Below are 72,089 nucleotides of genomic sequence, written 5' to 3'. Positions count from 1 at the left end.
TTCATAGCATGTGGCTGGATACTTTCTGTACAGACCTCGTATATATCATTAAAATGTTCTTGACTTTGTAAAATTTATATTCTAGAAGGAATAATTAAACAATAGAGTGATCGATAAAATTAAAATTGTGTATGACATCAGTGGTACGGAGAAAAACACAGCAGGGTAAGAGGATAGAGGTAGGCAATGATGACAGAGTTGGTTACAGGTTTATGGGAATGGTCAGGGAAATCTCAGAGAGATGCTTTTAAATTGATATGTGAGGAAATGAATGAATCATGTACATATCTGGGAGAAGAGTCCAATATTCCTGAACAAAAGTGTGCTTTAACAAAGTTAAATTTGAGATTGATGCAAAGGATAACAACAACAACAACAACAACAACAACAACAAAAACACTGACCTAAAAGACACTCTAAGAAACTGTGAAACTTACAAGGATATTTTAATTTAGGCCTCCATTCCTCATCTGTGAAATAAATAATTTTAAAAGTTTTTTTCACTGTACCCTAAGATTCTTAGTTTGATAAAATTATTTCTTAGTACCTAATTTAGACACACCAATACTGAGCAGTTCATGGGTGAATCTCAACTGCCTAACCTCTTGCTTAGACTGCATCAATGGCTTCCTAATTCATGCTTGTTTCTCTCCCTGTCCCAGCAGGTGCTAATGTTAGGGCATAAGTCAGTTTCTGTCCCTCTTCTGCTCAAAGCCTTAAGGACTCTCTGCATTGTACCTGAGTGAGTAAAAGCCCAGTTTCTTAAAGAATCACATGAACAAGGACAAAATACTCCCTATTATGGACAAAACTCTGCCTCCACCCCCAAAGTCGATACATTGAAGCTCTAAATTCCAGTGTCCTCAGAATATGACTTTATTTGGCGATAGTATCTTTAAAGAGGTAATGAAGTAAAACCAGTTTATTAGATTACCCGGTATTCCAACATGACTGGTGTCTTATAAGGAAATGAGATGCCCCAGCTGGGTGGCTCAGTTGGTTGGAGCATTGCCCCATACACCAAAAGTTGCTGGTTTGATTCCCAGTCAGGGTACATACTTAAGTTGCATGTTGGATCCCCAGAGTGTAGGGAACCGCTTCACATGGCGTGAGGAATCAGACCTGCACTGTACCTAGACTGCTATGAGATTTGTTTTTGCTAAATTTCCCTCACCCATAATTGAGGTAGCAAGTGCTTACTGTAACTTTCTAAAATCTGAGCTAACCCTCCCAAGTATGAAGATTAATCAGTTCAACTGCTTTTCCCCCTGATCCGAAACATCCTTCTCTTTGAAATAATTAGCAACATTCTTTCCTTTGTTGCCTGTAAAAGGTAGTCCCCTGCAGTGAACCTGTGCATAGTAAATGAGGACTACCCTCCACGTAAAGTACCCAGAAAAGCAATAAAACCTTGTCCAGGCAGGGACTGGGGTCTTTAGACCTCTCTCTCTTTCTCTCAAGAAGTGGCCATGCCATCCCTTTTTCTCCACAGGACTTCTGTTGTCCATGTATATTTGTTCTCGAGCAGCCACAACATACATGGATCCTGAAGGCCAGGTTCCACCACATCAGGATGTGTGCAGGAGGCAAGTGATCAATGTTTCTCTTTCTCTCCTTGTCTCCCTTCCTCTCTCTCTAAAATCAATACCCTTGGTGGAGAATTTAAAGAAGAAGCAGGAGGAGGAGGAGGGCAATAAGAAGGAGAAGAAAGAGGAAGAAGAAGAAGAAAATAAAAAGGAGGAGAAGGAGGGGGGAAAGAAGGGAGAAAGAAAAGGAGATTAGGACACTCACAAGCACAGAAGTGTCCTGTGAAGAGACCAGAAGATGGCCATCTGCAAACCAGGGAAAGAGGCCTCAGAAGAATCCAAACCTGCCAACCCTCATTTTGGATTTCTAGCTTCCAAAATTATAATAAAATAAAGTTGTATTGTTAAAGCCACCCAATCTGTTGTACTTTATAACGGAAGCTCTACAAAACTAAAACACTCTCTAACTGGGGTGTCCATCCTGCATGCAGCCCAGGATGGCTATGAATGCAGCCCGACACAAAATCCTAAATTGAGTTAAAACATCGTGATATTTTTTTTTTGGTGATTACATGTTGCAATGTATTTAAGGTGTGGCCCAAGACAGCTCTTCTTTTTCTAGTGCAGCCCAGAAGCTCCAAAGGTTGGACACCCCTGGTGTTCAGGATTTGTTTTGTTTTCTTTTTATTTTTATTTTTTCCCAATTTTTTTATTTAATTATTTTTCAAGTACAGTTTTCTGTCTATTACTCCCATCCCATCTGTTTTCTTTTTAATTAAAACTTGGCTTCTGGACTTCTATACCTTACAATCTATTAGAGTTGAAAATCCATAATATTTTAAGATCTGATGAAAAGAGCATGGATTTGGGAGCCCAATATTGTGTTAAATACTGACTCTAACACTTACTAATTGTGTGAGTTGGCAAATCACTTAATTCTTTGAAACTTAGTTTCCTCATCTGTAAAACAGAACAATAACTCTTACCTTACGGGGCTGTTACACATTTTAGAATTAGTTACAAGAACAACTAGCTCAATTCTAACCCCATTGTAGGCCCTGAATACACTATAACTCTTATTATTATTGCTCCATAAGGTAATAAATTTGAAGGGCCAGAATAAGTTCTGAATAATAACTGGAATGAAAGCCAAGATATATGAGAAATAAAATCTAAGCTGAAACAATGGGGAAGGAAGTTCAGGTGGGGCTTGAGCTGAACTTTAAATCATTGGTAGTTTCTGGATGGAAAAGTGGAGCAGCGGGAACTCAATGAGTTTCAACCCAGAAGTAAATATGAGCTGTTTGAAGAATGAGCAGAGCAACTACAGAGACAAGCATTGACGTGTTTAGGACATATACGTATGGTTTACTTTCTTGCCTTTATACACTCTTATAGATGGATATCAGAATTATCAATGTCTGAATTTACAAAAATTGCACTTTAAGAAAAATACCAAGCAAGACTCGCTGAGAAAAATATCAAACGACTACTAAAACGTTTCTGCAATAATAAAAATCAAAGGGCATGTGCTAAGCCATTTATAGACCACTATTATAAGAACATTCGAATAGTAGTTTAATGTTCATGTTTATTAGTTTTATTACTTTGGTTATCTGAACAATATTTAAAATTAATACATAGGCAAAATATATCAAATTTCTATTTAAAACACCAAATATAGGTAAGATTTTAGAATTATTTCACTTAAATTATTGGGTAAAACTGACTGATTACAGTGGTATGAATTATTATTCTCCTGATTCTTCTTTGATCCTAAGTAACAGAAAAGACAAATATGAAAAAAAAAGGTTGAACACTGTATCACTTTCCCTTTGAATATATGCTATTCGATAACTTGATTTAAGGAGATGAAAAATGAATGGATATATTTTGTCTTCTACAAAATTCTACTTCAGAAAAAATCTTGCTTAATATACCAAATACAAATATAATATTTGGTATATAGTAAATATACCAAAACCTGAGTAGGGTTACAAACTTGTCCTTTATCCCTTGCTCAAGTGTACCTATATAACCATAAGTAGAGATACAAACTAGAAAGTTGCTTTGTTTAAGAAACAACAACGTATTTTTAGCATTTATAGCAGGGAGTGTTGAACAGTATTTCAAATACAGGTAACATGCATTCTCCACTCATCCATTTACTGTCTCCTCTGGGCTCCCCCAGTGCCATCAGAGGCTGCAACTGAGATCAAAGATCTATTGCATACACATGGTATTATACACAGTAAGAGAATTTAAAGTATTATTTTCTAGACATGCAAAATAATTATAACAACTCAGGGAAATTCAAAGGTTGATGACTGAAAGAAAAAACAACCTGATATACCATTAAAAAAATTAGTTCACTACAGGACTATATCACCACATCTTGTATTTCCTGTGAGTCGAAATTGCAGCCCCTATTTGACAACTGATAAATGTTTTAGAGAATCATTTTCAGTCTAACTATTGCCACCAAAGAAACATCATACATACATACATACATACATACATATATTATACATGGATTGATTAATATAAAGTGAGGTATTTAATTTACAACTATATTTTCATATAGAAATTAGTAGGCCAAAAGCAGGGGACACTGAATTTACACTAAATCCATATTCCATGAGTATATTTATTTCTACCAGTATAAGTATAAATTTTTAAAAAGTACACCAAGCTGATGTATATAGCAGTGCACCAAGCAATTAGGATATTGCAACTGCAGGCTTGATTTAAATGTAATGTTAAATTAGATTTTTCTTCCTTCCTTCTTCCCTCTCTTCCTTCCCTCTCTTTTCCTCCTCCTTCTTTTTTTTTTTTTGGTCATTGTGCATTTTTTTCAGATTACTTATGTCCTAAAGAATGTACATTTTCAGTTAAGCATTGCTTGCTGGAGGAATAAATATTCAATTAAACTGGACAGTCATTTCTGTATCTCCTCTAGAAGACGGTGTTCACATATTATATGGAAAGGGAAGGGAGAATATTGTAACAGAGTGATCAGACCAAATCACTGGAGAAGGAGGGCGGAGAGAAAACCCCCAAAAGGAATTGCAGGTTAGAAGCAGCTTGCTTTCACTGTATAGAAAGAGGGGCCACCTGAGGAAGGAGGCTGATAAGCAGTTCATGACTCAGCAGAAGGAAACGTGTACAGAGCATACAGAGTTCAAGACATTGCTCCCTTAGGCAACATGGTGGCAGGAGAGGGGTCAAGGTAAATGTGGGTGACATTAGCCCTCATTGGTTAAAATGTCACAGGCTCCTCCCACTGGCTTCTGGCACAGGTGGGATTTTGTAACAGGACTTTTAAACTGAAGGCAGGCAGAAGCATCAGTCTTGCTTTGCCCCACATGGGCAGGAGCAGCAGGTTGTGGGGTCATTCTCAGGGCTTATGCCCAGGACAGTGGGAAGCAGCTCTTGGAAGCAGGGTCTGACTCTGGAATGTGTGCCTTGCCCAGCTCCAGGCCTTGGGATGCCATGACCCAGTGCAGCATGGTACATTGGCTCCAGACTGCTTCCACTCTCTTGCCCTGAGAGCAGAACAAGAAGTCAAGCGCAGCTGCAAGGAGATGAAGACTCTGGCCAAGGAGAGAGAGTGGGCCTGGAGCTGGAGGGATGGAGACCTGGTCAAGTAACAACCTTGTGCTACAGGTAAGCAGTAATGGAAAACTTCTGGACGTGGATTTGGACTTCAATCTCATTTGGGAGTGGCTGGTTTTCTGAGAGTTTGCAGAGAGCTTGGCTCATTCATCCCTTAGTAGGAATGTTTCCAGCCCTCTCAAACTGGGAACACTGTTAATAAAAGCCTATTTCCTTCCCCACAAACTTTCATGTTATGTACATACATAGTGACAAGCGGCCAGACCCTATGCTGCATGGTTATAATAGCAAACCCCCAATTCCTTGTTTGGTGAAAGAAGGATAAATATAGGGGTAGAAAGAAAGAAGGGCTAGAAGAAGAAAAGGAGAGAGAAAGAAAAAGGATGTAGGGAAGAGAGAGAAAGTAAGAGAAGTGGGGAGAGATGGAGGAAGGGAGAACAATAAAGTAACCTAAATCTGTTTGTGTAGGAAGCTGGTCAGATCACCCTCTAAAACTGCATGCCTTATGAAGCACAGACACTGAAGTGATGACAGTTGTTAAAAACCCGTAAAAACAGTAGTCGAATAAATTTTAAGTACGTCTTGTCAGAAATATGTCAAATCTTTGAATTTTACTGAATAATTCTCTTAAATTCTGGCCTAATAGAACACCTTACCTGACATGTGCTAATTATGGCTGCAGAAGGAATGGTGGGTGAGCAAAGTGGGATAGAAGTTATACAAACAAGCAAGCAAATTATCAGTGAAGACACTGAAATAGAGAACAGGCTGACAGTGACCAGAGGGGAGAGGGGAGGGAATTTCAGGGAAAATAGTGGAGGGATTTAGAGGAACATATATAAAGGATACATGGACAACAACTGAGAAGGGTGGAAATGGGAGGGAGGGGGGAACACTGGGGGGTGGGATGGGATGGGAGTAATAGACAGAAAACTGTACTTGAAAAATAATTAAATAAATTTTCAAAAAAAGTACAAATTGGTTGTTACAGAATAGTCATGGGGATGTAAAGTACAGCATTAGAAATATAGTCAGTAATAGTCTAATAACTATGTATGGTGTCAGTGGGTATGAGATTTATTGGGATGATCACTTAATAAATTACAGAATGTCTAATCACAGGGGTGTATCCCTAATATAATATTAGGGATATTGTTATCCCTAATATTAGTGGTGTATCCCTAATATAATGTTGTATGTCAACTGAAAAACAAAAAATGCCTTAAATAAAAAAAACAAAACACACACAAAAATAATTTCTAACCCAAATAATGATAGCTTAGTTATTATACAAAAATTTGGGAGTTTGGTTTTGTTTTTATTCAATACTATCTGTTTCTCCCCCCTTTAAAAAAGATTTTATTTATTCATTTTTAGAGATGGGGGAGGAGAAGAAGAGAGAAGGAGAGAAACATCAATGTGTGATTGCATCTCGTGTGTCCCCCGCTGGGAACTGGCCTGCAACCCAGGCATGTGCCCTGACTGGGAATCAAACCACAGTTGTTTGGTTCACAGGCCTGCGCTCAATCCACTGAGCTACACCAGCCAGGGCATGTTTCTCCCTCTTTTATGAAGATGTTTAATTCTATCCACTACATATTAATATCCTTCTCTTAACTTTGCATTTTTATTCACCTTCTTCACACACACACATCCAATCTTTTACTGATAAACAACCACAAGCACCCCACACTACCCTCACTTTCATTGCCTTGGTTCAATCTTTCCATTCCTGCTGAATTATTGCAATAACCTACCAGTTTGACTCTTTATCTTTGACCTCAATCCTCCAATCCATCTTCCATACTGCTTTCTCAACCTTCAAACTGTTAATTTACTCCTTTAATTTACTTTTAATGGCAATTCTTTAACTGCCTTTAATAAAATTCACATCTATTACTATAACATTCAAGGACCATCATGAACCTGTTATATCGATGCAACAAATATCATTACATGTTTTCTATAAGCAAAAACTTTACTACAGTCTGTGGTTATAAAGACAAAAATATAGTTACTGAATTCTTAAAGTACAGAGTCAGGTAGAAAGAGAATAATCAAAGTTTGCTGAAATCATTTCTTAAATAAACTTTTGTACCAATGAAGAGAAGTAACACTTAATACTTCTGAACAAGTCTCAGCATAAATGTTTCTCTCCTTCAAAATGACCACTCTGTATTCATGCAATCATGCAATAAAAAACATTGAGTTCTTACTGTGTGCCAAGTATTGAATTATGGAATGAGAAATACATTTAATAAAATTTTGGTGTTTAAAAAAAGTGAATTAATTATAGATTAACTTCTAATACTTTTACCTCTCATTGAAGAATCCCACAGAAAGTTTACAGAAAACTGTGACAGACCCCATGAAGATTCTCCTTGAAGACTGATGGAATGTATTCCTTCAGCTGCCTATGGTACTATGGGCAGAGAGCCCCCAACTATAGTAGGCCATTTGGGTATTGCCTTGTCTAAAGAGAGTTGCCTGGCCAAAGATGATGCCTCCTTCCTATGTGCCCTATAATCAAGGGAGTAATTCATGTGAGGGAGAAAAGGCTCAGGTTCCTACCCCAAGCACCTTCACTTTAGAGGTCACCATGGGATCAGCTGAGACCTTTGTCGAGACTGTGTGATAGACCAGCTTCCTCACTGTCCAATTCTGCTTCCTTTGTTTTCCCTCCATAGGTGAGGATCCCCAAAACATATCCAAACAAACCTTCTGAATCCCAATATCTATCTCAGAATCTGCTTTCCAGGGAAACCTACCTGCGACATAGGCAAGTTTTCTCCTTAATTACCAAGTATAAGTTTGTCACTTACTACCTCACTGTACTTCAAACATGGCAAAAAGTTCATAAAACTCTGAACTTGCCCACAAGAATATGAGTCCCATTGGGTTAGAAGACATAGTTAATAAAGTTTAACAATTATTACGGTTTGTCTTTAATATGTTATACCTCAAATATAATCATACAAATGAGAATAACATAACTAATGTTCACTGTAGTATACCAAAAGCAGTCAATAAGATTTTAACAAGTAAAATCATAAAGTTATAATTGTTTATGATGTCTTCCGTTATAGTCAGATTATTTCCTAGCAATTGAGTTGTACTAAGGAAATACAAATCTCTGCAAATATAACAATTTAAACTTAAAATTCTAATTAAAGTTTAAAACATGTGCAAACAACTGAATATTCTTTTTTTGCTTATATAAATTACAGTCTCCTATAAACTCTTAATGATAGAAATATTTAAAAAGTGAATATAAATAAATACTGATATGCGCCTTTATTATGTTTGCTAATATGCATGCAGAACTATCTAAATTATTTCAATCATATGTAGTTATTGTGAAGTGTCTTGCCTTTTTCAAAATAATATGCAGTATTGGCAGTTACAGTGGGTAATAATACATTGCTAACTTAAAACATATAAATCACCTAACAACCCTAAAGAAATTAATATAGATTATACCATTTTTTTTCAAAAGTTTGACTACTGCTCATTCCATGCTTTGCATGTATAAAATTATAATAATTTGCATTAATACAACTTAAGAGTCATACTTTAAACCTTAACCTATATGGACACGCATAAGTTTAATTACTGCTTTTGTATTTATTATAACAAAGATATAAAGGCAAATCTGTTTTTCTAGATTATTTCCTTTCTTTTAGTCAAAGTATTACCAACATTTAAAAATAATCTTACAAAGTGCTGCTTCTTGAGAATCTACAAATTTTATTCTCATGTTGCTTTAAGATACTCTAATATAATTTTTATGATATTTTAACAGAAAAAAAGAATTACCTGGAGGCAGTCATCTGTTACTGTTCTGCTTTAACTAAGTGGATTATACACTTTAAAACTAACTTGAACACATGTTAAAAAGGTGCTCAGGCTTAACTCCCTCGTCCTATAAATATGGAAGGCACTTAGACAAAAATTGGATCTCCCTAATACCCATATGGATTCAAATATTGCACAAAGGAAATGGATTGTAAATTCTGGCAACTGAACCTAACTACACTTCCATACGTATGCTTTACCAACCACAGGATTTGGAATCCAAGATGTTGTTACAAACCATTTTTTACTAATTAGAAGAGTCTTCATTTTTCACCTTCACAGTAAAGTTGCAAGAAGCCCAATGTTCACCTCACTTATCTCATATTCCCATTTGGCAGGCAATGTGAAAACTAACTCCCAAAGAGCTGTCATATGCCCAGAATCTCCATCTTGGCACAGCTACTAGCTCTGACCTCAGGGAATTTTCATGTGTAAGTCTTCCTGTGGTTTACCTCTGAGAGTGCTCCATAAATTGAAAAAGAGCAAGGGGAATGGATAAAACAACAGCTCAACAAGCCAGGTTTATTTTAAGTGAACAAAACCGTTCTCTAGCAGGACCAAACTGCTCCAACATGGTCTCAGATAATTACTCTTACAAAGTAATTCAGGAAGATTAAGGCCAATTAGCTTAACAATTAAAGGTGTGCTAACAGCACCATGCATATTCATCAGAATTAACACCCATAAATGTTTCTAAGGACATCAGATCAATCAAAGTAAGAAATATAGGTCTTGGAGACTATGCTCCTCATTACCATCATATACCATCCACTGTCATTGGGTTTGATCATTTCCTGTTTATATTGCAGCCACTGTGGGAAATCTATCTAACCTGCCTCTTTGTAAATACCCCAGGGTGACTGAGGCAAATATAAAGAAAAACTAAAATTCAGGCTTTAATGGGTTTAAATCATTATTATGTATTTCTAGATGTCAGCAATATTTGAACTGTGTAATATGTTCTTTGCATGAATCCTTCTGGAATATTTCCAATCACTGCTGAGTTGGTAGGGTTTCTGTTTTCACTGTAGAGTCATGGGGAAACTGGTGAGTAAGCTTCCGCTTCAAGTCCGAGCTCCACCACCTACTAACTAATTCTGGAAATGTTCGATTGAATAACCACTTATGCGATCCCTTTGCGTGTTATCAGTCATATTTATTCCCTGCTCTGCCCTTACTCACTTTTTTTTTCGTTGGAAGGAACTACATTTCCCAGGCTCCTGTAGGACAGGATGAGAGTGTGGTTCCTCTCTGCCACCTGTAAGGCTCTGCAGATTCTCTGCCTCCGGGTGCTACTTGGAGGCACTGGCCCCTGGGCACATACCAGGCGCTGCCTCATGCAAGGTGGCCTGAGATCCAGACAAGGTGCTGTCTCTCTGTATATCACTGCAGTTGGGAATAACTTCTTATCTTCCCATTATTTAATGTAATACATTTCCTATATTAAATTGTCTCCTTTCCAAACATATTGGAAGATTCCCGTTTTCCTATTGGACCCTCATGGGTAAAATGGAGTTAATAATAATAATGAACCTACAGAGTAGTTTTTAGAATTATTCGATGCAGTTGATCTCAAACACTAGGGTGCCTCAGAATCACTTGTTGCAGTGAAAATTTCAAGGTCTCACCCTGAGTTTCTGCTTCATTAGGTACCGAGTGGGGTCCAGGTATTTGCATTTCTAAAAAGTTCCCAGGTGACTGACTGGATGCTGTTGATCTACAGACCACACTGAGAACCAAGTGTAAAATACTCTATAAAATTCTTGAATTAATGCTGACAGTCATCGGAATTAACATCCTCAGATGTTTCTATAAACATCACATTAATCAAAGTGTTATTTCTACTTTGGTCAGACACTGCTGCCATCTTTGGTGGAACCAATCTGCTCCCACTGCAGAGGCAAGTTATATTGGATAAGCGATTGCCCCTCAATAAAATAGAACTTAGGTTTTGTGTTTGAAGGAACTGAACTTTAGAGATGTGATGTATCTTTCCCAAATGGGTGGTCCATCTAATATATCATGACTTAAAGCTTAGGTTTTCTGGTGATAAAACTGTGTTCTTTCCATAGTACTATTGCACCTAAGTGGGAGCCATTATTCATAAGCACCAATATGTTAAGTGCGTCCTTTGACTAGTATATTAAAGAAGGAATATTTTAGTGTGTTAGTGTGGACTTGAAGGAAGTGGGATTAAATCTGTCCTGCCAAGATGGATACTCCATCAGAAACAGAGAAGGAGATATTTCTTAAAACTGAAAACCCTTCTCAGAAAAATATTTTATAAGATGCTCTTTAGAGGATTTGTCTTCACAAGAGTGGTGAAAAATGATGGTAGAAAATCAGGAGAACTAATAATGATGATGAGAACCTTTTTTTAGTGCACACTAATTACATGCTGAGCATTGTATGGTAGTGTTTTATATAATCCTCCCCATACTGCTATGAGGGAAGAATTATTCTTCTGATCTTTCAAGTAAAAAAAGTGAGGCTCAGAGGGGCTCAGGGTCATACTATAGTAGAGACTTTGTTTAAGCAAATGTGTACTAGATGCCACAGTTCTAAGCTCTTTAAAAATACAAAGTAGGTTAACCCTTACAGTAGGGTTATGAGCTAAGAATGATTACCCTACGATTATCCCCAGTTTACAGAGACATTCTGAGCGCGCAGTAGAGTCAGAGTCAGAGTCTAAGAGCTTAATCACTATGTTTTGCTGCTTGGTAAGTGGTAGGGCTGAAATGCACATTTGTCTAAGTTTGATTCAAGTGCAAGTACTCTAAAAATCTGAAAAACTAAACTTTACTCCATTTCTCAACTTCAAAGTCCACATACACAATGAGGGCTAGTAGTCACAGAAGGTGATGTATGAACAGAACACTTTGGTAGGTAAATGAAAAAAGTATTCAGAAATTAAACAATAGCAAATAGAGTCCATCTAGTTGCCCCTTGATCTTCATGCCATGATAATGACAATAATAAAAATTATGATTTCATTCTCACAGTGTTTTATGTACTATAATTACCTTTGTGTTTTTCCTAATTTAATTTACATAATAACCTAGAGTAGTACACTCTTACCATTCTCTAAATGAGGAAACTGAGACAAAGGGAAATAAGTAATTTGCCCAAGGTCATGGATCTAGTGTAGTTGGTAGATTTAGGCCCGAACCCCAGGCAACAGGAATCCTAAATTGATATTCCTAATCCCTAATCTACATGGCCACGACAATGAGCTCTAAAAATAACCATAAAGAGGGTATGGGGTCAATACATAGCTCTCCCACCATCCCTGAAGAGGACTGGCCAGGGGACCCCTGGCCAGGAGGAATGTGTATTGTTTTGGAAATGGATTGTAATTCCCTGCTTATCTACTTTTGGGAATGGCTTCTTGTCCTGTGACTGCTTCCTGGTCTTTTCTTTTTGCATGCGCACAATGATGAGATGTTGCTCGAGGCCACAGGTAGTTTTGTACAATGCGGACCTGAGCTGCCAATGTCTGGGACCCTTTATCAGGAACCTCAGACTGGAGGAGGTGTGGTCCCTCTTGCACTGACCCACCACGATTGGTGCAGTCCCCTGTAATGTGAGTAATAAATGGCATGTCCACATCAGCTAGTCTCCGGGTGGGTTTTTTGGAATATCACAAGCCCTTATGCAGCTCCCTGGTTTGAGGCTTGAGCATTACAGAAGGTAATATTTTATAATCAACTACTAATTAGCATGATTGTATCTTTTCTGGGTCTTAACAGGGTGTGGAATCATCCTTCTTTTTTATTAGTGAGATTTATTCCAAATATTAGCCACACCATTGGTGTTGAGTAACATGCGCACAGTATATATATATATGTATGTATGCTAGCACAGTTTTTGAGCATTTTTCTAATTGCTATATGTGTATATAGAATACTATAAGAGTAAGGTAAATCCTAAAATTAATTGATTAAGCTTTGTTAAAATAATGTGCAAATTTCCCATTTTTACTTACATATGACTCCTTTGGTTAACTAGATGTTGCTATGGACATTTAGTAAATGCAACTTTTATTTCAGTTCTAAGAAGAGCTGTAAATGTCGCACTGCACAGAGTACATATGTGGGAATAGAGCTACCACTGGCCCTGCTTGTCTTCCTAATGCAAGTATCGCAATGCTGATGGGAACTGACCATTGAACACATCTCCCTTTGTGTGCCCTTCATTATCTCCAATACACATTAAGATCTTCTGAAAATTCTATTCCATGTGAAGAATAAAAGTAAGAAAGCTGTTAAGATAAAGGACTGAGAAAAGAAACTGCTGATAAGAAACTTAGTGAAGAAAAAGACCTTGTAATTAACTCTGCAATTCCAGAGCACAGAGCATTCTGGTAGTAGAGGACATCATCTAATCACGAAAGGAAAATAATGAGGCTAACTAAAACATTTTTTCTTGGCAATGGGTGATCTGTTTTAGAGGAAAATTCATAATTGTGGAACCTTGGGTGGAAAAGTTAAAGATGTATAGGGAATATCTTCTTTATTTCTATTGGTATAATATTTATTTTTCCTTTTGTGCAAGAAAATTTTGTCACTGAACAATGGGCTCAATAAATTTTTTACTGAGGGAAAATTTTTTTCAATGTAAAATTACAATAATTCACCTTCTCCAGGTTGCTCAGTTGGTTGGAGTATTGTCCCAATACACCAAGGTTGCAGCTTCGATCCCAGGTCAGGGTGCAAATCAACCCATGGATGCATAAATGGGTGGAACAACACCTCAGAGTGTGTTGTGTTTCTCTCTGTCTTTCTTTTTCTCTCTCTCTCCCTCTTTCTCTCTCCCTCCCTCCATTAGTCTCTCTCAATAAAATCAATAAATAACAATTTTAAAAATACAATAATCCAACAACACAACTGTAAACAGACACACATCACTCCTCTTGCTGCTTTTGGGACTTAAAACAGTTAAACTTCCTCCATGTCTGTTTCTCTCCAGGTAGTCAGATTTCATCCCCATTTTAGTGTGGAATTTGATCCCTTAACATATTAAAAAGTTACTTCACTCTGCTAACATTTCTTCTTAATTGCTAATGTGTCTTACATGACACAAATTATCAGTGCTTATCATGAATTTCTATCCTAGAAAGAAAAATTACCTTTAACATGTCTTTCATTGCCTTTCATCAAATTGCATCTTGACGGATTGAGACAGTACAGTAAAGCAATTTCCATTATCTGATTACCATAGCATCTATTTTTATTAAAAACAAACAAATTAGTAGTTCGGTGTTGCATTTATTTGCAGAGATGAAATTCAGTGCTCACCCAGAGGCCAGGGCCACAACACGGAAGAAGCCGGTGGAAACACTTCTCTCGATCAGTGAAACAATTTCCGGGGCCGGGTTTCTGCATTGTGAAAGTATGGCCCTTGTGAAACATTCTGACAGCGTGAATTTGAAGTCTTGTACAGTGACTGCCAGAAAGCTTAAAGCATTAAATAACCCCTCAAACTTGTCCTAAAAATTCAAGTTAGCTTACTAAAGTTTTCTTTCTTCCCCTTTTGAAAAACTTCTTTGTTTCACCAACAGCAAATCTCCTGTGTTTTGTCACGTTGCTATTGAACAAGTTTAATGATTTGCTGAGGACCTCATCTAGAAGCATTACCGAGCGGCTCGAGATTAGAAACGTATGGTGGTAGTGGCTCTCCTAGAATAAATGAAAATATTTTATTCAGCTACCGAGAAGGTCTCCAGAGATCAAATTAGAAGCTGGCTGTGAAGGGAGATGTTTAGGCATGCGCTGGAATTATTTATCAGCATTTTCTGCTTGTGTGAGAATAAGCAGACATTAAGTTGAAATTAAACAAAGGGGAAAGAAAACAAGTTTTTTTTTCAGTAATTTGACTGCTAATGATATTTCTGAATTATTCTCAGCTTAATAGTTTAAGTAATTTGCAATGATAATAATTGTTCCTGCTAATCTAATAGTGTCATTTTTTTCCCTTTTTGCCAAGATTAACCCCCTTTAAAGCCTTTAATGGACATGTAACTGCAAATTTATTGTGGGTTTTGTTAATTTTTAAATCTGTTTTCTTCTTGACATTTCTTTTAATTTAATTTAATTTTATTACATTCATCAACTGTATGAGAAACTAACTTAAAAGTCCATTAAAAAGGAATAAGTGTTCTTTATGTTGCACTTGTTTATCTTTATTTATAATGAGGCTGAGCTTGTAGATAGACTAAAGGCTGCTTAATTATTACTTTCAACATTAATGTGCTTTTCTCATGCACTCATTCAAAATAAGTATGCTTTTAAGGTTTCTTTGGAAAGAAGGAAACACAGGGTTGCAATTGTACCTTGAATAATTAAATAAAAAAAAACAGGCCACATCCCAAATTAACACACAAGCCTGTATTTTAAGTAACATCGAGGTGACGAAGTTGTACGAGAAGCACTTAAGTCGTTCTTAAAAGAAGACTGCATGTGATCACAAACAACTTGTAATTGAAAATATGTTCATGGGACGTGCAGCAGGTTCATACACTAGAAACTGCCACCCTGGGTGCTATGGCTGTTTTTCATCCACAGGGGATACAGATACGGAGTTCAGCCTTTTGTCAGCCAGTAAACAGTCTTTGTCGTGCCCCGAACTAAGTCACCGTATCAGTCACCTGCACAGTAGTGACTGGGACTGCTACAGCTCCCTCGGATGCTCACTGTTTCGAAGGTGAGATGCCGGATGGAAATGACACCGTTCCTAGAAATTCGAGTTGCATATTTCAATATTCTGGGTTTATATGAACTCTCTTTAAAAGGATTTGGTTATCTGTTCTCGAATAATTTCCACTAACTTATTCCATTTTGATTTTGAATTAAATTACACCATGAATGTTAAAAAGAATGAAAAGGGAAAAAAAGGAAGCTAAGGTGAACTGAGGAATCGATAAAAACATAATCCTTTCCAGACCAGAGGAAAAACATTCTTAAAATTTGAAAATTATGAAACAAATTACCCGTTTGCATGATTTGAGAAAGAAAAGCAACTTTGTATAGTTTTTTGTTGTTGTTGTTTCTTAATCCGAAAGCTCACCAATGTTAATGACTTTTACACACTTTGGAGTGACATTCTCTACTCTCCATGCACACTCTTTAGTGCTTGGGAATTAAACAGTATGAGATGAGATATCAAAACAGTAAAAAAGGCAATATGATACTGTTAATTAAAATAATAAAAAGAACTGAGCTACATAAAGGAAGAGAACAATTCAAATGGACATTAGGAATAGAAATTTAGTAAATGCCTTAATATTAGTTTTTTAAAAAGTGGCCTGGCTGGTGTAGCTCAGTGGATTGAGCGGGGGGCCTGCAAACCACACGATCGCAGTTCAATTCCCAGTCAGGCCACATGCCTGGGTTGCAGGCCAGTTCCCAGCAGAGGACTCACAAGAAGCAACCATACTTTGGTATTTCTCTCCTTCTCTCCTTCCCTTCCTCTCTAAAGACAAATAAATAAAATCTTTAAAAGTATTCTTAGATATTATTTACATTTACACATTCTTGTGTTTTTTACTTCAATTGCTTAATTTCCTGAAAAAAACAGACATTGATTTTTTTCGTAAGTTTTGTCTCATAGTGATTACAGTCTTTCAGATACCCCACAAAATGCACATTTGTGCCATGTCTTTTTAATACCTGTATAGGCAGTATGTTAGCTCTTTTAAAAGTATAAACAATTGCTTTGCAGCATTTTCACAGGTAGTGAAAACTTTCAAGGATGTTCTACCTATTTCTTTCATAACCTATTGTGTTATGTAGCTTTCCCTCTCATCTGTTTCCTTATCAGCACCTGATGTTCCAATAAGGGTACAGAAATTCCAAAAAGGGTACCTTTTCACCATTCATTATGTAATTGATAAACTGTTATGTGCATCATAATTAAATGGACAGCCTTGGTAAGAGATGAGCTTAAAAAACCATTGCAGATACCATCGGTGTTCTGGATAAAGGTCTAAGAGGGACGTTTACTGCTTTTAACTGTTGTATATATTTATTTGAATTCTTAGAGGTGAGGTACTATTCTACATGATAATCTTCCCAATTCATCTATCTGCACGTCTAATGTTTGGCTCACTGATCCTGTCTTCTCTATCTTGATTCTTCGATCTACCTCATCAACATTTTTAAATTACTCTCTAATATGTTTTATTCTTTTCCTCACATCTCAGTTTTTATCATATCTACCAAGAGAAAACACTCCCTATTTTAATACATCTTTCCACACATGTATCTGGGATGCTGAAATTTGAGGAGTGAAGAAGCTTGGGAATTGCACAATGCAGCTGACTGGTACCATTCTAATTAAATTGCCTCTCGACTCTTGTAGGCCTTCCTTGTTTCCTGCAACTTAAATCTTCTCCACTATCCTCAAATATTTGGGCCCATGCTCTTGGCATTTGCTGTGACAGATAATACGCTCCTGCTCCACAGAAATCAGTCTTGTCACAAAACTATGAGCCTTCCTTTGTTTTTTCCCTGCTATTACAAAATAGGACACCTCCCCCCGAGATCAAAGAAATTCTCTCCATCTGCTCCAGATGCCCACCCTCCCCGTCTTCTCAGAAAACTGAATCCTTCTCTCACTCTATTGGCTTCTATCCTTTTGTCGTTATGTTTACTGAAGACCATAGCATCTTACAGACCAAGAGGTAAACGAAAATCTGCCTTTACTTCTCACTCCTCCAGGTACTATTCCCTCCTGTAAATAATTTCTCGTAGTTCTCATCTAAATGCTGTCTCTTCTTCCTCACCTTCCATTCACTTATCCAGGTACTGGAACACTGCCCACACTCCACAGTATGCTCTCACCTAAATTAATGCTGCATTTTGTGGACTTTTCTCGGTCCTCATTCTATTTCATTTCATGGCACCCTTGACAGCATGGACTATTCCTTTCTTGTTATGATAGCCTCTTATTGTTGTGTTCCTGGTAGTGTATTTCAGGGGGTGACAAACTATGGCCCGCAGGCCAAATGCAGTCCATTCCCTGTTTTTCAATACAGTCTTATTGGAACACAATAGTACCATTTTTTTATGTACTGTCTACTACTGCTTTTAGAGTCTATGGTAGAGTTAAATAGTTGGGACAAATACTTTATGATGCACAGAGTTTAAAATGTTTATTGGCTTACCTTTTGCAGAAAAATTTTATCAATCCCTGTTATATTTCATGATACTTTTTATAAAATTACCTATTTAGTGCTTGCAAATTGGTATCCTTACTAGGTTTTACTTTCTTACAAGATCTTTCAAATGTCAAAATTTACCCAGGTTACACACTGGGTCTTATCCTTGTCTTAATCTCCACAGTATCTCTCAAAGATCCCACCTGTATGTATGGGGTCACCACCTACTAGCTGGTCTATGTGTTGATAACTCCCAAATGTGTCCATCAACTCAAACGTCTCTTCTGAACTTCCAAAACATAACCTACTGCAAGCATCCTTTTACTTAGTTATCTTCTAGGTTTATAAAAATTAACAAACACAAAATTAAACATATCATCAGACTCACTTCTCCAACCTGCTTTTCTTTTGTACTCAGACTCACTAATGAGCTACACTCAGTTGAGTCATAAAGTCAGGTTTTTTAATGGCTTCTTTTTTCCTTTCACATATAAAGTCAGAATGTCTTTCTCGTATCACCATATTTCAGGTCCTCTCCATTTCATCTATGGATTACCTCAAAAGCTAGCTAATGTTCTCTCTGTCCAGTTGCCAGTCTCAGGAGTGTTTATGGTCCTGTACGCACTCTCGTTTCTCCCCATTTCTGCCCACACCTCACTACCCGCCCCCCACACTTTAGTTGGCTAACTCCTGATTGAGGCTTCTGTTTGAGTCCTCAAAGATTTTACTGCTCCACAAATCTCTGCAGACTACCTTACTATCTCTTCTTTATGTTCCCTGACTTCTCCATGCTTCTTCTTTACATATTTTTCACATTTCATTCCCTTTACCATATTCAAAGGCCTTGGCAAATAATTGTGTCAACAGTCATTATGGTCTATTAAACAAGTCGCACAATATTTAGCTCAATGGAAGGACACATGATTTTAATTGAATGAATGAATAATAAGTTCTTGTCAATTTGGAAAATCACTCATACCTCATATGCCATCTGAAACAGCTGATAAATTTAAATAATTTAATATTATAAGTAATATTTTTTTAAATTCTTGCCTTCAATCGTTTTCTTGTACTTTTGTTACCATTTAGTCCCTTTATACCGCCCTCAGCAATCAGCACACTGCCGTCCACATCCATGAGTCCTTCTTCGTTTGCACTCAGTGCCTCCACTTGCTACCCTCCCCACTTTGTTGTCATCCTGATCTCTGTTTATGGGTCTGTCTCTATTTTTCTTGTTAGTTCAATTTATTTATTAGATGTGAGATTCCATGTCTCTGCTGGTACCACTCATCAAAATGGCCAGTTTTGAATGCGTGATGCTGATCTGTGTCTCTTATAGAAGAAATACCTTTACCCATGGATCCATCTCTCTCTGCCAAGGCTTGAATACAGGAATTTCACATACACAAAAGAATAATTAGCTGTTTTGCCAAGTGCTGCTGAGCAGTATAATGCTGTGACTAAAAATGCCATCACTGTAAATTTGAAAACAATAAATTTGCACTTCCAAAAGCAGCAGAGTCATGTTTAATCACTATTTTTGCATTTTAAAATACCATTGTCTTTATGGTTCATAAATTAAATGTATTTTATGAATTTTATAAGTGTAATCAATTAAATCACCATATAGTACCACTTAACTTAATCAAGCTGAAAGATTAATAAGAATGGAATTCACCTCTACATAGCAAACATATATTGTCAAATTATCACTTGTCATCTGAATGTGTTTCCTCAGAGCAGAAAGAATTCTAAGTCACGAGACCCTGTATTCTTCACTACAAAATCACAGGCCATTTCAAGATACAGGACTATAAGACCAAACATCTTCGTTTTTCCAATTTGTGTAGTTTATCTAATTTTCATGATGAAATTTAAAGCCTGCAGAAAGAAGAACGTGATAAAAATCGAGGCAGAATCCTAAGGATAACCAAGTGAATAGACCTCCTGTATGGCTTCTTATTGAAAGAGAATTCTCCACTTACTAAGGGAGACAAAGTGAAGCATTTCTTGGCAAATTATATTGTCTTCTGTGCTGCTGCCAAATGAAATAGTTGAACAAGTGCAATTTCACATCCTACACTTGACACGAGTCTACTGTCACTATATTTGGAATGAAACATTGCTCAAAAGTTGTTAACAAAAATATTTTTGTTCTTAACAGGTCTCAACTGTTTCTCTTCTCCCTCATTTCTTGCAAATAATATGTCTCAGATTCTTAAGGGAAGATTCTGCAGAGAATCATTTCTCCATTTCCACATCAAGTCTTTGTCCATGAGTAACCAGGTTTGAGGTATCTATTAAGAAAAAAATCCCAAGCCCTCAAACATGTTTTATCATTATAAATTAAAACATTGATAGATGACATTTCAAGAGATGTTTTGTGTTTTAATGACAAAGAGAAAGAAGCAAAATGTCATTACACTATTCTCACATTTTTGCCAGCATTGTACCAAAGCATTAGAGGAATACAGGCAGAGTGGATCCCAACGGATAGCTTCAAAACAGTGATGTCCATATATTTATGTTACCATTCGACTTGTCTGGTACACTTTGTAATGCACTAGTCTTTACTTGAGGAAACATCTTCCTCTTCCCTGTCATACAAAACCGAAAGTCTTGTTTGCCGTTCAGAGCTGCTATGCTCTTACCTAATGCCACGTGCTTCGGTAATGCTTTCTTCACCCCTGTGGAACCCATTCGTCAGTGCTCCAAGAATGGAGGTAATGAACTTTGAGGCGGAGGAGACTAATATGGAAAGGAAATTTAAAAAGAAGTAACTGTGATACCTAACCATAATTAGAAAAACATGCACTTAGGAAACAGAAAAATGTAAGCACAATCCCAGGTCAACCATTCAGTAAGATTAATCCCTTCTAAAGACAATACTATAACCCTGGAGATGACAATACTTAAATGAGGAAGACAGGAAAACATTATCCCCAATGCCCTCATCTGTTTCCACTACAGGATACTTGAAATGTTGAATGCTCTCTTTTCCAGGCCCCTGTGTAGGGAGCATTGGCTGAGCAAACAGGTGTGGTCATTAAGATGTCAATACAAATCTGCTTGGCAGCTATGGGAAAGCTTTTGTTTTCCTTATGTTAGAGGCACATGGCACTGGTCGCTCTGCTCTCTTTATTCTTGCCTTGAACATGGATACAAAATCTGGGTAAAAGTAGACAGATTTTGACCATGAGGTCATGAGATAGCATAGGAACAGTGGGAATAAAATAGAACAGAATCAGACAACATACAGTGTATTGTTGAACTTCCACAATAGCTCTACACCACTCATCTCCAAACTTTAAGTTAGTTGAGAAACAATAACCTCTTACTATTTGATAACCAAAATTCAAGTCAGTTCCTGTTAGCCAAAACATTCTTAACTGACCTACTACTTAATTATGCTCCATTCAAGGCATCCTTAACATATTCATAACTTTTTCACATCTACTTTAGGCCAAAAAATAAAAAACATCAAACAGGTTCTATTTATTAACTAATTAAACCTAAAGACTTAATATATACTATATCCTAACAATTTAGTATGATTTTGTCTATAACACAACTTCTGAAACTTTGAAATTAAAGTTTGATTCAAAGATTGTGGATACCGCCACCATCAAATCCTGTTCCACATGGAAATTTGTTTCGCATTTTTGCTCATATCAATTGAAACTCTAGCTTCACATAGATGTGATGTCAGTGAAAGATCTGATGTCCTTGCAGCAATATACTATCAAAACTGTGAACTATATTGCGAGATTGATTTGTATAGTTACCAATTGATGTCACTGTATTTCCTTTGAGAATTATCTACTTTTGCCTTTCTGAGTTTGGCTTGATGAACTATTCGGGAACCCAGCCTGTGGGAGCCCGCCAGGCCACAGGGGACCAAGGACAGAGTCCTCCACTGTGAAAATGGTGGAGGAACTTGGTTTCTGGTCCCTGGAGCCGGCGGGTGTCTTGACATTTTCCTGACCTTCTTGTTCCCAGCCTTGAAGGAGATAACAAGATCTTGGCATATGCGTCATGTTCCAAGGAAATGACGGTTATGAGGACACCATTGTCCTCAGGCTAATGTTCCAAGGATATGAGAACAGCTTGCCCTTTTGATAACTCTAGGGTGTGTAACATTGTTTCTAGTTCCTTGCGGTCTTGCTTTAGGCCACAGCAGTTTGTATATAAGACAGTTGTTTCTTGAATAAAGTTGCCATTTGCCAGCAGAGCATTTGGTCCTCTCCATTCTTTCAGTCCCTCGCCTCACCTCGCGACCACCCTTGCTGCGGCGGGCCGCGGCACCAGCCCGAATTTTCAGAAATGTTGAGATTAGAAAGAAATTTAATACCTATAGTGAGTTCCATTAGCTGGCATATAATAGGCCAGCAATAATTTGGAGATATTGGTAGTAGTATAGTTCTCACCAATTCTTGGACCTACTTTCATAAACGGCTCCCTACAAAGAATTCCTCTGAGAATAGAAAACACTCTGCTCCTTGTTCTCCTATATCATGAACAATATATATCATCACATAATACATATCACCGTAGTACTTGCATCACACTCCACACAGATACCTACACAGATCCATACCAATGTAAAGATAAAATCAGCTACTGAAAAACAGAGACCTAACATGGGCAGTCAAAATACAATACACCAAAGATACTATTACCCTAAGCCAATTCACCATTTAGAATTTTAACATAATGTCATATTCATGAGTGTCTTTGGTTTGCCTAACATACATTGGAGGCTCGAGTTATAGAAATTTACAAATGTAAAGAATATTCCTTGACTTTGATGAGATCCTATTCAAGGAATTTCTATCTTCTGGTTGGACTTGCAGTTCTGCAATTATTTCCTTCCTAGATTACTCTTCCAGAATTCCTAATGGTGCTTTAACGATCACTTACCTTGTTTGTGTTCCTCACAATTACATTTGAGTGTGGGTTGCCCAAGTACAGCACAATCCCAGGGGCCCTATCCACTCTGCATTCAGTGTGAATAATGTTCCCTTCAACCCTGGTTTGCTGCACTTAAGCTTGATGACCGAATCTCTCAGATGATGGGTTTTTTCCAACATCAGGAACTGGAGGCCAGCCTTTGTTTTTCCAAGATAAATTCTTGCTGTTGTCAACTGGACAAGATGTCTCAGTTGCGCAAATATATCAAGACCAATGACTCCAGAAAATAACAGTCTATTTCACCCAAAAGGGTTCAAGGCCAAATATTGGATATTTAATGTGAACCGAAAGTTAATTTCTTTGGAGGCATGAGATGTAGAGAAACATGTTTGTATTTGTCAAGGTCACTGTTTGCTTGGAGAACTTTAAGTCACTTTATGATGCAATACAAGATAAATTAGACCATTTGCAAAGAAGCTCGGGAACCACAGCGTTAAGGACTGACTAAAAACATCGTGCCAGACAACAAAGCTATTGGCTTCCTGGAAGCAAAAGCACGAAGAAGCCTGTCTAAGGGGATATATAGCATGAGAAAAAGATTGGTACTTTTTCTGTGAGAAAGTAATGGGTAGGCAATAAAGCCCAAAGTAGTGAGCAATAATGCAGAGTGATTGTAAACTGCAAACCTGTACTCAGCCAAGTCACAAGTACTTACATCTCATAGAGGAAATATGCTTTCTATAGAAAGCAGAGAGACATTCAGGCCTACAAAGTTCAATCCCCTCTGCAGAATTATAAATACATAGGCAAATTATTTTCTTACTTAAAATGAATAGGTTGTATGGGCATAGCAAGTAATTCAAGTAGCTAAAAATGTGTTATTTAATTCTTTGTTCTTTTCTATCATTCGGTTCTTTCCGTTATGCCATTTCTTCCTTCTCCCTATAATATCATCTATTCCCCATAACTTAGAAATAAAAATGCCACCAACTGGAGGATTAAACTCCTACACTGAATTTGTTTTGTGTAACTTGCAAATTCTGCCACTGCACGAGGGATATGGCCCTTTACTCTGTGCACACCCAAGTTTTCAAGATACTTGTCTCAATGACTTGCATACTGCAAGTTGAGATTTGTTTGTTTAATTCTGATATTGAATTTTCAAACTATAATTTTTGATACTATACCAAATAAAACATTAACTGTGTTTTTTATATAATATTCTGCAATTAGAATGAACTGGTATATGTTGATTAAAATTCATGTGAAGGAGAGCTAGTGAACAGCAAGCCGAATCAATAGCTTAAAAACCCTGGATACCACATGTATTAAACTCATTCTATGATCAAGCTGACCCTTTGTATTCTATTTCTGTATCTGTGAATTGGCAAAACAACCTCTTTTATTTACCTGCTTTAAAGTTAGAATTAGTGAGATGAAATTTGTAGTCAGATCAAAGTGTACCACATAACTACTGTAATTTTCGAGGAAAACATTGTGGGTATTTTTGTTATATACAGTAATGAAAATGGAAATTATCTACTCTGGGGACCCAGGCTAGATTGTTTTTAAATTATTTGCATCCTGATAAATGATTTGCATGCTAATGAGCATGTATTCCCAGAAAAGCCTTTCCAAAGTTTACAGGTTTCCGATCGGGTCTATAGGATACCATATGATAGAAAGATGTAGAACCTCAAAATAGTGAAACAAATTATACCATATTTCCTTTGCAGTGCGCTTTTGGAGGATTAGTGATGGGTCTTATTTTAAACTTTCCAGCTCGTTGATAATAAGTTTGTTCTAACCATATGTCAGTTTTCACTTATTTATATATTTATTTTTTATTTTTCAGTTATTCTCCCTAAACTTATATTGCAGTCACCTTCCTCACGGTGAGTCAAAGGTCTTTTCTATCTGTTGCTAGAATGACATAAAAACTCAGTCCCCTGATAGAAGGAAGAGGTACTCTAAGTCAGCATGCTTTTCTCACTCCAGTGTTTTGCATTTGGTTTTTATTCATATGCAACCCCAAAAGGAAAGACAGCAAAGAAAACTCTTCTTTAGATTGTAAATCCGGTTTTGCCTATTTGAGTGAATTTTAATTCTTCTGTTTCTTCTCTTGAGTAATATTTACTATTCTGATCCCCCCAGAGATGGTATTCCCAACAACCACCTGGATTAAACTACTGCACAGAGGACACACATTTGATCTGAGATTCTGCAGATAAGATACTGCAAATAAAAATAAGTCAACCATCTCAAGGGGGTTCTTACACTAGCTAAAATATAACTTGAAAGGTTAGTGGGGAATGGCTTAGTTCCCAAAGGGAAAGACTGTTTCCCTACACTTGCTTGTTGGAAGATGAATGCACTAATTGGAAAACTGGAAGTTCTGGGGATTTGCAAGTGGAACAGGTGAAAATATAACTGGTGATAATTAAAGGCTAATTATCTTCAATCCACAATTGGCCACAGGAGGTTATTCTGAGCCACATAAAAAGAAAGCCTGAGAGCGAGAGTGAGAGAGAGAGGCAGAGGCAGAAAATACATACAATTACTTGATATGCCTGTGCTATTAACTATAATTGGGGATTGAACTTGTGTAGTCATTGATGATTGATGCCTGCCTCACCATCCTAGTCATCTTCCCTCCCAACTCTGTCTAAGGATTAGTACATCTTGTTACACATCAGCATTAATAGGATCTATCCAGTTTTGAAGTTCATCTGCTAATTAGAACATAGATGCTCTAAAGCCAATTTCTAACCTGCAAAGTTACTATATTAACTCTTCCAGAACCTCAGGGATATAAACTGTTTCCATGAATCTCTGTTTTAATGATCATTTGTGCAGCATGAAGGTCAAAACATAGGCCCATTTTCTGGCTAGGTTTTTATTCATTTAGACACTCTATATGTTAAAAGAGATTCCAGAACACTTTCTCCATGAAGTCCAGGTTAGTTTAAATAAAAAGAAATGTATTGGTAGAATTGTCACTCCAGGAGCGATGGCTTAGTGAATGTTTCTCCAGCGATGTGGGAGCACATGTGGGCTCATAGTCTGTCTATCTCCTCTCCTGGGTTGTCTTTCCTCATCATTACAGCACCCTTAAAACTACTATGGTCATTCATACACCTATATCTACCCTGACTAAAGGTGAGTGATCCAGAAACGAGCACTGATCTAAGTCAGGAATATCAGGGAACTTCTATGGGATTTTTCAAAGTGAATTTGAGTGATAGAGGTCATCTCTCTCAGGCGGTAAAACATATGTGGGATAAGGCTCAGGAGCTGCCAACCACTGCATGTTCCACCATGTGGAGAAAGTTAGTCTATAGTAAGAAAGAATTAAACTGACAGGAATAAAGCAGGAGTCTTTTTACCCCTTGAGCCCCAAATTTTGGAGGTTCCAAATGCATCTATGCTTTCTGTGGTTTGGCTACACAGCTCTACATTTTGACAAAAGTGATTTGTTAGGATTTTGACATTAAAACTGAAAGGCTTCTAAATGAAGGAGATGCCATGGCATACAGTTTAGAAATACTAACCAAGGGTTTTCGTGTGTGTGTTGTTGTTTCCAATGCACATGCCTCTGACACCAACAGAGAACAGAGCATCTTCCTGTTTGGCTGAGCCCTGGTCAGTGGGAAGGTGAATTACACCGAATGGGCTTCGAGAGGTCCAAGAGCAATAGGGATCTATTTCTTGCCACCCTGGTGATGCTTGAGCTGTCAGTACAACTTTCAAAAAAGGCCTCTGAAGAACAATCTGACAGTTTTTAGTGAAATTGAGTGAGCGCTAACCGACAGACTCCTTCCTCGGCATGCATACCACATACCCAAGCATGCTAACCAATGCACGCGTTGCTTGTGGCCGCATAAAACGGGCCATGGCTTAGTTGTCTGTCACTGGAGGAATGGGTATGTTTAAGTAGACCCATTTGAAATTGCTAATATTTATCCATTTTTTACTATAAGAAAACATCAGTTTCATATACTTCAATCTATTTCAATGTGGTGGGTATATACTATGAAGCAGAGAGACAAAAAGCAAACTGGATTTTCCTACGGCAACATAGGTACCTTAAAAACTATAGTTAAAAATATCTAGATGTAAGATAAGATATATAGCATAATGCTCTTTATATAAATTAAAAGCATACTCAATAATACAATACATGTCTCACCAGGATAGGTGCATATGTAAGGATACATATCAAATGTAGTTACCAGGCCTCCTATTATGGGGAGGAAATAGGAATATAAAATGGGATACAGGAAAAAAATAATTCTATGTAGAAACACTTTGCATGGACTGTTGATTATGCACCAGGAGCTACAGAGTAACAAACCCAATTCTCTTCACCGAGGAAGAAAAGAGTAGGAGAGTCAGAAAGCCAAGGAGAGATAGAGAAAAGGTCTCTGTACTGATATAAATCCTCAGCAAAAAGCAGAAAATGAGAGGGAATGCGTCGAGGAAAAGAGAACCTGAAACACTTTCCAAAGTCTCCCATAGTTACATGGAAACAATCTACAGTTTTTCTGAATGTTTTCCAGGGCTTCTAGTAAGCCCGATGATTCTTAAAGAGTTGAGAGAGGGATACCTGGTGAGACAAAGTTTCTTTGTGGTGGACAAAGTTTCTTACTAAGTGGACACTGTTAGTGTATGTGGCAGAGATCATAGCAGCCAGGGCCAAGGTCAACTGCGGATCAAAGTAACTGATGTTAGAGGAAATGAAACCTACAATCAAAGACGTGGCATCATAATTTACATCTCTGCAGTCTAGAAAAAGGCAAAGGTTGCTATAGTCAAGAAGGTGCATGCTTTCTCACCATCGGTGCTTCATGCAAAGCATGTGCATTACATCTAGACTTTCTGGTTTGGATGCAATCTGAGGGCCAGTGAGAGATGAGCATCCTTTTTTACTAAAAACAAGAAATGACTAGCAGTGATTTGAGTTTACTTGGGAACTTGGGTGAGATGGGAATAGGGACTTAATTTACAAATTATTTTTAGTAATAGAGACACAGTGAAAGCTTAATTATACACACGCGTATTTTTTCTAAAAGTCATACTTAATATAAATGAACATCAGTTACTTCCTATAATTCATTGTAACTTATCTGTCTATGAATTCGTCATCAATATACCATGTAAGTTTTGGCTCTGTATACGTTATTTTTGCACAGAGAGATATTATAGTCACGCTAGAAACAAGTTGGAGGTTAATAGTGTGCCACTGGTATCTCAAAATAAACACTGTGTTCATTAGAAACTGATATGTCAAAAAGCTAATTATTATTATTGGCTGCTTTTCACTCAGGCAGTTTATTGGTGCTTTTTTTTTGGGTGTGTACTTTGCAGTTGGAGACCAGTAGCTCTGCAAATGTGTCTAATGTATTAAAGATGAAGAGCCTCCTTCTAATTAATGGCATCATAGCATTGCCCTAAGTTGATCAAACTGAAACTGTATCAGAAAGAGCCAGCAATGCCACCCCCTTACATTTCACAGCGCGGCTACCTTTGATGTTCTCAGGAGAACATGAAATGTTCTCGGGAAATGTTCTCGGGAGACCCACCTGCAGGATGGGGTCCTGGGCCAAAGGGGCACAATTAAATGATTCAAATAAGGAAAAAATCAGTGCCAAGTGGAAAGTTTGGCTCTTCATGTGCAGTATTTTTTAAAAATTGAACAGAAAACCAAAGAAATATCCTTAGGAGAACATCCTGCTTGTAAAATTGTGTTTGACAGTAGAATCCATTTCAATCAAAATCCAAAACTGAACTCAAGTAAACGAGAGCTGTGACGTCAGAGATGCTCTGGCTGAAGTGGCTGCAGAGGGCACTTGGCAGCTGGTGCTCAGTTCCACTCAGGCCAGAAACAGCACCCCACATCTCTGCAACACACAGGGACTTCGCCAAGCACACATTGAAATGACTAGTGATAGTAGTAAAAAGATGGTAATAAAACGAAAACTAATACTAAAAGCTACTTTTATTTATAGCTTACTAGGTACGGAACCCTTAATCACATCACACCTGTCAATCTCTCCAGCACCTTTAATCCCCAGGTTACAGATAAGCATATTATGGCTCCAGTAGGTGAAGTCAGTTGCCAATATTACTAAGTAAGCTGCTGAGTCTAGAAATCTGAGCTATTAATCACTTATACTATAGACTTTTACATTTGGGTGACTTCTTGGTCAGTGATGGTGTTGGCAGGGAAGAAAGGGGCACTAGGGAAAGCAAAGTTTTTCTTGAAAAAACAGTGCGGGTTAACAGTACTTTAATTCCAGACATGTTACATGTGAGGTGACGCTGGGATTTCCAAATAGGCTTGGGCAAGCCCTTGGACACATGGAACTGAGATGTGAGAGAGAGAGAGAGAGATCAAAGGGAGCGAGATGTGAGTTTTAGGGCAGCGTTAACAAAGAGGAGATAGATAAAGCCAGGAATGCTACACGTTGGAGTAATATAAGAGAAAGAAAAGTTAATAAGTCTCAGAGATAATTAGCCTGTAAAGAATGTTTGCAGGAAAGGGAGCGAGAGGAAGTCAGGAGATTAAATTGCAGAAACCTGAGAAGCAGAGGAGTATGTATCATCAAGGCAGGGCTTGTTTTGTTTTTGTTTTTTCCCCCCTGTTTGTTCATTAATGAGTCCCAAGTACCTAAAATAATACTTGGTATAATACATAAAAAAGCAAATAAATAGTGGTATAAATACATTAATCAGGATCAAGTGTACAGGGAGGAAATTGGTCTTTGCACTTGAAATGTTCAGCGAACTTATATAGATAGTATCACTCAAACATTCTTAAAACACTCACTTCCCAAACCTAAATTCCACATAAGCCTCATGCTTAAATTTTCTCAAAGTAGTTTTAAAAAGAGAGGTTTAACGATACAATTTTCTGTGCCTAAAAATACTAAATATCTCCAGTATCTCTACATGCTTAAATCTTTTCAAACTACTTTTCTAAAAAGGAGATAATTATACAACTTCTTATGACTAAAAAACACTAAATATTTCAGAAATTTCTTACTAAAAATTCATTTCCAGAGATCAACGGTGGAGTTAGAGAATTTCTCAGGAAGTAAAAGGCTTGAGAATTGCATTAATTTTTAGTCTTAAGATTTGCCTTCTTTTACACACCACTACATGTTAGAAAGTTTTCATTAATTTTTCAGTTGGGCTTATGATTTATGAAGCAGTTAATATGAATTTAGGAATTATCTGCTTCCAAAAACACATCATAATTTGTGTCTGAGTAACAACTGTTTCAGAAAAAGAAAACCACACTCATCGCTTGATTGTGTTGGCTGACAAACCTGGAGTAATTGATCTCTGTTTTCATTGAATATTTTATTAAATTAATGTTCAAAATTACTTGCAACTTAGAGTTTTAAAAAAGGCTCTTAATGTGGGACAGTGAAATATACTGAAATATACTGAAATATACTCAGGCTCAGACATAAACACCTGTCAACATTTGAAAAATGAGCTTTTCTTTTAACCCCCAAAGTCCAAGGGACTAGAAGTTTGCCAGATGAATAGGCGTAGGCGTGTTAATTAGTATACCTCTGGTCACATGCACACCGTTCACCTGATTTTGTTCATGGCACTTTGGCATGATATATGTCAGGCTTTGAAGACAGACTGGTATTGGGCCCTCCTTTGCCACTTTCCAACAGTGTCACTTTGAACAAGTTGTTTAGCCTCTCTGAGTTGTTTTCTTAACCTCAAATTGGACCTAGTTCCATGCCACTTGGGAGGGTACTATGAGCTCTGTGATTGGCATAAACCATATCCTTCTTGTCCAACATTATGTACCCAGCTCCCAGCATAGTAGAAGTTTTAAAATACTCGTTTTATTAGTTTGGCGAATACAGAGAATAACATGCTGCCTCTCACACAGAGGGCACCCAACAAATGTGCTACTTCTCTTTCTTTATCCCAGCTAATTATTTGCATCAGTCAATTTCTCTCCAAATATTTCTGTTATTGGAACAAATGTGCACTTTAAGCTTGAATTGTCAGAATAATCATCTAAATCTCCTAATAGCCCTTGGTCTTTGGAGATACCACATGTTTTACATTAAAAAATATCATGATTGGCCCTGGCTGGTGTAGCTCAGTGGACTGAGCGCGGGCCTGCGACTCAGACGATCGCCGGTTCCAGTCTCAGTCAGGGCACATGCCTGGGTTGCAGGCCAGTTCCCAGCAGGGGACTCACGAGAGGCAACCATACACGGATATTTGTCTCCCTTTCTCCTTCCCTTCCCCTCTAAAGATAAATAAATTTTAAAAAATCTTTAAAAAAATCATCATCGATCATATTTACTACACTAACCTAAAGCTACCCAAATATTGTTCCCAACTCCCCACGGCAGCAGGAATTAATTTCACTGTCATCCTTTCACAGGAATTAATTTCACTGTCATCCTTTCACACCCAAAAATTCAGAGTTTAATTATCATAAGAAAATTGAGTTTTACTAGTGTTTTTGTTAAATAGATGACAAGTCTTGACAGGCATATTGCCTTTGGATGACAAGCATAACATGTGTTTCCTCCACTGTAAACTCTACTTATGGTTCTGGTGTCAACAGCAAGTGCTTTAATGAAATATGCACTGATTGTCATTGAAATATCAGGACAACCAACAAAAAAGATTCCAAAGCAACATCATTCTTCATCTTACTAAAACTATTTCAAAATTGAAGCAGTGACATTTTGCAACTTCACTTTGCTTAGAACTACTGATTTTGATTTTTGTACAAAGAGGTCCATTTGGGCTAAAGCTCTACACAGAAAATCGAGTTGCTTAAAATGCTTCCTTTTATGCATAATAGCTTACTCATCGAGGACTGAAATTCTGCATGTGGGAAATACTGCAGCCTCCTTCTTGCCAGTCACTGGAAGCACTGAGTAAATTATAATTGGAATATTATAGCAAAAACTTGGAGGATGCAATCTTTCCATAAGATAATTGAATGTCAATAATGATCCAGGAAAACACTGAAAGCTGAACCTCAGTGTGAATATCAAAGCTCTCAAATTTCACTTTTAAAATGTGCTTCTATTCATTGTGCACTGAAATTTTGTCCAAGGATAGAGAGATACAAGCAAGCAGCTATCCACTAAAAGCAGTTTGGTTTCACGTACAAACAGAAGATTTAAGATTAGAAGTATTGAATTCAATTTTATTTCCAAAGGTGTCTCTAACTAGCAACCAGACTTTGGGGGTTTGGCCAGTTATTTCACTTCTTTGAATCTAATTTGCTTATTTATAAAATTAGAAAGTCTCTTCTAAATCTTAAATACTTCAATTAAATCAAGAATTATGTAAACAGCTCATAATTAGAAACTATATGATTTAAATGTTGGAAATGAAAAAGGTTGTATTCAAACTTCTAAAACAAGTAACAAAATAAGAATTGAGGCAGTTACACACATGCACTTACTTCAGATATTTTAAAATGTATGCTGTTTCCTATAAATTCAAAACAATTTTACTTTGTAAACCATATCAATCAACTTAGAAATATGAGATCTTAAATAATATTTTCCAAATGGTCTTATAAACAATGTACTAATTAAATAAAATACAGAGAGATTTGGAGATAATTTCCAGAATCTAATACTTAATATTTTCCTGAATTAAGTAAACTTATTATGGTAACCATTTCATAGTACAGTGTATATAACTGACCTTATGTTGTACACCTTAAAAACTCATACGGTGCTGCATGTCAATTATATCTCAATAAACTGACATAAAAAAGAAGTTTGTGTTTCAGTCTTATATGAACTTTAGCACATTGCCTTCATAATTTCTCTTATTAAGGTTTATATATTAATTTAATGAGTATAAATACATTATTGACTGTTGATGTAAGCATGATTCCTCATTGTGACAATAAAGGTTTTTTATCTTCTTTTTAGTTCATCTGGCACAGACCTGACTTTCTCTAATATGTTACACAATTTATATACCAACTCTAAGGGAGATGATATAGTTCCATGGACAGATATAAAATATACTTATTAATCCTATGTGCACATATTACATTTTACCTATGATCTACTTCCAATCTCCTTAAAGCTAATTTCAGAATCATTTTCCCATTCAGATCAAATTGGAAGTGTCTCTTCACTACAGATCTGATTATTTCCTATCACACCATAACACAACACACTTCTGAACTCATATACCTTAAAGAATTTCAATTAATTCTAGCTATTGTGAAACATTAGGAAAGTACTTCCTAGCTATTGTGCAATATGTCTAATTTGTATATATCTAAGGAAATGTGAACCAACAAAATGGTATTTTACTGGAGGCCAAATAAAGGACATGAATGTGCCACTGAAAGGCAAGTCTCATGTGACTGAAATGTGTTTTTCTTCCAGGGCAGAGTTTCTTCAAGGGTTGTCACAAACAAGGATTATTCCATTTTCTTATGCGTGAGGGGGAATGACTAATCTTTTAACTCTAGCAAATAATGGATGCATTTTAATAAGGTTTTTAAAAATCTGTAATTAGCATGGCTTAAAAAAGATACTAAGCATTTCATCAGTCACTACACCTAATAATTTATTACTGAGAAATTATATTTTTCTAAGTTAATTAATCTCAGTAAACAAATTAACATAGCCCTATAGGTTGGTCTTCTTTGATTCATACTTACTGAAATCTGCTGTCTTTTCGAAATACAATTGAATGAGTGTACAGAATAATGATTGAGGATATAGTCTCTAGAGTAAGACTGACCTGGTTTACTTGCTATGGGAATTTGAGTAAAGTTTTAATATTCAAAGTCATAATATATTCTTTTGTAAAATGCAAATTGAAATAATGCCGTCTTCATTTTCTTAATCAGGTTCTTTGTAATAATTAAGTAGGATAATGCATGTAAAGTTGTTAGAAAACACCTAAAACTTAACAGTGAGGTCAACAGTAAGTAGATATCGCTCCACATTCATTTGTCCCAGAATTGTCTATTCAGAGGGAAATCTGTACCAAGTAGACATAATGGCATCAGCCCTTGACAGGTTCAAGGTAGAGTGGACTTGAAATGACCACCAAACCATTCTTTCCTGGTCCTGATACCACAAAGCCCCTGTTTGAAGCAGATTATCTACTCATGCTCAGCAGTGAAATTCTTACTTCTTGTCCAGATGTACAGCATCTCCTTGTGTTTTATTCATTATTGCCTGGTCCCAAAGGATTTCATTTCTATGCTTAACATTCCTCTCCAGCAGGAAATTCTTTGCAGTTAGAGAAATTCTTCTGATACAATTAAAGATCATTTGCTCTGCTGTTTAAAACGTATAAATAAGCTGGTCAGCATTCTTGGCATAGGAAGCCTTTTTGTACTGAAACACCCATATTAACAATGTGACGAAGCTTATGCAGGGTTTAGCCTTATGTAATTTGGCATTGCTAAAAACACAGAAGGAATCTGACTTATACTTAATAATTTACAAAACAAAACCAATGATACCCAAATAATATCTCAAAACCCTTTTAGTTATTAAGTTTTAACTTACACAAAATTTAAATCCATTTGTCTATGAGGTAATCCTAAAAAACAATTATCTATGAGGTAATTGTTTACTTCTCAGTAAATAAATAGAACAGCAATTCATTTTTGCCGGTAGTTTTTAGCCTCCTATAAGTCATTCATCTTTTGTCAAAATACTTTTTATCCTTGTCTTAAAAAGAGCAACTTGACTTGTTTAAATTTGTCTATTTTCATAATAGCTCCAATAATACTTATGTAGTTCTTGGTGCACTTTTCCTACCTAATAAAAGCACTGAAAGTAGTTAATATCTCTGTTCTTTTTCATTATGTGTAAGTGGTTGTTATTATATATTAAGAATTATTTGTATATACGTATTCCTGCTTAATAGTTTGTCATGCACACTTCATTTTGAGTATGTTAATAAGAACTCATTATTTCTTTGTTTCTTGGTCATGTGTTCTTATACCATTGCAGATTTAATTTACAACATATTATTAGCTTGATTAACTTTATTCTCATAGCTTAAAATTATTTCTTGATGCATCATGATATATTTCTTTTGGAATATGTTCTTTATTTTACTGTGGAAAAAAAAAGAGAGCGTTTATGTGTCTTGGGAGACAAATAAAGTCCCCTTGTAGCTTCAACCTCTGGTAGGTTTTCAGAAAAAGAATCATCAGGACTCAGTTCCGCCTAATTAGCTTTCCTTCACCCTCCTGCCATTTGTTAATTCTGTCCATACCTACCGTATACCACGTTGTCCTGAATTTCTTGTAGTTGTCTTTATTTTCTGGAGGCTTATCTACATCGTTTCCTTATATGAGTAAACAGAAGACAAAATTGATCAATATCTATCCCTACAATTTGTCTTTACAATTGAGCATTGCTCTTGCTGTGCGTCACTTGGAATTGGAATCAACATGCCATCCCGGTGGGGTGATGATCCAGCTAAAGCAACATCAACCTAGAAAAACAGAAATGTTCACCTTTCCTTTCAACGCTCTTCTTATGCTAATCTTAACTCAGAAAGTATCACCATTCTTACATTAACTTTCCCAGCAAAACGCTCAGAATAATTTTCTCTTCTTCCCTATGATTTACCACCAGCTCCATTTATTTGCATGCTAGATGCTGTATCATTGGCGTTATGTATTCTTAATGCTTATAATGGTGTTTTTTCCCTTTTCTAGCAATTTCTGCATTTCTAGTCTTAACATAGGGTTTGATCTTCAGTCTAAGCAAGTATGTAATGCACATTAAACCATTAATCAATTTATAGCACTCCCCTAAAAGTCTACATTTCCAATTGTGTATTTCTGTGTGATTAAATGTACCCATACCTTTTAAAACATGATTCACCAACCTGAAATTATGTCCATTGGGTACTGAGTCTTATGAATGTTATTGAATAATGTCATCAGTGCAAATATTATCTTTCTCATCGTTTTATTAATGTTTAACTTTTTATGTTACATCATTTCTACCTTTAATTGTTTTTTTCTCTTTTAATAATTTTTATTTGAAAAATTCAAATGCACAGAATTAGAGAAGAGGGTATGTTTGACCCCAAAATACTTATTTACCCAGATTCAACCGCCAAAGTTTTGCTACATTTTTTCCTTATCATATACCCTCTTTTGCTGAAATTTTCATTGTGTCATTTCATTTCTACACTCTTCAGTTTGCATCTTTACAAAAGCGGACATTGCCTTATATGACATCAAAAAAATTGTTGCATTTATCAAAATTAAAATAATTTCTTGGTAATGTCAAATACTCAATACATGTTTAAAGCTTCAAAAAATATTGAGAGGTAGTTTACATGCCATAAAATTTTTTCCTTTCATGTACAATTTAGTGGTTTCAGAATATTTACAAAGTTAATGCAACTACCACTAATTCTAGAATATTTTTATTACCTCAAAATAAATCCACATGTATTAGCAGTCATTAATTTTCTCCTCCCCCTAACTTAAATACTCTCTTTAGGTTTTGCTTATTCTGTTTGTTTTTTTTTTTGTGTGTGTGTGTGTGTGTGACTTGCTTCTTTCATTTAGCTTCGTGTTTTAAAAGTTTGTCCAGATTGTAGCATCTGGTGGTACTTTATCCCTTTTAAAAGCTGAGTAATCTCCTGTGGTATGGGTATGTCACAATTTGCTAAACGTTCATCAGTTGGTGGGCATTTGCTGTGTTTCCACTTTTTGGTTGTTATGAAATGTGCTGCGATGAACGTTCATGCACAAGTTTTTGTGTTGACATGATTTTCATTTCTCTGGTGTATATCCCTAAGAGTAGAATTGGTGGGTCATATGATAACTCTATGTGCATTTTTCGAGGGACTACCAAAGTGATGGTGACATTTGACATTCCCATCAGCAGTTTATGGTGGTTCCAGTTTCTCCACATCCTCACCAATACCTGTTATTTTCTGTCTGCTATATTTTTACCATCATAGTAGATGTAAGGTGGTATGTCATTGTGGTTTTGGTTTGTATTTTCCTAATGACTAAGGATGTTAAACATCTTTTCATTGACTATTTGTACCACATTGGCCATTTGTACCACATTACAATCTTCTTTGGAGAAATATCTAGTATTTAAATACTTGCCTATTTTTTAAGTAGGTTATTTGTGTTTTTATTATTGAGTTGCAAGAGTTCTTTATATGTTCTACATACTAGTCCCTTACCAGATATAAAAGGTCTGTCCATAAAAAGTCCAGCTATTGTTAATATAATGAGAATGGTTTGTCTGACATCAATGTAACCTGGCAGCCAAGGAGAGTGGACTGGAATGTGCATGGGTGAACAATGATGACTTCACTGTACTAGTCAATGCATTAGATGCATTGAGTGAGCACATGTACTGTTACCTTTAATTGTTTATACCTTACTCATTTCTAACTTTATTTTTCATCCCAATGTCCATATTTGTTTTACTCTTAGTTCTACAATTAAATATATTCTGTACTCACCATACATTAGTGAACTGAGTGCAGTACATTAGTAGATTCTTCTGGATATTTTTGTGGATACAATATTTTCTGAGTTTTTGATTGTTTAATTCTTGTTTTTCTATAACATGCATAGACATATCTAGGGACTTCCGGCCAAGATGGAGGCATAGGTAGACATACTGCACCTCCTCAAACAACCAAAATAAGGACAACAACAATTTTAAAACAAACAAACAAAAAACCAACCAGTACTGACAGAAAATTGAACTCTATGGAAGTCTGACAATCAAGGAGGTAAAGAAAGCACATTCATCCAGACTTGAATGGGATAGGAGGGGCTGACTTGGACAGCCAGGCAGAGAGGGCTGCAGGGAAGGTAGCTTGGGGACCCAGCGAGGCAGTGGATTGTGGAGGGGTGTGGTGTGTAAGGCAACTGGTGTGCCTGGTGGCCCCACATTCACATGCAGATAAACCAGGTGAAACTGGGGAGCAAGACAGACTGCACAACCCAGAGTCCCAGTGCAGAGAAATAAAGCCTCAAAACACTGATCAAAAACACCTGCGGAGGTTGAGGTGCCAGGAGAGACTCTCAGCCTCACAGGAGAGTTTGTTGGAGACATCCACAGAGTCCCAGGACATACATAAACCCACCCACATGGAAATCAGCATCAGAAGGGCCCAATTTGCTTGGCAGAAAGGGAGGAAGTGACTGACATCCGGCAGAGAGCAGAGCAAGTACCATTGTTCCCTCTCAGACCCCTCCCCCACAAACAGCATCACAACCCAGCAACTGGGTTGCCCCGCCCTAGTGAACACCTAAGGCTCTGTCCCTCACTACAGAACAGATACATCAAGACCAAGAAAATGGCCCAAACAAAAGAACAGATCAAAGCTCCAGAACAAATACAACTAAGCGACAAAGAGATAGCTAACCTATCAGAAGCACAGTTCAAAATACTGGTGATCAGGATGCTCACAGAATTGGTTAAATTTGGTCGAAAATTAGATTAAAAAAATAGGCTACACTAAGTAAAATAAAGGAAAATGTACAGGGAATCAATAGTTATGGCAAGAAAACTGGGACCCAAATCAATGGAGTGGACCAGAAAGAAGAAAGAAACAACCAAACAGAAAAGATTAAAGAAACAAGAATTCAAAAAGAAAAATGAAGAGAGGCTTAGGAACCTCCAGAACTCTTTAAATGTTCTAACAAGCAAATTATAGGGGTACCAAAAGGAGAAGAGGAAGAGCAAAAAGTGGAAAAGTTATTTGAACAAATAATAAAGGAGAACTTCCCCAATTTGGCAAAAGAAATAGACTTCCAGGAAGTCCAGGAAGCTTAGAGAATCCCAAGAAGTTGGACCCAAGGAGCAACACACCAAGGCACATCATAATTGCATTACCCAAGATTAAAAATAAGAAGAGAATCTTAAAAACATCAAGACAAAATGAGAGAGTTACCTACAAAGGAGTTTCCATCAGACTGTCATCTGATTTCTCAAAAGAGACCTTACAGGCAAGAAAGGGCTGGAAAGAAGTATTCCAAGTCACGAAATCCAAAGACCTACATCCAAGATTGCTCTATCCAGCAAAGCTTTCACTTAGAATGGAAGGACAGATAAAGTGCTTCCCAGATAAGGTCAAGTTAAAGGAGTTCATCATCACCAAGCCCTTATTATTTGAAATGTTAAAGGGACTTATCTAGGAAAAAGAAGACAAAAACCCAGGTACAATAAAATGACAGCAAACTCACAATAATTAACAACCACACCTAAAGCAAAAACAAAAACAAACTAAGCAAACAACTAGAACAGGAACAGAACCACAGAAACAAAGATCACATCGAGGTTTAGAAACAGGGGAGTGGGAGGAGGAGAGAGGGAAAAAAAGTACAGAGACTAAGTAGCATAGGTGGTAGGTAGAAAAATAGACAGGGGGAGGGCAAGAATAGGATGGGAAATGTAGAAGCCAAGAACTTATAGGTATGACACATGGACATGATCTATAACATGCATAATTCAAAGCAACTTATCAAGTGGAAAATCCTCGGGTCACACTTCTTTTCCTACAGTGTCTTGGGCACTTGATTTTCTTCTGCATTAAGTGTCCCTCTGTAGAAATATCATGCCAACATGATTTTTCATCTTTAAAAGTTACTTGACAAATATTTGGAAATTATAATATCTGAAAAGGAGTAAGTATTGCTAACATATAAAAAATCCTACAACTCAACAAAAACAGAACCTAATTAAAAACGGGCAAGGCCCTTTAGCTATTTCTTCAGGAAAGATACACAAACAGCCAATGAAATGGATATCACTTCACAATAGTAGAATGCTGTTTTCAAAAATAAACAAAACAAGGAAAGAGCAAGAAAACATAGCAGATGTTCACAAGGATGTGGAACAATTGGAACTCTTGGGCATTGCTGGTAAGAATGCAAAATGGTGCAGCTGCTGTAGAAAACAATATGGTGGTTTCTCAAAAAATAAAAAATAAAATAGAATTGCCACGTGATTCAGCAATTCTACACTGGGCATATGCCCTAAAGAATTGAAAGCCAAGACTCAAACAGATATTTATATACCCATTTTTATAGCAGTGTCTTTCACAATAGCCAAAATGTATACGCAACCCGAGTCTACATGAACAGATAAAGGATCAATAAAATATACCTACAACGGGATACTCTTCAGTTTTAAAAAGGAAGGAAATTCTTACACAAGCTACAACAGAAATAAACATTGAAGATATTAAGCTAAGTGAAATAAGCCAATCACAAGAGGAAACACACTGTATGATTCCACTTATCTGAGAATCTGGAGTAGTCAAAATTATAGAAACAGAAAGTAGAATAATGACTGCCAGGGGCAGGGGAAGGAAGGAGTCAATGGAAAGTTATTGCTCAATTTGGTGCATAGTTTCCATTTTCAAGATAAAGTGTTGCTAGAAATAGATGGTGTTGTTGACTGCATGACAATGGGAATATACTACATGCCACCGAACTGTCCCCTTAAGATGGTTAAAGTGATGAATTTCGTGATATGGGTATGTCACCATAGTAAAAAATAGCTAATTAAAAAATGTATACTGGTGTAAGTTTTAAGTGGGCACTTATTTTTTCTAAGTTCAATCATGTACTTAACAGTAATCGACACTAAAAATTTTGAATTTAATTTTTAAAAAGTGATTTACACCCAGTTGAGAACAGGAAAGCTGAAAAATGAACTTCGTACATTCATAAAAGGTAATACCACTCACCAATGGCACAACATGGATAAAGCTCTAAAATATTCTGTTGATTAAAAAAGCTGTCACAAAATAATATATGCTTTATAATCCCATATGCAAATTGTTGTATGGTGATAAAGTTAATAAAAATGATTATTGGAGATAGTAATAACTAGAAAGAGACATCAGAAAATTTTAGGTGCTAATATTCTCTGTCTTGATTAAGTCAGAGATTTTTAGGGCATGCACTCATCAAAAACCATCAAAAGGTACCTATAAATTATTTGTATTTTTAGTATATGAATTTTACTTTAATTCCAATTGTTAGGCACAAAACAAGTTATAATCTTTGCCTCGGAGCAAAAATTATTTTTTAATCTTAGAAATACAGATGCTATTTTAAACTATATCCTTGTTAAGATCCAACCCTAATTCATGTTTCCCAGAAGATGGTATAGTAGTGTATTTTACAGACCTGATTATTCTACTATAATTTTTAAAAACTCTTTCATGAACTGGATATATATATGATTTTCTAAATTGGGTTTCTTCTTCAGAGACTTTGAAAACATCTACGATAGTTTTTACTCTCCTTATTTTTTTCTAGTTTTTTTTCTCATTCACTTGATGGCTTCTTTTTATGTTTTAAATGGCTGAGTTACAAATCCAGGCACTGTGCAATGATTTCATAATTTCACATTTGCATCATCTGCACTAACATCTTGCTGGCTTCACACTTTTGACTGACACAGACTACTTAGAACAGATCTGTCATATCTGATCTTTAGGTAAATAATAAATGTTTTAAAATTGCCTAACTATACCATTCTGAGCAGTTTCATTCAGCTAGAAAAATACAGGATTTTTTTCTCTCTTTAAAGAAAAAAAAAAAGTAGCCCCGGCTTATGTGTCTCAGTGGATATAGCGCAGGCCTGCAAACCAAAGAGTTCTGGGTTGGATTCCCAGTCAGGGCACATGCCTGGGTTGCAGATCAGGTCCCCAGTAGGGAGCCTGAGACAGGCAACCGCATATTGATGTTTCTCTCCCCTCTCCTTCTTTTTCTCCCTCCCTTCCCCTTGCTCTAAAAGTAAATAAAATGTAAAAAAAATGCATTTAAATAAATATAATGATGACAATTAAAAAATTGCAAAAATCCTCTATTTGCACTGCTGCTCAGCCCTGAGCCCCGGGGCGGGGTGGGGGGGTGGGGGGGTGAGGAACAGTCTGGAAAAGGCAAGTCGTTTTCTTCAGGAGGAGCTGGGCCCAAGCTTTGGGAGTGAGGCTCCTTCTTATTTTCTCACCTTTGTTTCCTTTCCTTTTGCGTTTATTTTCTGTAGGAGAGAAGTAGCCTAAGAGGTGGATTCAGGGGAAAATGCAATTACAAATCAGGAAACAACCTAGTTATTTCTGATGCTTAACCGCAGGGCTCTTGCTTCCAAGATCCCGGCATTAACCCACGGTTCCTGCTCAGTCCCAGCAGCTGGTCTTGGGTGAGCGGGACAGTCAGGTAGACCGCTGGTTGGAGGATGCCCAGCTGGTGGCCACGCCTAAAATAGCAAACATACCACCAAGAGATCTGTGACATTTGTTTAAAAGGGTGTGTGGTCAAAGATTGAATTGTTTCCTCAAATAAAGTAGGAATAGTTGTCATTTTTAACACACAATTTGTCTCCTAAGGGAGACATGTTTTACTTGGAGTGGAAAATTATGCCAGGGACAAAGTCAACACAAGGAAACAACAAAAAAAAGTAGCAATAGAAACAGTTAAGTGCAGTCCGCGAGTCCAGCAGCTCCTTCACGCAGTCCGTGGTGTCCCTCTGTCCGTCCCGTACAGAGATGGGAGAGTAAACTCATCAGGCAGCTGTCAGGTAGCTAGCTCTTCATGAACTTTAACCCTAACAATAGTAAATCATTCCATAGCCTGAGAACAAACAACAAAAACAAACAAAACTACACTGTTTCTTTTCTCCAAATGGAATTCACCCTAATAGTCCTGTGTGAAATCCAAGACTTCCGCACATGCAGGCGACACACACACACCAGCGCTGGTCTCCCTGCCGACTAAGCGCCAGAACTGAGACCAGGCCCAGCAGCAGTTGCTGAAGAAGTGGATCAAGGCCAAAGAAGGCGAGAGCATCATAATCACTCTGAGCAGGTTGGTAGCAGCCGTGAGGGAGAAGGGGGTCCAGAACTAGTGGCTGGGAGAGGTTTTCTACTTCACTGTCAACTCTGATGCCCAAAGGAGACACTGCCTCTCGTTGACGACGCAGTACATCTCTCAGTGGGCAGAGGGCTCAGCGGTTGGACTTTACTGCAAACAAAACCCAGGTGCCCTTACAGCTCCTTAAAGACAGCACTCACACCTAAACTTAAAAAAACCACACACAAAACCTCGTTAAGGCAGTGTCCTCCTGCCCAGTGCTTGTCTTTTATCTCTGAGTGAAGAGCCTAGGTCCTTACAAATGAGGATGAATGGAGATGGTACCTAGAGTAAGCTGATCGGGCAGGAATGGGCCGGCCCTCCTGAAGGGACTGAGCAGAAGCCACCCTGCTCCCCCAGGACCCCCAGAAGCTGGCAGATGAGAACAGAATTTTCTTGTCCACGTGGAATTACAATATTTTGAGTATTTTCTTTCTTTTTAAAATAATGGGCTCTTTCCTATTTCAGATCATTCTAGTTATTTTTAATTCTTTTAAACACACAACCTCCTCCAATCTGGCACATGCCACCCTTGTTCCACTGAGGTAGCTTTAAATAAGAATACAAGGACTTTAATGTCCTGAATAACTTAAACCTCCTAAATATTGCATTTTATGAGCTTTACTTTTTGACATTAGTCTTGTCTATCTCTCTGCCTTTTCAGTCTGGTTTGTCTCTACTCAGGGATGAAATCTGGAGAAAAGGGGAGGCTTTCCCTCATTCCATATAGTCTTCCTACGTGATCTCATCTATATATATCTTCGCTTACCAATTATATTTAAGTGACTACAAAAATTTATGTCTCCAACATAGAGACCTCCACTTTGAACTGTGAATCTGTACCTCTAAGTATATTTTTACAGTCTTCACTTAGATAAATCAAGGGCATCTTAACATCCATAATTACAAAATGAAGCCAAAGATAGATTTTTCTCACAATATTCATCATTGCAATTAATGACTTCATCGCCCACCAAATTAAGTAAGCACAAACCTTAGGAATCAATCTTGATTTTTACATAACCCTCCCCTATATCAAATCTATTACCAAGATTTGTTGATTTTATCTATATATTTCTCAAGTCTATTTATTTCTCTTTATAGCCATAGCAACTACATAACCATAGCAACTACTCTAGTACAAACTCATCATCTCTATCTAGCCTGAGCTACAATAGCCTCCTAACTGCACCACTCTACAGATATCCATTCTTGTTTCTTTCAAGTCTATTTTTCCGTATCAGCCATATTTTTTTTTCTGAATACAATCTGATCACGTCACACATCTATTTAAAAAGCGTCAAATAAGTTTTATTGTTCTTGAAGTTAAGTGTGAAGTCCAACCAGGCACTGAATACCTGGTTCCCAATGTACTTATCTAACTGCATCTCAGATCGAAACCCTTCATTCTCTGCTTTCAAGCAGCAAGGTTTTGTTTTGATTTCTTACGTGATTCATCCCACATGCTGCCACTGAGATTTTCAAAATGTTCTTTTTTTTTCTTTTAATGGAATGCTTTCTCCCTCTCTTTACTTAGTTCATTTTTATGGTCATTTTTATTTCTCATAATGAATCATGATTTTATGAGAGAAGGATTTTCAGCCCACTTCATCTAGTCAGAATCTACTAATATCTTTTTTTACTGTACCATGAAATTCTGTTGCTAACATCACATTAGTCATTTTATGATTTTTTAAATGTAATCATTATAATGTGTAGTCCACCCCCAGAGTTTAGCCATTTTTTGAGGACACACTATATTTATTTTGCTTGTTATTTTCTCCTCAGTGCTTGGCACAGTGTTTGTTATTTAGTAGGCACTCAATAAATAAATATTCAGTAAATAAATAATATGAGAAAATTCAGAATGTTGTAAATTGGGACCAGATCATTCAACACAAGGCTAAGGAATTGATACACAATAATTTGATGGGTAGGCAATAGAAAGTCAGTGGAGGGTTTTAGTCAAGGGAATACCATGGAGTGAACTATTCATCAGAAAGAGTAATGTGATGATATTTGTATGTTTGGTGGAGAACTGAGGTCAGTTAGATGTTAATATTTCTAGTCAAACTAAAACATAACAAAGACGCACAAAAAATAGAGGTTCAGTGAGACTAGACAGAAATTTCTTTTCACTGTAGCATCATGTGTGTTGTGAAACTGAACAGGAAGAAGAACCAGTGCACTTTCAGCCAGGTTAAAGATCATCCATCCTGAAGCTAGAGAAAAAAATAATGAAAAAATTCAAAGGACAATGTATGAGAATTGTGGAATAACAAGAAAGTATTGAATCTTCATTTAAGTCTCAGAGAAAAAGGAGAGGGAGGATGATGTAGAAAAATATTTGTAGAGTGAAAGGCTGAAATTTTTCAAAATTAATGAAAGATATAAATCCATAGTTTCTAGAAATCCAAGAACCTGAGATATAAAAAAGATCCCAGTAGACGTGGAAACCAAACTGCTGACAACAAAAGTTAAAGTGAGAGTCTAGATACAAATACAAACAAAAATACACATTACCTTCAAAGGAAAAATAAAAATAGCAATGGACTTATGAGAAATTATGAAAGCCTGAAAATGGTAGATATAAGTGTTGAAAAAACTGGAATGAATATCTGGAAAACTGTTCTTTGAATATGAAGGTAAATAAAATAATTTTTGGAAAATTTGTCAACAGAATTGTTAACTAAATGTTAAAGGATATTTATACTAAATGTAAAATAGTTCTATAATATATCCAACTTGGTAAGAAGGAAGGAAAAGCTAGAGAAATAGAAAATATGTATAAAATATAAAATATTATCTTTTAAATTTCTTTAAAAGTCTATTGATTTTTTAATGCAAATTTGCTAAAACTGTATGTTTTGTAACCCAGGGCATAAAAAGAGCAAAATACAAATTAAAACCACAATAACATTTACTACACACCAACTGAGGTGGCTGTAAGTAAAATAACTGACAGTATTATGGTGGTGCAGACAAAAAACATTTTAAACTTCCTCTCTTTCTGATGGTTCTGTAAAATGGCACAACCATGTTGGAAAAAACTTTGTTTCTAGTAACAATAGGCACATATTTATCATACACATTATCAATTCTACTTTGAAGTATATTCTTACAACAAATTAGAGTGTTTATCCACAAAAAATATTTTCACAAGTTTATAACATTTTTATTCATAAAGTCAAAAAGTGGAAACAATGCAAATACCCATCAGTAAAAGAACAAATGACTGTGTTGTGGTATATTCAGTTAATACAACGAAGGGTAATGAACTGCAGATGTATGCAATAGCAAAACCATTGTTTTTTGATTTTTTTAATTTTTTTTAAATAATTTTTTTATTTAATTCTTGTTCAAGTACAGCTTTCTGTCTTATATTCCCAACCCTGCCCGCCCCCCGCCCCATGCTCCCCGCCTCCCTCCCATTTCCACCCCCCACCCTTAGTTATTGTCCATGTGTCCTTTATACTTGTTCATGTGAGTCCATCCCCTTTTCCCCTATGATTCTCTCCCCTCTCCCCTCTGGACCCTGTCAGCCTGTTCCGTATTTGAGTGTCATTGGTCATATTTTGCTTGCTTGTTTGTTTTGTTGTTTAGATTGCTGTTAACTGTGATATCATATGGTATTTGTCTTTCACTGCCTGGCTTATTTCGCTCAGCATAATGCTTTCCAGTTCCATCCATGATGTTGCAAAGGGTAGTAGTTCCTTCTTTCTTTCTGCAGCATAGAATTCCATTGTGTAAATGTACCATAGTTTTTTGATCCAGTCATTGACCGATGGGCATCTAGGTTGCTTCCAACTCTTGGTTATCGTGAATTGTGCTGCTATGAACATCGGGGTGCATAGGTTCTTTTGGATTGGTGATCAAAAGAAGATAATATATACAATATATACTGTAAACTTAAATAAAGTTAATGACAGGCAGAACTAACCTACGATAATAGAAATTAGAATAACAGAGAGCATTAATTGCAAAGGAAATTCTTTTCTTTTAATTTGACTTCTTATATTGAGATAACTGTAGATTTGCATACAGTTGTAAGAAATAGAGAGTAGTTGTAATAGAGAATAGAGAATAGTTGTAATAGAGAGAGATCTCATATACCCTTCACTCATTTCCCACCAATGGTAACATCTTGGGAAACTGTCATACCACACTACAACTGTGATACTGATGTTGACACTAGTCAAGCTACAGAATATTTTCATCACCACGAGGACCTTTTTAGAGCTATATTTATTTCCCTCCTATCCTACTCTCTCCTAACCCCTTACAACCACTAATCTGTTCTCCATGGAAAGGGCATTCTGAGAAGTGATAAAAATAATCTGTGTCTTGATTAGGGGGTATGAGTTTAGTGTGTGTAAGACAAAACTAATCTGTTTATGAAAATGTTTGCATTTTACCATATGTAAAATGTACTTCAATTTTTTAAATGTATACTTAATATTTTTAAAGGAAGAAAGAAATACATCCACAGAAGTACACCAAGTAAATGTAAAATAACAAACAAGAAGACGTGAGACAAAAACAAATGGGTGTAAGAAGAAACTAATTAAAATCCAGAAAGTGAGAAATATAAATAATATGTAAAAGAAAATTTAATAAAGTCTACAGAGATGTAGCTAAATAGAAAATAAATAAAATGAAAAGCAATTTGAAGGAATAACCACAGAAAGAAGCACAAAGAGGAAAAAACATAAAAAGAAAATGAAAATAAACAAAAGATATATGGACAGACTCTACAATGCATCTATCAGTCTCACAGTTAAGACCAGGGATTTGGAGTTGAGTTCTGCTTCTTGTTATCTGGGCTACTTTGGGAGTCTCTACCTAAGTTTATTAATGTGTAAAATGGTGATTAAAATAGCTCCTACTTCAAAGGGTTTTGTGAGATTAAGTTAGCGGAAATATTCAAAATGCTTAGAGAAATTTCTGGCAAATATTAAGCATGCAATACATGATAAATAATCTATGGCAATTTTAGAAAGAGAAAATAAATACAATGACATACCAGCAATATTTGACTATAAAAGCTAAGATATTTTTAAAACTATAGAAATAAATAAATTCAAATTAAAGGGCATTGCAAATTTTGACCAGTAAGTAAAAGTAAATTTAAAGCTATCAAAGAATATTACATATTTCCTACACAAAAAAGATAGCTGTGCTAATGCTAAATGACTAAATTTCTAATAATTGAAAAAGACATTAGTTTATTGTATTTAAGCAGTAAGAAAAATGAGTAAATCTATGTGTCAGAAATTGGAGTGTACAAGCTAAGTATTTAGGAAAAGATTTTGTCACATGAAATTATTGACAGAACAAAATAATTTTACTTGATTTAAAAATTATCAATCAATGTAGACTATAACTAGCAAAGAAGGTAAGAGAATAATCATCTCTGCTTTCAAGTTTATTGAAATGATATATAAATATATGTGTTAAGGGTAATTCTTTTCTTAGACAAGTAGAAGAAAATGGAAATAAAATAACTATGAAAAATAGAATAAAAAAAAGAAGAGAACAAAACCCAAAAAGGCAAATTTAAAAATACTAAATAAAATGAGAGAACTCAGTAACCAGGGTAAATAAATATGTACACACACACACACACACACACACACACATATATATATATATATATATAAAGTTTATATATTAGAATTCAGAGAGGTTAATTTGGTGTGTGTGTATTTCATGTGTATTTAATCAACACAGAAAGTAAAGAGATGAAAAAATCTTGATGGGATTATTAATCAAACAAAAGCTAGTCTGCACTACAGTGTTACTCTTAGGTGAAATGGAATTTAAGAGAAAAGTACTGACAAAAATAAAAGGAGATGCTGAGTATTAAAAATGGCAGTAATCTATTATCAAGAAGTAATAATCATGAACTTGAATACTCATAAAAGGCTATACTTTAAAGATGCAATACAAAAACTTAGGGATTCAAACATAAAAATTGACAAATTCATCATTGGATTTGAACTTTTGAAATTTAAAAACAAATTTTTTAATATTTTACTCATTTTCAGACAAAGGGGAAGGGAAGGAGAAAGAGAGAGAAACATCAATGTGTTGCTTCTTGCATACCCTCTACTGGGACCTGGCTCTCAACCCAGGAATGTGCCCTGACTGGGAATGAAACTGGTGACCCTTTGGTTCACAGGCCAGCACTCAAGCCACTAAGCCAAAACAGCCAGGGCTGAACTATTGAGATTTTAACAGAACTTTATTAAAAACTAATTTGTCTTGCAGGTATCTTAAGTATTAATTAAATATTTAGAAAATTAAAGTTGAAATCAATATTTAAAGGTAATCTAAATAAACCATCTGAAAATTGTATAATATTTAGACCTGGACAACACAAAATATATTATTCACTAAAACACGTGGGATGAAGCTAAGATGATATAAGGAAGAGGGAGCTTCGGTTTGTTTTTCTCTAGCCAAATACAGCCTACAAATAAAGAACTACTCAAATTCAAAATCAAGAACAGTACAATAAAGTAGACCCATAAAATATGAAAAAATAAAATAAAAATAATATCAGAAATTAAATAAAATAAACAGAGAAAAAAAGAAATGATCAGAAAAGCCACAAGCTGATTCCTGGAAGAACCATAAAATAGAACTGAAAAAAATTGCCTTTATACAACAGAGAGAAAGGACAAACAATACTATTGGGAACATAAGAAGAAACATAACCACAATCTGTAATAATATAGAAAAACTGAATTTAAACCTATTCTCAAAATGAAAACAAGGACGAATTGGATAGTTTTGTAGAAGATATAAATTGAAAATTGAATGAGAATTAATAGAAAATCTGTATAAACCAGTAACCCTTAAAGATATTATATTAGTAATCAACATTACTAATCAAACTCACAAAAGCAAATAAAGCTTAAATTGCCTTGAAAAAGTGTGGCCAAATACGAGAAATAGATTTTGTTAACTTGTGGAAATATTTCCAAAGAAAGAAAAGTAGGAAAATTAACCAATCCACTTAATGAAAATTGAATGAAAGTGAGAATAAATTTGAAATTTGACTGCAAAGTAACATTAAAATAATAAATCATTTATACTTCTGTAAAGAGTTTTAAAATCCTAAATAAAATTTAACACATACATTTATAAATTGAAAGGAAAATATGATAATACTGAATCTTGATGAAATAGGGTTTATCCCAGAAATGAAAAAATGTTTAAATCTTGCAAACATAGTTATGCAATTTACTTTAAAGAAATAGAACTTAAAATGTTCCTAGTTTAAAAATTAAAAAAAATAGCCAATTAGTGGTAGAAAAATAACTGTTACAAAGCCAGGAATAAAAGAATATTATACTAATCATAAAACCAGAGTCTGTCATCCCTAACAGGAAACTCCAGTAGCATTCCTTTTAAGATTTGGAACAACAGATGAAAGACAAATATTAATTAGTTACTTCAATATTTCCCTAGTATTCTCATTCAGAGAATTGAGACAAGAAAAAATAACTCAATAAGAATGATATACAAAGATATTGACATTATTATCTTGAATGGAAATGATAACTGTATATGAAACCAAAGAAAATCTATAAGCAAATTTTATAACTAATAAGAGAGTTGCATCCTAGATTTTGGAAGTAAAATCAATGTATGAATATTAAAACATTTTATGTATTCATATTCACTACCTGAAAATTTAATAGAAAAGATTATGTTTAAATTAAAGAACAAATACAGTACTTAGGTAAAAGTCTAATGGGACGTGCAAAATCTAAGGACAAACATGTGGATGTTTTTGGTGCACTTTTGACTCTTTATTACTCTTGTTTATTCTACTGTAGTTGGTCCAATTTTTCCTTCTTTGCACTCCTCCACCCAGCCCAGTCCCTGCTTCCATAGTCATTTTCCACACCATTGTCCATGACTATGCATCAATCATACATGTTCTTTGATTTTTCAAAAAAAAGCAAAGAAATATTTGCCTTCATAAGCAATATATCATATTTATGGAAAGAAAGACATATCAAAGATATGTCAAATTTGACAAACTTAATCTATGAATCTTCTGCAGTTCCAACAGGAATCCACTAAAGTTTTGGGGGTTTTTAGTAAAATTTTAAAAAATTGATTCTAAAAATCATATCAAAGTCCAGTGTCAGGAATAGCCATGAAAATTATGCAAAACATGTATGAGAGAGAATTTTCAGTATCTTCTATAAAGACTCTTATAAAGCTATATAATAATACAATATCATATTTACGTAAAAACAAAGAAATAATAAATGAGGCATAGTTAAGGGTCAAGTTCCAAAGCCAAATATATACGGGACCTTGGCAGGCAATTGAAGATCTTTGAGAGAAAGATAGTTGAGCAAAGTTCATCTCAAGCTATTTTTAAATTTCCTTTGACTTCTTCTTTAGTTGTTTAACACTACGTTTGATTTCCACATCTCTTAGTTTTTCAGTTTTATTTCTGTTATTGATTTCCATCTTCATTCCATTGTGGTTGAAGAAGATATTTTGTATTATTTGAATCTTTTAAAAATTTACATAGTTTTATTTTACATACATCAACTATATAATCTCAAGAATTTTCTAGCAACCTTTAGTAAACTATAGTTTATGGAATCAGAAAAACAATCAACAAAAAATGTAATAGAATCTTGCTATTGTACATTAGCTGAATGATATTCAGGCACAAAGGCAAAGAAATGTGTAAGATTGAAAGAGAGGACTACCTAAAATGTAAAGAAAATAAGGAAACGCGAAGAGGGTAGAATATGAGATGAGATATGAGTGACAAGATGATTCCAAGTGAGACTAAGTTATTTTCAGCTCATGAAACAGTAGTATAATTAAAGTATGTTGGATTTGAGACCATTAAGAAACTTTATGGAAGTCTTCCATTTCAAGATGGAGTGACTGGAACCAAATTTACCCTAGTACCTAAAATGAGTTGGGCAAGTATACTGGGTTGAATATATTTGACAAAGTTTTTCACATATTGTACAGCAGTGTAGAATAGTGATCTCTAAAAAGGAAAAAAAAAAACATGGAAATGAGCCCTACAATGGTCATTAAGGAGATTATCCTGGTTTCAATAAATAGATGGAGAACACAGTTGTAGCCCAACAGCCGAGCTGTGTTAAGGAGACCGATGAGAAGGCTGAGAGTCCAGGGCAGTTGGAATCATGAGGCAGAGTACCAGAGGGGAGGATGCTGCACAGAAAGAAAAAGAAAAAAAGAGTTCTAGACATCTGCAGAAAGAGCCTCTTGAGTCTTCAGCTGAGTAACCATCAGTACAGGCACGTAAAAAAAGAACTGCCCTAAAAGAAGAGGGGAAATAATCTGCAGAGATCACAGAAGGCTGGGAAGAGTTTATGTCTTCACCAACTAGAGTGAAAAACATCATCATTCACAGAGTATAGGGTGCTTTAGTCAGGAGATCACCCCAGAAATGTGTCTAAAATAGCCATAGAGTAAAGGTTACTATGTTTTAACCATCCTAAGCTAAAAAGTAAGCTTCAAAAGAATCAAATTCCAAAGCTGGAGGACAGGCGATATCTGATTTCAAGACCTTTTAAAACTCTGCAGTGATCAAGACAGTGTGGTATTGGCATGCAGATGCATAAGTAGATCAATGAAATGGGAGTAAAGAGGCCAGAAATAAACACAGATGTAGATTACAAAATTAATGTACATGTACGTGTATATTCCATTGCTTTCTGACAAAAGTGTCAAAAGACTTCAGTAGGAAAATTGGCACTTTTCAAGAAATGATGCTGGAACAATTGGGGAGTTATATGAAAAAGCAAAAACACATTGACAATGATGTTATACCATGTATAGGATAATAACATTGAATAGACATAGAATAAGAACCAAAACTATTAAACTTCCTGAAGAAAATCAAGAAAAAATTAAGTTTTTATTTATTTTCAGAGATAAGAAGGAAGGGAAGAAGAGAGGAAAATATCAGTGTGCAGTTGCCTCTTCCACACCCCCTGCTGGGGGCTTGACTCACAACCCAGGCATGTGCCCTGCCTGGGAATCTAACCAGTGACCCTTTGGTTCAAGGGGCAGCACTCAATCTATTGAGCTACACGAGACAGGACAAGAAAAAAATCTTGATAATGTGGAGTTGGCAAAGATTTTCTATATATGATACCAAAACACTTACTATGAAAGAAAAAAAATTAGTAAATAGGACCTCATTGAAATGAAACACTTCCACTCTTTGAAAGATATTTTTTTTAAGATATTATTTATTTATCTCTAGAAGGGAAGGGAAGGAGAGAAGGAGAGAAATATCAATGTGTGGTTGCTTCTCTTGTGTTCCCTGCTGGGAGCTGGCCTGCAACCCAAGCATGTGCCCTGACTGGGAATCAAAGCTTGATCCTTTGGTTCACAGGCCCATGCTCAATCCACTGAGCTATGCCAGCCAGGACCTCAAAGATAGTTTTAAGAAAAGGAAAAGTCAAGGCAAAGGCTAAAAACATATACCCAACAAAGATTTGCAACAAGAATATATATTAAAAAAACCTCTTATAATTCAATAACAAGACAACACAATAAAAAATGAGCAAAATTGTTGAGCAGAAACTTCGCCAAAAATATGTACAAATTTCAATAATATCTGGAAAGATAGTTAACATCATATGTCATTAGTAAATGCAAGTGTAAACCATTACTAGATGTCACTATTTCTCACTAGCACAGCTAATGCTAAGAAACTTAGCCACACAAATAAGTGCAACTAGAACTCTCGTACTAGTTGAAGTGTAAAATAAAAATAAAAAAACTTGGGGAAGCAGATCAGCAGTTTCTTTAACCATGAGGAGTACCTTAGCCTATGACCCAGGCTAAGTATTTACCTAAGAAAATACAAATATATACTTTCACAAAAATTTACACATGAATGTTCACAGAAGCTACATTCCTCTTAGCCAAAATTGAAAAAAAAACAAATGTCCATCAGGAGGTGAATGGGAAACAGATTCTCTTGAATTGATACACTGAAACATTTCTCAGCAATAATGGAATGAAATATTGATGCATGCCACAGCATAGATGAATCTCAAAGTAATTATGTTGAATGAAAGAACTGAGAGAGAGAAAGAGAGAGAGAGAGAGTCAGTCAATGTTACATGATTTAATTTATGTAAAGTTTTAGAAAATTCTGTGGTTGCATATTTATTCTGTAGTTGCATATCAGTGGTTGTTTTGTATGAGGGGCCTGGAAAGGAGAGAAGAATAGAATTATAGAAGAGTACAGAGAAACTTTAGGGTTGACAAATATGTTCATTATCTTGATTGCCATGATGGTTTCAAATGTGTTAAAATTTACCAGATGATACCCTTTATATATATACATTCTAATGTGTATCAGTTGTACTTCACTAAAACTACAATAAAAACAATCTCTATTTTTGGAACGTTAGTTAATTATTAACCTAAATATTTTAATTCCAGAGAGCATGACAAGGTCTGGACAAGAAAAAAAGTATATATTATTTTACTACTATGGAGACGAATGTCATCAGATGAAGTGAAATGGCAACTAAGAAGTCAGAAAATATTAAAAATAAAAATAAACAAATTATTTTATTAGAAAGATGTGACATTAAAGGAGAATTGTTGAAAGATATTGAAAAATGTAAAAGAATGAAGGCTGAGCAAAAAGGTTGCAGGTTTCACCTGTTCAGAAATGAGTTAAAGTATTAACAGAAATCCTCAATTTCCTCCCCTGAAAGTTGATTAATACCTTCACTATATCTTTGGTTAAAATTAGTTAAGATAATATTAGACAGGATGATTCCTCTGACTTTGTTCTTCTTTCTCAGAACAGCTGTTGCTATATAGAGCCTTCTATAGTTCCATATAAATTTTTGAAGTATTTGGTCTAGTTCTGTGAAACATGTCATTAATCATGATAGGAATTGCATTGAATCTATAGATTGCTTTAGGTAGTATGAACATCTAATGATGTTAATTCTTCCTACCCATGAACATGGTATGTGCTTCCACTTACTTCTACCTACTTCAATTTCTTTCTTCAGTGTCTACACTACAAGGTCATAATAATCAAACAGCCTGGTAGTGGCATAAACACAGACACATTGATCAATGGAACAGAACAGATAGCCCAGAAATAAGCCCACACCTTTATAGTTAATTAATATTTTATAGAGGAAGCAAGCACATACAATTGGCCAAAGATAGTTTATTCAGTAAATGGTGTTGGGGAAATCGGTTAGATATGTACAGAAAAATGAAACTAGACCACCTTCTTATACCATACACACAAACAAATTGAAAACGGATCAAAGACTTAAATATTAAGCTTTGTTGAAACCATAAAAATCCTAGAAGAAAATGTAGGCAGCAAAATCTCAGATATTACTCATAGGCAATTTTTATGGGATATATCTCCCCAGGCAAGGGAAACAAAAGAAAAAATAAACAAATGGGACTTCATCAAACTAAAACTTTTTCCAAAGTGAAGGAAATCAACAAAATAAAAAGAAAACTCACAGAATGGGAGGACATATTCACCAATACATCTGATCAGGAGTTAGTCAAAATTTATAAAGTACTTAGACAAAACTCAACACACACACACACACACACACACACACACAGCCCAATTAAAAAGCGGGCAAAGGACCTGAATAGGCACATCTCCAAAAAGAACATACAGATGAACAATAGATGTACAAAAAGATGCTCAGTATCACTAATCATCAGAGAAATGCAAATAAAAATCACAATGAGATACCATCTCACACCTGTCACAATGGTTATCACCAATAAATCAACAAACAAGTGCTCATGAGGATGCGGAGCAGGGGGGAGACTATTTGCATTGTTAGTGGAAGTGCAGACTGGTGTAACCACTGTGGAAAGCAGTATGGGAATATCACAAAAAATTAAAATGGATCTGCTATTTGACCCAGCTATTTCACCTCCAGGAAGGGAATATATCTGAAGAAATCCGAAACACTAATTCGAAAGAACATAAGCACCCATTTGTTCACTGCAGCATTATTTACTATCACCAAGATATAGAAGCATCCCAAGTGTCTATCAATAGATGAAAGGATAAAACAACTCTGGAACATTTATACATGGAATTCTATTCAGCCGTAAGAATGAAGAAAATTGTACCCTTTACAACAGTATGGATGGACCTGGAGAACATTATGCTAATTGAAATAAGGCAGGCAGAGAAACACAGATACCATATGATTTCTCTAATCTGTGGAATCTAATGAGCAAACTCAGCTAATAAGCAAAACAGAGACAGACACACAGGTAGAGAACAGAAAGCAGCTGGTGTGGAGGGGCAGAGGGTGGAAGGGTTGAGCAAAAAGGAAAAAAGACTCGTGGACAAGAACTCAGTGTATGATTGCTAGGGAGAGGGGGGTATAAATGGACTAAATGCTGATGGAGAAAAATATAACAAAGATTAAATTAAAAATAAAATATGATTTTTGGATATGCATGTTTTGGGATAAAATTAAAGTAAGTGTTTGACATCTATTACATTATAATCAAGAAAAGAAAATATTGTCCCCGTCTAACACAAACATGCCCTTTACATAAAAACATGTATTTGCTATTTTATTTGCTATTTCATTTTGATGTGTTCAAATGGTCAAATGGTTCAGATGTGTTCATTCAGGTCAAACATTATGAATATTTACTTGTTTAGGGCCATATTTACTAATTAATATTGATGATAAAACAGTTTTAATTGTGGATTGAGCGCGGGCCTGTGAACCAGACAATCATGGTTCGGTTCCCAGTCAGGGCACATGCCTGGGTTGCAGGCCAGTTCCTGGCAGGGGCCAGTTCCCAGCAGGGGATGCACAAGAAGCAACCATACACTGATGTTTCTCCTCCTCTCTCCTTCCCTTCCCCTCTAAAGATAAATGAATAAAATATTTTTAAAAAACAGTTTTATTTGTGATAGACTGTGTGTTTTTCAGCTCGTTAACATGAATAAAGGTGAATTCAGAACAGTTTTAGTCATTCTTGTCCAATTAAAAGCAGTTTCATTCAATGAAGTCCTAAGAACCTAGAACCTCATTTTATCAATTAGATAGTATTTAGATTATTAAACACATTGCTAACGGAACTATTTTTATAGCAGAAAGATTGCTTCCAGTATAGGCTTTTCGTCGACATTCATAGTCCTCCCAACAAGTGCATTCTTCACTATGAAACAAAGATATGATGTGCTTGCACAAATATTCTGTAAGTAAATAAGGTTAATGACAGCTTACACTAAAATGGAAATAGAATACAGTGTATATGGAATAAAGTGGCAATTACACTTTGATAAAAAATACTGAAACTATGAGTAATAAAGAACACTTTACACAATCAAGAGAATATAATTCATTCACTCCTTCAATAAATACTTTCCAGGCAGCATCCCAGATATTTGACATAAGTCAGTAGGGGACAAACTGAAAAGAACAAAACTCTGAATTCCTGATTTGGAGTTTACATTTTATTTTCCCAAAGATTTTATTTTTTATCTTTAGAGAGAGGAGAAGGGAGGGGGAAAGAGAGGGAGAGAAACAGTGATGTGCAAGAGAAACACTGGTTGGTTGCCTGTCGCTTGCCCCAGCTTGGGACCTGGCCCACAATCCAGGTATATGCTCGGACTGGGAATCAGCTGGTGACCAGGGACCATTGGTTCACAGGCTGGTGCTCTACCCATTGAACCACATCATCCAAGGCTGGAGTTTATATTTTAATAATTTAGATTGAAATATATATATATATGTATATAAATATATACATGTATATATGTACACACACATACCAACAAACAAAACATACACTATTCTAGGAGGTCAAACATTCTCTAAGAAAAAAAATGTAGAGAGGGAAAAGGGGAACCAAGGGAGCAAACAAGGAGGTGGAGGTTGAAGTTTTGAACAAGGTGGTAAAGTAAACCCCATTGAGGAGACGTGTGAGTAAACTCTTGAATGAAGTGAGTGGTTTAACTATAAGGATATTCAGAAAGAGTGCAAAGGTTCTATGGCTCCTGCAGCATTCGCCAAGAACAAGGAGGCCAGACACCTAAAGAGGAGGGAGTTGGAGACAGTAGTGGGTGGAAGGGTCAGAGAGGAGTAGAGCAAAATCAGGAAACTCTGTTTATTACTGGCTTTTTACTAGAGTGAAACAGGAGCTGTTAATAGTTTTGAAAAAGGAGCTTGGGAACAAATTGCCATTTTAAGAGAATGTAGAGGGACGGAAATCGACTTAGGAAGTCAAGGCTATTGTACAGTGCAAATGAGAGTGGATGAGAATGAGGCCATAGTAAATGGAATAATAAGGAGTTGGATTCTGGATATATTTGGGATGCTGAGATTATAGTATTTTATGAAGTATAGTAGTTGGATGTGAGAGAATTAGCACAGTTAAAAATAAATCCAGGTTTTGGCCCAAAGACTACAGAAGGATGGAGATGCTATCAACTGAGGTGTGGAAGACTGGATGGGGCAGGTTTTGGTGGGCACACATCAGAAAAGCCAACACATGGTAACTTCTATTCTACTGCTCATTACCAAATACCTTGCACCTAACATCTGGTGAGTACATAGGAATGAACAAAATAATCAAGTGGGCTGGTTGCTAAACAAGCTGAAGACACTCCAATGTAACAGGAAACTGTCTATGAGGGAATTATGCCTAATTTCTTATGACATCTCTAAATCTTGGAATACTAAAATGGAGAGAGCAAATAAATGTTTCAAACTAATTAGATCTTTCCATTGAACCAGTAGCACACTTACAAAGCGAATAGAATTCATTATTAATATTAAGTAAGAGTTAACACACTAAATTTTCCCCAGTGTTTTACATCCTTTACTTCATATATTCAAGTATTAGTTCAGCTAAAATTTTCATTTCCCAAGCTGGCTGCACGCTGAGCTGTATGTTCTTGCGATTTGGTGGGACAGGCTCTATTCTTGCTCCAGCCTTTTGGCGTTCTGGTGACAGACTGAACTCACCTACATTCAGGATTCCCACATCTGTGTAAAAGTAGTGAGAGCTCCTCTGAGGAGAGAATTCTAAGCAAATGCCAACAAAACTTCTGACAGCAGCATAAAAATTGTGAAAGTGAAAAAGTAATCTGCCCCAACTAAACTGAAATGTCACATTGTCACAGCGATTCTATTTGGGCGTGTTATGGCAGTTAAAAACGATCTCACTCCACGGAGTAAAAACAAAAAACAAAGCAAGCAAAACACCTGTCTTGTTCATAGAATGACATCGCCAATACACTGAAGTGTGGTTCAAAAAATATATTATTTCCCAAAATATTTAAGTATCTGTGTGATATGAGAGAAACAAAGTAAGTGGAATTAAGAATTTGAAATAGTCCTCCCTGTGATACTGATGACGATGCGCAGCCGGTCTGTGTGTTTGAAGGCCTCACATGGAACGATCTACGGGTTTGACAGCTACGGTCTTCTAAGATGTGGCATTTTATTTACATTATGGAAGAAATCTAAGATTATAATGAATATTTGGAAAACAAACAATCCCAAGTGGAAGAAATCATTTTTAATCCCTTCTCTTAGGGTTAACTAACCATTGTTAATGTTTTGGTGTTTGTCCTAAGGAAAAGATGTAAAAGGCATATTTGGAATAAATGTAAACACACACGCTTGTGTTAACATTTGCCAATTTCTCCCAGGGATAATTTTGAAGAAGGAAAATTTTATATGTTTAGATCACGTATTGATGAAAAAAGTGACAATTTAGGAGAAATAACTATTCTAAAATAATGTTATTTTCAGATACGTATCTTAGGGGAGAGTACATCTCCAAAATAAAGAATCTCTAAAATAATAAGAAGGTAAAAACCAAATAATATTCAATCAAAACAATAGCCACTGCATATTTTATTTTCTTACAAAATTTTGGCATACGTATTATGCACCAAGTGTTTCTTTTTATGTATCTCTATCCCCAGTGTTTTTTCCATCAGACTTTCACTGTCTCGTGTTCAACAATTGTTCACCACCAAAAATAATTTTAAGATAGCTTTTACTCAATTTTTTAAAAGCTCAACAGTTAAAATGTTTTGTAAATCTTAGTTTCCTTGATGTTAAATAAAACATTTATTTTATTATAAAATAAGCACTTACAAATTATAAGTGGGGGAATTAATTTTTCCAGGGAAGAAAAGCACACCTAAAGATTTTATGTCTGTACCAACTTTTTCTCTAAGCATATTTAGCAATCTATGGTCAAAGGCAAGTCTAGAAAACCAATGAAATAAAGCCTACAGCTACTTTCTTCTGCAGCAAAATCCAATTATAAAAATTTCATTGACAGTTACATTACTGTGTAAGGTAGTATTTCTTGGTTGTGTTAATGCAATCCTTTTCATTTCTAGAATTTGCAGTGGATTTTCTAAGGAATAAAATATGTAAAGAATGGTAAACAACCCAATAATGATTATCCTGCAGTAAAGTCACCACGACCCCTACCAGGGGTGTCTCACCTTTTGGCATCTCTGGGCCACATTGGCAGAAGAAGAGTTGTCTTGGGCCACACATTAAATACACAGACACCAAGGACAACTGATGAGCAAAATATCGTTTTAAGTCAATGTATGATTTTGTGTTGGGTGGTATTCATAGCCACCCTGGGCAGCATGCAGCCCACGGGCTTAAGTTTGGACACTCCTGTCAGTACCTAAAGCTGTGTGGACCAGGACGCCTTTCCCTGGCTTGGACTTTAGCTCTAAGTCCCTGTTTGAGCTGTTGTTGACCTGCTTACTCTTTTATGTCATCAGAAAGCAGCCACTGGATTTTTATTTGTCTTGCTATGTTACATGACCCACTCACCTCTTATTTCTAAGCAATTATACCCTTGTGATTGCAGGCTTATACCTATAGCACTCTTTATTTTCAGATGTAGTATCAATACATTTAAATATTGATCAATTTTGACAACACGTGCCTTGAAATAAAGATATAACCTAAAAATATGCTGCTTTCTTAAAAGACTTTTGTGGACAATTACAGTTTACTTTATAAACATATCCAAAGTCTAGGTGTATTTTCAATGTCCCTCATAGATCTAATTTCTGATATTCTAATTAACTTTTTTCACCCAGTTTAAATTTTGCAGCATTACAATGTAAAAAACAGATGATAAGTTATTTCATGGCTAATACTTCCATAAATTTGTAAACTTGTGATACAAAGATCTGAATTCTAAAGTACTAGAAATGAGGTATTGATCTTGGTGCTATGCTGGGCAGAGCTGCAGTCTTAAAATTTATATAGGCTTCTATAAATGAATTGAGGATAATAAAACACCGTTTCAAATTTTCATGAGAGTCATAAGAAACCAACAAGAACAAAAGGTTTCTTAATCATCCTCCTTATGTGATTATATCCAAAATCAATATTGCCTTTCATGATTAATGCAAAATGTATATTTGTAAAAAATGAAATAGTGCAGTTTTATTCCTCAATAATTCCAGTTTCTGACTTCATGTTTTGAAGTTTCTTGGCCCTGGGTGACATAAAAATAGTCCTGTGCATCTTCAAGACTATTAGAAAGTATGCAATAATTTTAGGTTATTTTTTTATTTATCACAGTAAATTATTTTTAAATGCCTCTCACATATAATCTAGGCATAATACAATATAAAGAATAACATGATGAATAAAAAGCAATCTTTCTTCTCTAGGGACTAGCAACATTCTGTGGACTTCAGGTCTAGGTAGTAGTCAGAATGTATCCTGTGTGTATCTATAGCTAAATTTCACATGCTTGGTTTAAAATTAAATTCCTATTACACATCAGTCTTGACTGTATAAAGATAATATCCATTGTGATTATATCAATGATGATTTATAAAGATATAGTCTCTCATGATTGCATGATGATATTTAGTATTCCTTAGAGGAAGAGGAATGAGTTCTTAAAGGTACAGTTATTTAGGGTGGACATGGAAAAAGAATTTCCACATGTAGAAAGAATAGTAAGAGCAAAAGGAATAAAAGTGAGAAAGTACAGGGCATCTTACAAAATAAGTACTTATAAACTAAGAACATAAAAAGTTCACTCCTACTAACTGGAGATGATAGTACAGGTAGTGAAAGAATTTGAAAACAAGACTTTAAAATAATGGTAAAGAAATACTGTTTCTGTTCTTGAATTCAAATTTTGAGACAAAAAGTGATACTTAATTTCATAGACAATGGAAATCTGATTAAGTTTGAAAACAAAAAATGGTAGAGTTAGAGTTGTAGTTAAAAACAAAATTTGCCCAATAAGTAGTAAATGCGCGTTTCTAGAGTGAGGAGGTATGGACATCAAAGTCATTATTTTAATGATCCAGAAGAGAATTAATGAAGGCTTGAACAAACCTTGTATCAGTGGGTTTAGGAAGAAGGAATGATGTTTTTAATGAAAGAGAATCTAAAGGTAAGTACCTAGATGTTTTCAGGCAATATAGAATGAAGATTTAAAGATAAGCCGAAGGCACTTATATTTGTACCAGAAAAAATTCTGCTTATGTTGCAAACCTAGAAAATCAGAAGCAGGGGTAGGTTGTGGGAAGACGATGGGCCAAGCTGATTTTAAGGGCTGACAGGGTTTCCAGCTGGTGTTGCAGAGAAAACTCGGAAATGCAAATCCTAAACTCTGCAGAGAGATGAAGGCAAGCGATTACACTTAAGAATCATCTCAACATGGGCCTGTTCAATCTATACCTACCTCCTTACTGCCAAGCATATATTCAGTATTTTATAAAATTCCCTCAGTCAAGAAATTATTAAAAAGCTATCAACACCTTTTCTTAGTAGGGTTTTAACTGCAATTTAAAATGGAAATTGCATAATCTCTTCTAGTTTAGTGAATATTGTACTATCTTTGTGATCTAAACATAAAGAAAATACTGCCCTTATCTCAAGTCACCTAAAGCTTCAAGCATTACATAATCCTTAAGGACATGCTCTGGACTCCAGTTCTCACCACAGGAGCCTAGGCAGCACCGTTACGAATACATTATTTAACTTCCTTTTTAATTAGTTAAAAAATGTGAGTACTAACCTCTACTTTGCCTACCCCATAAATGTGCATTATTACTGAGACAAAATTAAGCACTATTGAGATGTAAGCTGTGACTATTATGTTCTCCCTCCACCTCTCTCTTGCATTTCCATGTAAAAAAAATCAGCGAGCTGGATGGTAGAGACATTATATGCCAGTCGCCATGCCCCAGATGGGCTGCGCTCAAGGTTTGGTGGGATGGGACAAGGACCTCAAGCACAGGTGTGAGGTGTGATGTTGTGCTTCTGGGCATGAACTATAAGACTGGGCGGGGTAAACTGAAATTAGGAGAGAACCTCTCTATTAAGTTGTTGTGACTACTAAGTGCTTGGAAATATTAGCTATAGACTATTATTGGCGTGGGTTCAAATTTTCAGTCTGAAAGCTGGATTAACAAAAAGGCAATATTTATTTCCTTGACAAAGTAAGATTAACGCAACTCAGCATTCTTTGTTCCAGCTATTGACAAAATTCTTTTAGATAAATTTCTTTTTCAACAGGCATTTGTGATTTTTAAATGAGTTCAATTTAGAATTTTGACTCAGTTAATTAAGGTTTTCACACCTGCTCTCAGCATACGCTCATCTCTCTTGCTTAATTATACTCTGGGCCTCAGGTCAAGGGTTTCTGGCCCACCTGCCCACACGTTATCCTCTATGCTTGCTGCTCTCCACTGTGGTACAGCATGTTAATCCTGGTACTCATTTTTGTGCCCTGGCATCTAGAGGCTGACATCATGATTTTAGTGGACCCTGGTTGAGTAGCTTACATACTGTGTCTTCACTGTACTCATCTCCATTGGTTGGCTAAATTATGCGACAGTAAAAAATAATCCCCAAATCACAATGACTTATAAGGACTATAACAGCCACATAATGGGTCATAAAGCTTCTGGTTGTAAGTGCTTATACCACTTCCAATTACATCACACTGACCACAGGAAGTCACACAGCCAAGTGTGATTTTAATAGGGGTGATAAGGTAAGTAGAATCTTCTCCCAGAGAGGAGTAATGGGAGTTTTTTAGAAAATAATGTATTCTACCCTAACACACAGGTTTCTTTGAGTCCCATCCCAGCTACCCCTCCCCCCAGTCATTTCTCTGGAAGAATTGTACCCCTCTAAAGCAGCCACATGTACTTTTCACACTTGCCACCACACCAGCACAAGGTGAGCAAGACAGAGACTGCCTCTCATTCCATCTGGCAAGACCCAAAACAGTGCAGAATTCCAATTTGTGGGAGATGAGCATTTCCTAATGTCAGGTCTCCAAACACTTTTAAAGCTCGGTGTCTAATACAGCTCCGAACACAGCAGACACTCTAACAAGCCTCCTCCTAACATTTGCAGAGCCTGAGGCAAGAATACAATGCAGGTTCCCACATTATGTCTAAATATTTAAAATTTTGACATGCTATGAAACTATTACTTAAAATATGCTCTAAGTTATCACTTTGACAAATAAATCTTCATTAAGCCTAGGAAACCTAGTTCTTCATCAGAACAGGAGAGAACCTTCTCAATCCCAGGTCCCAGACCAACTTTGAGGGGCTTCTCTTTTCACCTCCACTCTCTGCCATAGTCAGAGGGCCTTGAGCCCATGCATTAGGAGTTCCGGCCATCCTTCCCATGCTCTGTCTACATCCTCCATCCTGGGGTGCATTCACCCGCAACAGCTTGCTTTGCTGTCAGGAAGGCAGATTTGGGGGAAAGACCTACCAGGACTTGGAAACTAAGTGACATTTGGGCTAAAATTGTACGGGCTCTGAAACCTGTAGAATGATCTAGGAGCAGGTGCCCAAGGACCTTTGACCTGTGAGGATGGGTGAAGCCAGATGATAGCAAAACAGGGGCCTTTAAACCCATGGCATGGGATAGGAGATGGCTCACCTATGATCTAAGGGCACTAACTTAGAGTAAACTTTAGAGCATTCAAATGCAAGCTACATCTATATCAAAGTAAATTTTCACGTTTTTATATCAGTAATAGAGCCTAATCATAAAAAGATTCTAACAGATCATGTTTTAAGGCTGCACACTTTTGCATTTCTGTTCAGCCACAGGAACAGATTCCAACATGATCTGCCTCACCTAATTTCTAAGCACAACTGGTCCAGTCAGAGAGCATTGTAAGAAACCTCTGTCCATCCATTTTACCAAATTATTCTTTTTGGAAAAGAATTCCCTGCAAGTTTCTTACAAATAATTATTTTCTTTAGTACTTTTTAAAGGCAGCATTATTGACAAAATTATATACTCTTTTAAGACCTCTAACTACTGTGCAAAGTAATATCTGTTTATCTTTGCAAATAACACAAGTTCTGACTTTCGTCTAAGGACATGATCCAAACTCATCAGCAGGATGTCTGCGTCAGTGTGATGGATCACTAGAAGACTAATCTGCCTTTTCTGGCTTAATGCCTGTTCTGAGAATGGTGATTCCTTTTAGACACAGCTGGCCAGGATTCAAGGGCTGCGCCTATGGCCCAAACAGAGAAATTTTGCTCTGAGTAAAATTAACTGAGACTCCAACTGTGGCCTCAGTAGTACCCAAACGTCAAGTTCCCTGTTCCCAATACTATCACCACAGACCATTTGCGTAAATAGGCAAGTGGCATTTATGAGCAGGCTGGCAAGTCTTCCTTTAAAAAAGTACAGTGTGAAAATGGTTTACAAATGCAAGTGATGACATGTGAGTTAGAATTCTGCTTGGTTTAAAAATATCCAGGTTTTTTTTTATTTTTTTGTAAGCTAGTAGCTCACTACAAAGATTTTTTAATGCCAATTTGTTTTTATCGTATGTGTATTTAAGTTTTTGATTCTCAAATGAGGAAAACATGAAAGAGAAAGTCTCATGTGTAACCAAGCTAACAAAAGGAAGACAATTACTTTTCCCCAATGAAATGTTCTATTTCCTTAGTTTGCTGTTTCATTAATTCCCCAACATCATTTTGTGCTGATCTAGATTTTCATAGTTTTCCCTGAACACAACTTGAACAAAAGATGTTTATGTTTATTCAAAAAATATATTGTGTATCTATTGTGTGAGAGGTGCTTCTCTATGAGCTGGGTAATGGTAAGAAGCAATCCAGATGTCTACTGCTATACAACTCTCATTTTAGAACTAGAGTGACGGCAGATTAAAACAGGCAAAAGAAATAAGAACTAAACATAGTTCTTTACATGTTTATACATATATCCTGAATAAAGCCTTCTCTGAAGAGGTAAGATTTGAACTACGAACTGAGTCATGAGACACAGAAAGCAAGACCTGAATATTTGGATGGATGCTTAGCTAACAGAGTGAACACTGATCACAAGAGTTCAAACAAGGGACCAGTTTGGGGTATTATAGGATTAGAAAGAAAGTAATTATAATGATAGCATAATGAACAAAGGAAAGAGTGATATAAAATGAGAAAGGACCAATACAGGAAGGGTTCGGGGGGTGTCATACTCATTACGGTATACTAGGATGTAAGATACATTCCATTTTATCTCCAGTAGGAAGTCATTGAGGATTTCCAACTGATGAATAATGTGATATAATACATACCTTAAGGACACTACTTTGGTTGCTGAGTGTAGGATGTTTGGGGGGCCAGAGTGTGAGGTAGTGGGAAACAGAATAGAAAAGAGAGAAAGCAAGGGAGCAGGACATCATTACGGCCTATGGCTGGATATCTTTCTGACCTTGGGTCTCTCTACATAGAAAAATATGACATTATCCAAACTCCATATTATCCCACTATTTTTCTTGGCCTTTTACCCAGATTTATAATTTGTGGGCCATTTATTTCTTTGTTTCTTTTTTTTCCTTTATCTCAGATATGTCACAAAGACACTTATCTTTCTGGCAAACATTCAGAGCTCCACTTCTGACCTCATGTGCAGAGTTATGTGCAGAATTATCCTTCTGGAAAAGACATCACAACACATAGTAATTGCCCTTAGAGCTACCAGTCCCTGATGTCCAGATGGATGACAGTATTTACAGAAGCTACCCACTATTATCCAGAAGTTTCTAAATATGTATAAGCATATCAATGACACAGTAATCTCAGATAATAGGCAAATATATTTCATTTTTGCCTCTTTCTGGCTTAATCACTACATGTTTTTAAATTATAATTGACCAGAAAACCAACTTTATGTACATGAAAATTACTTTAAGCTTCCAAAAAGCAAAGGGGCTTTCTGTGTGTGTGTGTGTGTGTGTGTGTGTGTGTGTGTGTGTGATTTCCCACCAAAATTATTGGAGGCTGGCAGCTAAGTGATATTAAGAGGATTAGAAACACACATAGTCTTCTGTTTTACTTTCTGTCTTTATCATACATGTTCATTCTAATTTCTGGAACATCACTTTTGTTGTCAGTTATTAACTTAGTGGTTTGGGTTCAGTTGATAACTTCTCTGGTATTAAAATGCTCTATAAATGCAATGGCTGATGTGTGCTGTTTAATTCCATTTCTGGCTGGGGCATAAATCTCCCCCTTTGGCGTAGCCATGAGGGGGACTGACGTTACATAACTTTATTGAAAAGTCTCTGGATGGACTGGATAGTGAGAAGTGTTTCCCATGCTGGGGGGTGTTGGATGATTTCCACAATCCCTTTCAAAGTCTAGGCCATGTGATTTCTATGCTTTCAATTGGTGGGTATTCACATCAGAGCTAAGGTTGTGGTTTAGACTGAAAGGGTCATAAATAGGGAGAACATCGCCATGTTTTCCAACTGATGCTGTCTCTGGCCCAAAGCTTACAGCTATCAAATTATTGAAAAGAGCATTTGTAACATCATGTCTCAGTGAGCAATAGAAAAAAAAAGACAATCTCAGTCTATCTTTCTGAAAGATTCCGTGTATTTAGAATTAACCCCTACATTTGTGTGGGCTCATGCCATAAAAAGTAAAATTTAAAAGATGTGTTGAGATTTGTTGGGTTTTTGTGATAGTAGGTTTTTTTTTCCCTTTCTTTCTTAAGTCAGGTACCATATTCATTAGATTAATTCCAGATAAATATGTGTTCACTTTATCTCTTCTGGGAGGTACTACCTTTGTTTTAAATTTAGCCACAGGTAATTCAGTCCATGTCAATTTGTGGAATAAACTGCGTGTGTTGTACTCAGCAGCCCATATTATCTTTGTTGCTACCTGGTTCATGTGATCCATTGTTTCTATCACTGAAGGTATAGAATTTAATGCAAATACTCCATGACCTAATTGTGGACTATATCATGTACTAGTGAAATAGCTTTCCATTTTCCAGCCTAATTAATTCAGTGGAAAATCCTGGATGCCAACTGTGAACTTGGAATCAATGTGCTCCTATCAACCATTACTTCTACTTCAGTCCGTGTCTTACTATAAATGACAAAGAATGTAAGTTCTTTTAAAACAATGAGCCAGGATAAATAGGATTATGCTGTGGTAAAAAAAAAAAAAATGTAAAGTTTTAGTGTCTTCTTTCTTGCTCATACACCTTAGCCATTGAAATAAGCAAGGCATGTCTTCCTCACCATACTCAATATGGGATCAAGCTAAATGGAAAGCCACCATTGACAGCATTGCCAGTTTCTGAGCCAAAGGAATAAGCATTCTGCCACAAGTAATTAAAATGGCCTAGCCCAGAAAAGACACACTCACAACTCTTTGGTCAAAAGTAGTCATGTGGCCCCAAGGAGCAGGAAAGGGGAAAATGGTTGCATGCCGGTTGCAGGAAGTATAATTCTACGCATGCCCTAAAGGAAGGGAAACATCATTTTGATAAACACTTTAATGATCACCATGGCATTCCATCACTGGCTTTCCAAAGGCTTTTTTGAACTATTCAAAAAATAGTATAAAATAGTTAAAACTAAAAAAAAAAAAACAACACTATTTTTTGAGTTTCAACACTATTTTTTGAGTTTCATGTTTTTTTCTAATAGTATCTAAGCCTGAGAAATCAGTCCTTGAGGGAAAGCTGTAAGACAAAAGGCTGCTGAACTAAGGAGGAGGAGGACAGAGAATCTGCCTTGGATTTGGATAAGGTGGAAAATACCACCTAGTGTTGGTGTTGGTCTCCTCCCTGATACTTGCACAATAGAGACTCCGTGAACTCCCTTGCCCCGGCACATATCCTGATACTGATAGAGACAAAGAATTTAGTTTTACTGTGTCTCTGAGATTTCCTGTGGGAGAACTGAATCTTTCTGGCACTTCCCTGACATCTTTAGATTTCTGCTTTTCTGTGAAATACTTCTACACTGGGAAGTCAAAAACTATTAATAATCATTCATTTGGAGGTTGGAGCAGATTGAAAAAAAATTCTGAGTCGTGCCTTGGCTTTGCTCGAAGGATTTCCCTTGGCCCACTCCCAAACATTCTGTTAACTTCCTCAGATTTCATACACCCCCAAAAATGTTAGCCAGAATTCTAACTTCATTGTCTGTTAGGCAGACATGTCTACCTTTGGCTGGTAACACTGATCTGCAGTTCAGGCAGTCACCAGATAAATAAGCTTGCACTTATTGCTACTTAAAATTAAGAACACAGCTAAGCCTTTTCTTTTTGATGTTCCCCCTTTTTAACAGCTTTGCTGAGGTATCATGTGCATATAATAAATTATACATTTAAAATGTTCAATTTGATGTGATTTGCCTTACACAAACATCAGTGACACCATCAACACAATCACAGAATGAACACATCCATCACTCACAAAACACCAGCCCATTTTTTCTCTCTCCTTCTGGCTCTCTTCCTCTTCCATCCTCAAGAAATGAATGGTCTGCTTTCTGTCACTAAAGATGAGTTCACATTTTCTAGAATTTTATATAAAGAAAATCATAGTGTATGTACTTTTTAAATGTTGCTCTTTTACTCAGCATAATTGTATTCAGCTTTACCTATGTCACTGTGTGTATCAGTGGGTAAGTCCTTTCCATTGGTGAGTTATATTCCATCTCATGGATAAGTTGCAATTTGCTTATGCATTCGTGTGTTGATGGACATGTGGGCCACTTCCAGGTTTTTAAATATTACTAGTAAATCTTTCATTGCTATTTGTGAATAAGTCTTTGTATAAATATAGGCTTTCATTTTACTTGGTAACCATAACCATCAAATTCATAAAATTAACATTTATACATTATTACCTCTAAATAATCAGAACCCTGGTCAAGTTTTGCTAATTGTTCTAATAGTGTCATATGAACATAAAAGTTAGCTCAGAATCATATGTTGCATTTAATGGTCATATCTCTTATCATTTTTTAAATAAAACAACTTGATTAAGGCGAATTTCACAAGTCATAAACTGCTCTGTTTAAAGTATACAATTAGATAAGATTTGACTTCTATATACGCCATTATCACAATCGAGATAATGAACCTCACTACAACTCTGCCAAAAGTATCATAAAGCTCTCTGTTAACCCTCTCTCCAGCTCTCTTCCCCAGATAACAAACGATATGTTTTCAGGCACTGCAGATTTGTTTGTATTTTCTTAAATGTTGTATAAATGAAACCATGCAATATGTACTATATTTTGTCTGAGTTCTTTCACTTGGCATCTTTATTTGAGATTCATCCATGTTGTAGCATGTATCCATATGTATCCCTGTTTATTTTTGAAAAGTGTTCTACTGCATGGCATACCACAGCTGTTGGCATTTCATGAACATTCCAGTAGTTTCCAGTTTTTGACTATTACAAATAAGTCTGCTATGAACATTCATTCGTGTGCATATCATTGTGTGGACATATGCTTTTATTTCTCTCGGGAAAGCACTTTGGCATGAGATAGCTGGATCACAGGGTATGTGTACATTTAACTCTTTAATAAATTGCCAGATAGTTTGAATGTGGTCATGCCATTTTATACCCACCAGCACTTAGATGAGAGGTCCAACTGGTTTACTCCCTCACCAGCACTTGGTAGGGTCAGACTTTTGAATTTTAGCCACACATTCTAAAAGGAGGTTTTAGTTCACATTTCCTAAAGACTAACGTTGAGAGTTTGGTCATGTGCTTATTTACATATATCATAAGCTTTCAATGAATCACTCAAAATATGTTAGCAAAATCTCAAGGCCATATTCATAATGAAAACCTGTGACTCTGTTTCTCTATATTTGGGGGTGGTCAATGCATCTTTATTCTGCATTTCTAATCAGTACTGTCCTCTGTTTTAATGGTTGAAACCTAGTACAACTGTTTGCTTTTTTTTTCAAAAGTACAGTAATCTGGGATCAAGATGTCTGCATAAGTAAAAAGGGTACTTGAAACCTCCCGCAATAACATCAAAATTACAACTAAACCACAGAAAAAACATCATTCAGAACCATCTAGGGCTATAAAGAAGAAGCCATATTGACACTGGTAGGAGGAACAAAGACATGGAAACAGCCAGTTCCACACGAATGTGTGGCTGTTAAAAACTGGGAGACATATTTGTGCTCTTGGTGACCCCCCTGAGGAGTGAAGGGTCTCTGCCACACATCAGACCCCCAGCCCAAGTTTCCAGTGTCAAGAAGAGAAGTTCCCAAAACTTCTGGCTGTGGAACCAGTGGGGATTGTGGCTGAGTGGATAAAAGGCTGCTAGAGTTCCGGGCAGTTTCTCTTAAAGGGCCCATGCATGGACTTATTTAGACGCACTCCCTCTGAGCTCCAGCACTGAGGCAGCAGTGCAAAATGCACCAAGGACATAAGGGGAGCAACTCAATTTTTTGACATCAGTGTGACAGCTGAGGGGTAGCTTTCTGCTAGAAAAAAAAAAAAAAAGCACTGGCAGAAGCCATTGTTCCTTTTCTGAGACTCCCCTACCCACAAAGCTGGCAGACAGGTACCGTATCTGAGTCTCCATCAACCTGGATCACACTATCCACTCTGCCCAGGTGTTTCTCTGAAGCCCCACCAAATTTGATGTTTTTGGTGGCCTTTTCATACAAACCACCCATCATGGCTCATGTTGCAGACTTTCCTAAAGTCTCTCAAGTTTTCACAAACCACAAATAAGCAGC

This window comes from Sturnira hondurensis, unplaced genomic scaffold, assembly GCF_014824575.4.
Source record: "Sturnira hondurensis isolate 20B ecotype Veracruz unplaced genomic scaffold, ASM1482457v3 Scaffold0013063, whole genome shotgun sequence".
NCBI classification, from domain to species: Eukaryota; Metazoa; Chordata; class Mammalia; order Chiroptera; family Phyllostomidae; genus Sturnira; species Sturnira hondurensis.
This window is presented reverse-complemented; position numbering follows the sequence as displayed.